Raw genomic sequence first — 72089 nt, 5'->3', positions numbered from 1 at the left:
AGGGGAATTACATGACTCATTTCTTTCAGGAAAAATACACATCTATCCTTGATCCCTCTTTTTTTCATCTTTTTTTCCCCCTTCCTCTTTTTCTCCCTCCAAAACGTCACATATCCTCAAGATTTACAATAATATAGTGACTTAGATGATGAAATATGCATCCTGTTCTCTTAATTCTCAAAAAATCCAGTAAAGCAGATATCTTTTCCCTAGCTGATTGAAGAAAAAAAGAGCTTCTGAAATATAGTGTTTGACATATATATACACACATATTAATATTGATACCCTACACTACAAATAACTAAATATACACACACATGCTTATGTATATATTCACTGAAGTGTTATTATTCAAGTTAATCTCCATTTTGTAGCTGTCTATACCTTCTATTGTTGCATTTTCTGATGGAAAAATTTTTGGGTGGTATGTCTAATTGTTATATTTTAATGGGTATACACTAACATGTATTTTAATTGTACCTCCAAAAAGCTGTTATAGGTTTGAGAAATACCAAAAAAATTTTATCTGTTTCACACCACTGGCATTGACAAATTAAATTTTGTCTTTCAAATTTTTTTTCCTTATATGCTATTGAGTACTTAGATTTACACATAAACATATAATTTATATGAATACTGTATTCTGCTTTTCCCCAAATTGCTATTGTTATTATTTATTCATTATGAACATTATTTGATTTTGGTTAAAGTTTTATTTTCAGCTGTTGATATTTTTCTCTATAAGTACTGTTATTATGCATATAGTAACAGAAACACCCAGATATTTGTAGAATTTTTTTCATGAATTACATGGGATTTGATTTTCAGAATTGAGAGCCAATTGAAATCTTGGACTTATTCTTTTCAGGTGATATAAATCTAATTTTACTTTTAAGTGTACCTGCTCTGTAATTGGTGGTTAAAATATTTAATAAATGAATTTACTTCTGTACAGTTGAAATGGTTGGCTGTTTCAGAAAGATACACAATGTGTTCATTCAATACAGTGTGATGTTAAAAAGTCACACTGATCCTGGAGTTAAAATGTTAGCCTTTCATCCTAGGTTCTCTTATTATCTGTAACACTATTTTTCTCTTCACAGTGCTGCAATCTGCTTAATGTGATTCATAATCTGGGTTTAAAAGCATATCATATTTTATAAATGGACTGTAATTAATTCAGATAGAAGGTCTTTGAAAATATATAGGATCACACACATTACTGGAAATATATAAATACAACCTGGACATTTTACATAAAGATATAATATCTTTCTTCTGTCATAAATGGGTGAAAAATCATTGTTTTATGATAAAAGAGGCACAAGAAATTTGACATAATATTGCATATTGATGATTTAATACCAGAATTTATAGTCTATGTAGGAATTGAAAGAACCACAAGACTTACCATGACTTCTCTGAAGTGATTAAGGGGCAATTAGCATCACATGGGATTATAGTGACCTTAGTATGTTTGGCTTCTCCAGAGAACTCTGGTCAAAATTAAGGGCAAGTAAGCTCAAAGGTAAATCCTAAAACAGGACCCTCAGATTTCTGAGCCCAAGTTTTGGCTTGGGGCTCATGAATAAGTTGAATATATACACTTAGCCTAAAACCCTTCAGAAGACAGATGGTACAAGGGAAATTGGAGGATAACCTTTGTTTACTTAAGAGTCAAATATCCACTGAGTCAAAATAAGAAGGAAAAGATTAATATGTATTCATCAGTAGATAATAAAGCATTTTTGAATGAGGATTGAATGCAGGTAATTATGAAGGTATCTTCGTTGGCCCAGAATTATTATGAAGGTGTAGACTTTGGGCTCTGGGCTAGTCCTCAGAGACAGAGGCAGAGGGTCAAGTTAAAAGGGTGAAAACAGCCCAGAGATACTGGCAAACATTTAATCCTACAGAAGTAAGAAAGGTGCAGACATGAAGATTAGAATTGGAGCGCATGACTCAGGCTGAGTAGAGGTTGTTGGGGTGGAAGAATTAATAGGCCCGGGGTCTGAGACTCTAGGGACCCAGACTGAAGCTTATTCACTGGAGAATCAGGACAAGATGAGTCCTTGGGCCTGGACAAGGGCCAAGCCTCCAGAATGGTCTAAACGACTCTCTACTGCATGGAGGACTGCCAACCTAGGAACTAAGAAGGCCGTTTTAACCAAGGAATTATGGTTCCTTGTGGTCAGGCTAAGGCAGCTTTTCTGAACAAAAGTATTCCAGAAACAGCAAGGTATTACTTCACTGCCTTTAACATCAATCCCCACTTAACACAATTATTTCATATGCAATAGGCAATTTAAAGTCAAAACTCTTAAATGATGATTACCAGATGATAATAACAGAAACTTGATACACTTATTGTTTAAATTTGTTTTCCTTGTATTTCTGTTTCATATTGTGTTTCTTACTAAGATATAAACAGAACATGGATATTTGCAAGTTAATATTTAGTAGGAAGAAAGACCACCTGAGGGAAAAGACTAAGGAATATGTCTGCCCTCCGGCATGCCCTTGGGAATACATACTCTTATTAAATTGTTAGACCATGACCTTCTCAGAAAGTACTTACATGAAGAACAGTCTCTTCCTCACCTTAACCAAAGAATTCATAATAATGGACTCTATACGGATATATCAACAATTTTTTAAATCTTCTTTGCCTCTGTGAATTTGTCAATTTAACAAATTTACTAAGGTATAAGTTACATTTAGTAAAGTATATAAATCTTTAAGTGTAAAGATTGATAAATTTGTAAATATGCATATACCTGTGTTATCACATCCAAAAAGCAAATACATATATCCAAGAAAGGCCCTGGTCCCTTCTTTCAGTCAGTAATTCCTAAGAGTAAAATCCATTCTGATTTTCATATTTAGGAGTTAGTTTTATCAGTTTTGAAGCTTTGTATAAGTAGTATATATATATATTTTTAGTCTCTAAACCTCTTTCACTTAATATTATGCCTATGGGTTATTTTACTCATGTTGCATATAAAGTTTATTTTTAATAGCTGTGTAGTATTTTACCATATGTAGAGAATATAATATATTTACCCATTTTTTAATTAATAAATATTTGATTGTTTTCAATTCACAGCTATTACAAATAAAATGTCTATGAACATTTTATCCATATTTCTTTTGACACTTATTATTCATTTTTGGGGGAAATATACCTAAGAGTAGAGTTGTTGGCTATACAGTATATAGTTTTCATTCAGTAGGCATTGTCAAATATTTTTCCAAAGCAGTTACAGAAATTTATACTTTTGTCACCCTACCAGCTTTATATCCTCACCCATACTTAGTATTCTGTCTTCTTAAAAGAAATTGTCTAATTATGTTTGTATAATGACATTTCACTCCAATATTTAATTTGTATTTGTTTAATGACTAATCCTATTGAGCACATTTTTATATACTTATCACCCACTTTGATAACTCGTTTTGTGAAGTCTCTGTCAAATCTTTGGCTGTTGCAATTGGGCTGGCTGTCTTTTTGTAGTGGTTTGTAGGACTTTTCTTTGTGTTCTGAATATGTAGGATTTGTCAAATGTATATAGTACAAATATCTTCTTAGGCTGTAGCTTATTTTTTTAGCTCTTTGTAGCTTTCATTAAACAAAAGGTCTTAATTTCAATATATGCAATTGATCTTTACAGTTTATGATTGTGTTTGTATATGTGCATGTGTGTGTGCATACGTGTGTGTCCATTCTATTTAAGAAATTTCAGTCATCCCAAAGTCATGAGTCATGAAGTTATGTCTTCTAGAAGATGATTCCCCATTGATGAAAATATTGAAGATGACCAAAGCTGGAGGACTTTTACTCTCAGATCTCAAGACTTATTATAAGGCTGTATAAAGACAGAGCACTAATGGTACAATAGATAAATGGGCCAAGGTAACATAACAGAAAACAGAAACAAATTCACGTATGTTACCTGAATCATGACAACTCGTGAAATGCTTGGCCACTCCCCAAGGTAAAATTTGAAGCTAGCCTGCCTTCAGTTATGAAAGAGACAGAGGCTCACTGCCTGACTGAGCAGGCCTGGCAGATCTCTTGGCATCAGAACCACACAGTTCATGAAATAAAAGGCACTGTAAGGCACTGGGCACTTTGAGATCTCTCTAACTGCATGCTAATCGGCCTTACATGAAAAAATAGTTTCTTCTTACCCTTGCCACAAGAAGTTCATGAGAATGATCTGAATTAGCAATATTACTTTCCATTTGTATAGTATATTTAAGTTTATCAATTTGTATAGTATAAGTTTATTAATTTTTTTATCAAAGGCATGAATAACTAATGTTTACTTTTAGATTATAATGGTGTTAAAACTGCAAATAATCTCTTATTTACTATTGCTACAATCCTTTTAGATAGATCATTAATCTCACTTTTCAACTAAGTAAACTGATGCTGAAAGACATTATGTAACTTACCCAAGTTCACACAGGTTGCAAAAGTCAGTGTCCTGATGAGAACCAGATATTTGACTATTCGCGCTCTTGCCTTTTAAACAGCACTCCCCAGGGAAAATTTGCTCTGTGAGGAAGTCAGTGTGAGGAAAATGCTTACAAGAGATCCAGGAATTTCTAGCAGAAAAACAGCACGAATGCATAATAATCAGAACAAATCTAAAGCCTGTGAAGATTACAAGTCGTGACTGTGGATGCATTTCCAGTTTGTACCCCAGGCAGCATCAACAGACCTCACCAGCCTCAAACTTCCATTTGGAACAAGTTGCAAAGATTAGCTGCATGATTTAGTGGAGCCACAATCAGACTGCAATAACTCTGAAAGGGAAAGTGACCCCATGGCCCAGAAAAGAGAAGGAACTTTTTAGCTTTATTACATGCATACACACAGTTCAGGTAATAATCATTGAGGCGTTCATATGAACCATGCCCTTTTCAGAAACTGAGGATACACAAAATAAGCAAACATGAACTGCACAATCTCATGTAGTTTGCAGTCTATTACCTGGCATATAGGACATTTATGTCAGTCACTTGGAGATTCTGGAAATGAAAAGATAAAGTATGTATTTTCCCAACAAACTTTTTGTTCAATAGGAAAACTACCTGTATTATGGGGGCACTCTAACAGAACTTGTCCAGAAGTGGTATGGAAACAGCTAACTGCCTTGAACAGTCTGGAGGTACTAAAAAAAATACTAAATACTCCAGATGTCATTTGAGTTAGATGATGATAACGAATATGACTTTTACAACAAAGAAGGACATTGTTGCACCAACAGAGATCATATATGAGAGTAGAAAAATTACTTTGTAACCAGGCACAATCAGATACTTTTGATTTGTTTTGTTACTTTGCAAACTTGGGACATGTCTATATATATGAGTGTATGGCATTTATATTGAAGACTCTACATGGCTTACTGGTATCTCTTTCTTTTTTTTTTTTGGATTATACCTTTGTTCTTTGGAAGAAAGAAGACATTATTATTTAATAAAAATGTTTTCCTCAGATCACCCCTGAGAAAGGTCAATTGAGTATCTATCTGGGAACAAAATAAGGTAAAGAGTATGTAGTCATGAGTTATTTTGTGTTATGTGTTGAGGCAGGGCATATGCAATAAAATCACAGAAAAATTGGAGGCTCATGACAGAATTTTCTGGCCTTGTCAAAGAGATCATAATGAATGCCTAGAAAGGAGTCTATGGGAAAGTGGGACTAAATATCATTCAATACTTGCTCACCTGGCACCATAAGACTTTTTATTGTTGGTGGTGGGGGATGGTATTAAGCTGAAAGCATGCCAAAGTTTTTTTATAAACCCTTTAATCTCTGGAGACAGAGAATTTCACATCATCTCTAAAGTAAAACTCATGAATTACCAAGCAACTTTTATTTCTCCCACATTGCAATAAGAAAGCTGGAAAAGAATTCTGTTACTTCATCAAACCAGAATGGTTTATATATTGGAAATGTATGATTTGTCATTTATGTCTCACTACACTGCTGCTTAGAAAGAAGGGTGTTGGTTCAACACCAAGTTAAGTGTTTATGGAAACGTAATTGCTTTGGTTTTATCTTTTGGTCCTGTCAATTCCTGGCATTGCTCTACCCAACACAATGCTGTCCATATTTATATCACTGATGTCTTCATATAGAGTTGCTATCCAGCTTCAAATATGGTTTTAAAAGAATTTGGGAAGTGTTGGAAAGCAAAGAATAACTTAATTTGCATGTGAGCCCCAAGCATGGATGCCAGTTGGCTGTGTCCCCTCACATCTCTCCTATTTTCATACATTGTTCTTTTTCTGTTTAAGATCCTTAGCAGTGTAAGAAATGATCTGCAGTGACTTCTTTCCCCCCAAAACAAAAAATCGAGACACATTGGTCTAACATATGATATAACAACATGATAGAATATTTTTAATTGGAACTATCCCAGAAAACTCTTGGAAGATAGATGAAGACTAATGTGTTTATAAGCATGTCAGGTTTGTTAAAATATATGAAACTTGAAAAAAAACTTAAGAAAATAATCATTTATGTATAAGTTGGCTACCAAAGTTTGGTTTTAGGAAACACAAGCCTAGAGAAGGAAGAAACCACTATCTACATGTTAAACATAAGCTGAAAATGATAACTTATGCAAGGACAGTTATATACAGTATGGCAGCAACATCCTGAGGGCAAGATTCAACCTAGAAACATCTCCTGTGAGGCTTTCACATATTTGCTATATATATATATATAGAGAGAGAGAGCATTTCCAATTTTTCGAGATCTCCTCTCTTTCTCTTCCTCCATGGCTGAACTTTTACCTACTAAAAGTTCCATTTGAGGCTGATTGCTTCACATCAATCAGAAAAACTGTACTTCCTTCTAAGTCCTTTATGCTGCAAGGCCTCAACAACTCAAGACTTGCCTGGAAACTTGGGCGCACCCCCCTGACACTCTCTAGACCCTGTGAAATCCAAACAGCTGTCACATACAGAAGAAGGTCAAAGTAATTTTTTGAATTTGAATTCTAAGAACCTTCCTGGACATCACAGCCCTTTGAGTTTTCCCCTGACTCTGTCCTATAATTTATAGTTTCTCTACCAGTGGAAAACTTTTCCCTTCTTTCCTTCTTGGTTTTTTGGCTGATCTAATAAATTAAATTAACATAGGACTGATTAATAGGAAAGAAACAAATTTTGTATGTATGGGAGCTCTGTAAGAATGTGAGACTCATAGACAGGCAATGGAGACTCCAATCCTGAGCTAAGGAGGTGGGGGTAGGAGTCTGGGGTTCCAAAGAGGAGGAAGACAATTGACAAGAGGATGAAGAGAGCAATTATTTTGTAAACAGATGTTTGCCCTGCCATGCAGGGAAGTTTTTCTGATATAGAAAGTTATCTCTGGCAATGCTCTCCTATCTAAATTCTTTTAGGCAGTTTAAGAGAAAGGCAAAAAACTTTTCCTGGGAGGGAGCCAAGATGGCGGCGTGAGTAGAGCAGTGGAAATCTCCTCCAAAAACTACATATATCTATGAAAACATAACAAAGACAACTCTTCCTAGAATAAAGACCAGAGGACACAGGACAACATCCAGACCACATCCACACCTGGGAGAACACAGTGCCTAGTAAAGGGGGTAAGATACAAGCACCAGCCCGGCGGGACCAATCGCCCCTCCCCCCAGCTCCCGGCGGGAGAAGAGCAGGCAGAGCGGGAGGGAGACGGAGCCCAGGACTGCCGAACACCCAGCCCCAGCCATCCGGGCCAGAGTGCAGACACAGTACGTGCCCAGGGGGCCCTGGATGCTAGGGAAACAGGGCAGCAAGAACAGTGAGCGGGTACCGGAGGCCTGGCGCCGGAGGACATAAGTAAAGCGAGCAGCCGTTTTTTTTTTTTTTTGCTGTTTTGTTTTGGCGAGCGATTTTTGGAAGTCTTAAAGGGATAGGGACCCCAATACTAGGGAAACAGGGCAGCAAGACCGGTGAGCAGATGCCTGAGGCTGGCGCCGGAGAATAAAGAAAAACGAGCAGCCATTTTTTATTTTTTTAATTTTTAAATTTTATTTTATTTTATTTATTTATTTTTTTGGGGTCGTTGTTTTGTTTTGGCGGGTGCTTTTTGGAAGTCTTAAAGGGGCAGGGCGGGACACTTAATCCAGAGGTAGGGAATCCGGGGATCTCTGGGCACCCTAACCCCTGGGCTGCAGGGAGCAAGGAGGCCCCTTACGGAGATAAATAGCCTCCCAGCCGCTCCTGCTCCAACGCGACTCCACCACTTTGGAGCAGCTGCCCGAGCCAGGCCACGCCCACAGCAACAGCGGAGATTAACTCCATAGCAGCCGGGCAGGAAGCAGAAACCCTGTCTGCGCGCAGCTGCCCAGCACAAGCCACTAGAGGCCGCTGTTCTCCCAGGAGAGGAGGGCCACAAACCAACAAGAAGGGAAGTTCTTCCAGCTGTCACTCTTCCAGCTATGCAAACTATTCCTATCACCATGAAAAGGCAAAACTACAGGCAGAAAAAGATCACAGAGACAACACCAGAGAAGGAGACAGACCTAACAAGTCTTCCTGACAAAGAATTCAAAATAAAAATCATAAACATGCTGACAGAGATGCAGAGAAATATACAAGAGCAATGGGATGAAGTCCGGAGGGAGATCACAGATGCCAGAAAGGAGATTACAGAAATGAAACAAACTCTGGAAGGGTTTATAAGCAGAATGGATAGGATGCAAGAGGCCATTGATGGAATTGAAACCAGAGAACAGGAACGCATAGAAGCTGACATAGAGAGAGACAAAAGGATCTCCAGGAATGAAACAATATTAAGAGAACTGTGTGACCAATCCAAAAGGAACAATATCCGTATTATAGGGGTACCAGAAGAAGAAGAGAGAGGAAAAGGGATGGAAAGTATCTTAGAAGAAATAATTGCTGAAAACTTCCCCAAACTGGGGGAGGAAATAATCGAACAGACCACGGAAATACATAGAACCCCCAAGAGAAAGGATCCAACGAGGACAACACCAAGACACATAATAATTAAAATGGCAAAGATCAAGGACAAGGAAAGAGTTTTAAAGGCAGCTAGAGAGAAAAAGGTCACCTATAAAGGAAAACCCATCAGGCTAACGTCAGACTTCTCAACAGAAACCCTACAGGCCAGAAGAGAATGGCATGATATATTTAATACAATGAAACAGAAGGGCCTTGAACCAAGGATACTGTATCCAGCACGACTATCATTCAAGTATGACAGTGGGATTAAACAATTCCCAGACAAACGAAAGCTGAGGGAATTTGCAACCCACAAACCACCTCTACAGGACATCTTACAGGGATTGCTCTAGAGGGGAGCACTCCTAGAAAGAGCACAGAACAAAACACCCAACATATGAAGAATTGAGGAGGAGGAATAAGAAGGGAGAGAAGAAAAGAATCTCCAGACAGTGTATATAACAGCTCAATAAGCGAGCTAAGTTAGGCAGTAAGATACTAAAGAGGCTAACCTTGAACCTTTGGTAACCACGAATTTAAAGCCTGCAATGGCAATAAGTACATATCTTTCAATAGTCACCCTGAATGTTAATGGACTGAATGCACCAATCAAGAGACACAGAGTAGTAGAATGGATAAAAAAGCAAGACCCATCTATACGCTGCTTTCAAGAAACTCACCTCAAACCCAAAGACATGTACAGACTAAAAGTCAAGGGATGGAAAAACATATTTCAGGCAAACAACAGCGAGAAGAAAGTAGGGGTGGCAGTACTAATATCATACAAAATAGATGTCAAAACAAAGAAAGTAACAAAAGATAAAGGACACTACATAATGATAAAGGGCTCAGTCCAACAAGAGAATATAACCATTCTAAATATATATGCACCCAACACAGGAGCCCCAGCATATGTGAAAACAATACTAACAGAACTAAAGGGGGAAATAGACTGCAATGCATTCATTCTAGGAGACTTCAACACACCACTCACCCCAAAGGATAGATCCACCGGGCAGAAAATAAATAAGGACACGGAAGCACTGAACAACACAGTAGAGCAGATGGACCTAATAGACATCTATAGAACTCTACATCCAAAAGCAACAGGATATACATTCTTCTCAAGTGCACATGAAACATTCTCCAGAATAGACCACATACTAGGCCACAAAAAGAGCCTCAGTAAATTCCAAAAGATTGAAATCCTACCAACCAACTTTTCAGACCACAAAGGCATAAAACTAGAAATAAACTGTACAAAGAAAGCAAAGAGGCTCACAAACACATGTAGGCTTAACAACACGCTCCTAAATAATCAATGGATCAATGACCAAATCAAAATGGAGATCCAGCAATATCTGGAAACAAATGAAAACAACAACACTAAGCCCCAACTTCTGTGGGATGCAGCAAAAGCAGTCTTAAGAGGAAAGTATATAGCAATCCAAGCATATTTAAAAAAGGAAGAACAATCCCAAATGAATGGTCTAATGTCACAATTATTGAAATTGGAGAAAGAAGAACAAATGAGGCCTAAGGTCAGCAGAAGGAGGGACATAATAAAGATCAGAGAAGAAATAAATAAAATTGAGAAGAATAAAACAATAGCAAAAATCAATGAAACCAAGAGCTGGTTCTTCGAGAAAATAAACAAAATAGATAAGCCTCTAGCCAGACTTATTAAGAGGAAAAGAGAGTCAACACAAATCAACAGTATCAGAAATGAGAAAGGAAAAATCACGACGGACTCCACAGAAATACAAAGAATTATTAGAGACTACTATGAAAACCTATATGCTAACAAGCTGGGAAACCTAGGAGAAATGGACAACTTTCTAGAAAAATACAACCTTCCAAGACTGACCCAGAAAGAAACAGAAAATCTAAACAGACCAATTACAAGCAGCAAAATTGAAGCGGTAATCAAAAAACTACCAAAGAACAAAACCCCCGGGCCAGATGGATTTACCTCGGAATTTCATCATACATACAGGGAAGACATAATACCCATTCTCCTTAAAGTTTTCCAGAAAATAGACCAGGATGGGATACTCCCAAACTCATTCTATGAAGCTAACATCACCCTAATACCAAAACCAGGCAAAGACCCCACCAAAAAAGAAAACTACAGACCAATATCCCTGATGAACGTAGACGCAAAAATACTTAACAAAATATTAGCAAACCGAATTCAAAAATACATCAAAAGGATCATACACCATGAACAAGTGGGATTCATCCCAGGGATGCAAGGATGGTACAGCATTCGTAAGTCCATCAACATCATCCACCACATCAACAAAAAGAAAGACAAAAACCACATGATCATCTCCATAGATGCTGAAAAAGCATTTGACAAAGTTCAACATCCATTCATGATAAAAACTCTCAGCAAAATGGGAATAGAGGGCAAGTACCTCAACATAATAAAAGCCATCTATGATAAACCCACAGCCAACATTATATTGAACAGCAAGAAGCTGAAAAATTTTCCTCTGAGATCGGGAACTAGACAGGGATGCCCACTCTCCCCACTGTTATTTAACATAGTACTGGAGGTCCTAGCCATGGCAATCAGACAAAACACAAAAATACAAGGAATCCAGATTGGTAAAGAAGAAGTCAAACTGTCACTATTTGCAGATGACATGATACTGTACATAAAAATCCCTAAAGACTCCACCCCAAAACTACTAGAACTGATATCGGAATACAGCAAAGTTGCAGGATACAAAATCAACACACAGAAATCTGTGGCTTTCCTATATACCAACAATGAACCAACAGAAAGAGAAATCAGGAAAACAACTCCATTCACAATTGCATCAAAAAAAATAATATACCTAGGAATAAACCTAACCAAAGAAGTGAAAGACTTATACTCTGAAAACTACAAGTCACTCTTAAGAGAAATTAAAGGGGACACTAACAGATGGAAACTCATCCCATGCTCGTGGCTAGGAAGAATTAATATCGTCAAAATGGCCACCCTGCCCAAAGCAATATACAGATTTGATGCAATCCCTATGAAACTACCAGCAACATTCTTCAATGAACTAGAACAAATAATTCAAAAATTCATATGGAAGCACCAAAGACCCCGAATAGCCAAAGCAATCCTGAGAAAGAAGAATAAAGTAGGGGGTATCTCACTCCCCAACTTCAAGCTCTACTATAAAGCCATAGTAATCAAGACAATTTGGTACTGGCACAAGAACAGAACCACAGACCAATGGAACAGACTAGAGAATCCAGACATTAACCCAGACATATATGGTCAATTAATATTTGATAAAGGAGCCATGGACATACAATGGCGAAATGACAGTTTCTTCAACAGATGGTGCTGGCAAAACTGGACAGCTACATGTAGGAGAATGAAACTGGACCATTGTCTAACCCCATATACAAAAGTAAACTCAAAATGGATCAAAGACCTGAATGTAAGTCATGAAACCATTAAGCTCTTGGAAGAAAACATAGGCAAAAACCTCTTAGACATAAACATGAGTGACCTCTTCTTGAACATATCTCCCCGGGCAAGGAAAACAACAGCAAAAATGAACAAGTGGGCCTATATTAAGCTGAAAAGCTTCTGTACAGCAAAAGACACCATCAATAGAACAAAAAGGAACCCTTCAGTATGGGAGAATATATTTGAAAATGACACATCCGATAAAGGATTGACATCCAGAATATATAAAGAGCTCACACACCTCAACAAACAATAAACAAATAACCCAATTAAAAACTGGGCAGAGGAACTGAACAGACAGTTCTCCAAAAAAGAATACAGATGGCCAACAGACACATGAAAAGATGCTCCACATCGCTAATTATCAGAGAAATGCAAATTAAAACTACAATAAGGTATCACCTCACACCAGTAAGGATGGCTGCCATTCAATAGACAAACAACAACAAATGCTGGTGAGGCTGTGGGGAAAGGGGAACCCTCCTACACTGCTGGTGGGAATGTAAATTAGTTCAACCATTGTGGAAAGCAGTATGGAGGTACATCAAAATGCTCAAAACAGACTTACCATTTGACCCAGGAATTCCACTCCTAGGAATTTACCCTAAGAATGCAGCAATCAAGTATGAGAAAGACCAATGCACCCCTATGTTTATTGCAGCACTATTTCCAATAGCCAAGAATTGGAAGCAAGCTAAATGTCCATCGATAGATGAATGGCTAAAGAAGAGGTGGTACATATACACAATGGAATACTACACAGCCATAAGAAAAGGGCAAATCCTACCATTTGCAGCAACATGGATGGAGCTGGAGGGTATTATGCTCAGTGAAACAAGCCACGCGGAGAAAGAGAAATACCAAATGATTTCACTCATCTGTGGAATATAAGAACAAAGGAAAAACTGAAGGAACAAAACAGCAGCAGAATCACAAAACTCAAGGATGGACTAACAGGTACCAAAGGGAAAGGGATTGGGGAGGATGGGTGGGTAGGGAGGGATAAGGGGGTGGGAAAGAAGGGGGGTGTTAAGATTAGCCTGCATGGGGGGTGGGAGAAAAGGGAGGGCTGTACAACACAGAGAAGGCAAGTAGTGATTCTATAACATTTTGCTATGCTGAAGGACAGTGACTGTAAAGGGGTTTATAGGGGGGACCTGGTATGGGGAGAGCCTAGTAAACATAATATTCATCATGTAAGTGTAGATTAATGATAGCAAAAAAAAAAAAAAAGGCAGTTCCTGTGTGGTGACGTCCAGTGAGTTCTACACAAGGGCATAAAGGGCATATAAAAGTGTAGGCAAAGGGTCTGTTTGTGTTTATACAGAGGATCAAAGCCTAATTGGGCTACCCCGAAAATGAACTAAGATACGATATGAAAAAGAACTTCCAACATCAGCACTCTCTGGAAGACTCATGCCAGAAGATGATCATCAAAAAACCCCAACAAAGATCCATGCACTGTCACAGGTGTAGATGCACTCATCCCACCAGTTCCTGGACTTGCCATGGGAATGAGGAAGGAGATATCTAAGCTGGCCTGTGCATACAGTAAAACAACAAATTTGACTGGATCTATACTGTTGGAACTCAACCAAGAATTAGGAGAAGTGCAAATTGTAGCGCTCCAAAATCTTACAACTATAGACTATTTACTGTTAAAAGAACATATGGGATGTGAACAGTCCCAGGAATGGGTTGTTTTAATTTGTCTGACTTCTCTCAGACTGTTCAATTTCAGTTGGACAATATCCACCATATCATAGATAAGTTTTCACAAATGCCTAAGGTGCCTAACTGGTTTTCTTGGTTTCACTGGGGATGGCTGGTAATTACAGGTATGCTTTGGTTATGTAACTATACTGCTATTATGTTAATGTGCGCACAATTTAATTAGTAGTTTAAAACCTATACATGCTGAAGTTACTCTACAAGAAGATATCTCAAAGAAATAATTAATTTTCCCATATTTTCTTCTGCCTCCTACTTCTGTAGCTTTTCTTCTTCCTTCCTAATTACAACCCTTAAATAGAATACGTGCCTCATTTCAAATTTACCGAGTATCATAATTCTTCCAAGTGGTAAAGATACCTCAAGACAAATGCTGGGCATAGAAGCCACAGGCATAAATATGCAAAGAAGTAAAAAGCTTACCTTTTCAAACTATAAGGCTTCTCTCTCACCAACTTTACATTTCCCTGTATGGCCCCGGAAGATGACTGGTTAGCCAGAGACGGGTAAGATTCCTCAAGGGAGGAACAACCTAAGACAGGCACAGTCACAGGGGGGCCATCAGGTGAGAAATTGGGGATCAACAGAGGTGAGGCTTAGAACCTCCCCTCCCCTGTTCTGAGAGAAATCTTCTGCGTACGTGGATGTTTTATTGCCCTGGTCTAGCTTGGATTAACACATAGTCTACAGGCACACACCTGATCATCTACATTTGCTCTCTTACAACACTAAACTATGTTTTCTACCTTTATCTTGTATCTACCTACCACTTCAGCACTTTATTAAAAATAATAATAATAAAGAGAGAAATGTGGTATCCACATATAAATCAAGTATAAAAACCAAATGAGTATTCATATTTGAACTGACTGTTTATAGTTCATAATGCATGAGCAAAACCGAAAATTTCTGTGATGACTGCCCTTGTACTGTTCACCATGTAAATTCATCACTATGTAAGAATTTGTTCTCCATGTAAGAACCTGTTCGTTATGCTTCAGAAGATTGGAGACTGACAAAAATTAGGCTTGTGGTGGATTAATGATTGTGCATTGAGCATTGACTCCCCTATACAGAATTTTATTGTTGTTAACAACCATTTGATCAATAAATATGAGAGATGCCCTCACAACAACAACAACAACAACAACAACAAAAGTACACACTTCCAATTGTAAAATAAATAAGTAACCGGGATGTAATGTATAGCATAAGGAATATAGTCAAAATATTATAACAACTTGGTATGGTGATAGCTGGTACCTAGAATTATCATGTATATAAATGTTGAATCACTGTGTTGTACACCTGAAACTAATGTAATGTAATACTGTGTGTCAACTACCCTTCAATGAAAAATAATTATCTACAAAAAAACAAACAAACAAACAAACTTTTCTTGAATCTGCTGGGTCTTAATTGCCTACAGCTCTTATGCTTATGGCATATTTTGCTCTCTTTTATTCCCAAAATCTGGAATGAAAGTCAGTACATGCTCTTCTATTCAATTTTGTTTGAGTTCTTTACTTCTTATAATAAATTATCCAAAAACTCAATACCTTAAAACAATGAATATGACCTCTCATAGTTTCTGTGGATCAGGAATTTGGGACCAGTTCGGCTGAGCAGTTCTGGCTTGGAGTGTCCCGTTGATTGTCAGATGCGTTCGTCTGCAGGCTGCAGGCATTCATCTCTGATGCCTTCCAAGTTGACTCATCCGTATGACTTGCAGATTGGTTCCGTTTGATTGTGCAACTTTTAGTTGGTCCTGGTTGGCCTCTCCGCAGGGATTCTTGACTGTCCTTACAACAGGGCAGTTACTTCCCCTAGCACGTGATCCAAGAGCACAAGGAGAAGCTGGAATACCTTTTAGGGCATAGAGGCCATTTTCAGAAGTTTTCAGTAGGATCCAATAATGTCTCCACAGTGACATCATAGTTTAGCTTCCTCTGCAATCCCCTAAAGTCTAGACTTGATGCTGTAAGCAGAGCTCTTCCAGGACCTCCTTCAATCCAAATTTAGTTTTTGCAGTTTTTTTGTTCTCTTGCTATTTGGTAAGACTTTCCCTCAGTAGAGACTCCACAGGGTTGCAGTTAAAAATTGTTATTCTTAAAAAAAAAAAAAGTTATTCTTTTAAAAATGGATGAATTAATGTGAATAACATCCAGTTATCATGTGTGTTTAATATCCCTTCATTAAGTGTAATATTGATGACCTAAGAAGGACTCTACTGTTCCTGGCTGATCAAATATTGTAAGTCTGGGGAGAGGAAATCCTGGGGCAAAATACCTCTAAAAACTGAAGTCAGTCAAAGGGAGAAATAAAGTTTAAAATCCGTTTATTGCTTACAAACTGCAGTCCAGGGCCATCTTTCTCCTCTACTCTGGAAGAAACCAAATGGGCCCTCCCCTCACCTCTCTGGTACAGTTAAGCCCTCCTTGCCCAGGTAATTAAATTACCCATTGATATGGAGATGAACTTCTCTCCACCCCTGAGGAATGATGCAAATGCACTAAAGCCATACTTCTTTCCACCTCTGAATGCCTATTGATATGCAGATGTACTAAAGCCAGGTGAGATATTCTGGAAATGTTACAATTTTACCCACAAATATCAAAGAATATTATGGAATAGTCAGTTAGTTAATTGTCAATACTAGTAAATTAAAAAAAAAAAGATGAGACTAATAGCTGTTAGAGCTTGACAATTTTTGTTCTTGTCCTTCTACTGAAGATAGTGCAGGGATTCCTAGCCAAAAAGAAGCAATGGAGCTGCTGGAGTCAGTGTAAGAAATGAGACACAGGATTGGAGGATAATGACTGTGGTCATCCTAGAAAGAAGCTCTTGTGCACAAGAATTAGAACAGCTACCCTTCTTCTTTGCCTGCCTCATGCTTTTTCAGTGAAGGGAATATAATGTTGTGGGTGAAATTATTTCTAGTTTCTCCCCTACTCCAATTGCTGCCCACAGACCCACCATTCTGGCTCAGTATTTCAAATGAGCATTGTTTGGTAAAAATTTTCTCCTGGGATTTGATAGATCTGTGCAAAATTTTTAATTTCAAGTGCTTAATTCCACTGTTATTGGAAGTCTGTATACCTTTTATGTGTGTGTGCTTTGTGATTCTCAGACAATGCACTTAACAGGAATCATGCAACAAATATTTGTTAAAGGAACAAGGAAATGAAAAGCGAGGGAGAAAAGAAATGAATACCACTCCTTTTATTATTATAACATACTTGGGCACAGGATTTTAACATAATGTGAGATTATCTTCTACATATATATTCCAGACTCTTGATAAATTAAATTTAAATATGTATATTTCCTAGAATACTCTCTGTGCTACTGACCAAGAAGGTCTTAAGAGCTTGACAAAACATTAGACAGGTTTTTCTCTGACTTTATGCCCCTGATCTCTCTTTTTCTAGAGCATTAACTTTGGAAAATTTGCAATTGTAAATTCTTTCTGTGTCCCTTTGAAAGACCTTTTACAACCCAGGAATGTCTCCCTCAAGGACTTTGGAACCATCCTTTGAAATGTAATCGCCAAGAAACATAGAGCCCCTGACTCCCACCCTCTGTGGAAAGATAGGCATGTCATTTCAGTAAGCAAGAATGAGTACCACAGGTTGCCTCCATCAACCATGGAAAATAAAGAGGCTGTCCTATAATAGTACCAGTTAGATGCAAATATGGCTTTAATCTCTAGAAAAGAGTGACCTAGAAGCAAATTATTTGTGATTTATTTAAGTAGTTGGTTTTTCTTGGTTAGGATGAACATTAAAAAGTCCTGAAATAAATCTATAATGTGTTATGTTTCAATGATGTCAACATGTATGGAAGCACTTTATACACTATCATATCCTACACAGAATTTCCCGGTAGTTCTTCACAGCTTTTATGATGTATTTCATATTATTAGTTAACAAATGACTTCTCTTAGGCTATGGTCCTGCCTACCTTTGTTCTCATCTGCCTTCTTAACCTCCTAAACCTTATTTGGAAATTTCTGCACTTCTGTCTTTTTAGTAAATCATTTAATAGCTGCTTCTGGTTGGAGCGGATAAGATAACGCAATGAACATGTTTGTGTAACATGTCGTCATTTTTCTCCCTTTAAAAAAACTGTAAACTGAACTTGGCATTTTTTTTTTACTTTATAATTACTCTCCCTGTTTGTTGGCTTTGGTACCGTGTATTTTAAAGCTCAAAATATTTGCTGATATATGGCTGTCAGCTCGTATTTGAGTGTGAATTACTACAGACGCTGAATGCAAGCTCAGTTTGTAAGGGTGGGCCTTAGCAACTGGTAAACTTGACCGTAAAGTAAACTAACATCAGTGTGGCTTTTATTTTGGAGACCACTCCCAGATACTCATGGATTCATCTGTTAGTTAGGTAAACTGCACTGATGGGCAAGGATATTTAATGGGGTGCTTAAGTCCAGGCGTGGCTTTTCTTGGCTCCCAAAGGGCATTCCAAACAATAATGAGATTTTGAGGCTTATGTCTTTCTTTTTTTCTTGCTTTTTTTCATTCTCTCTTCTGATTTTGTGTTTGTGTTTTGTTTTGCTTCTGGTTCAAGTACAACCACTAAATTATCTCCCATTGATGGATGGCAGTAATAATCGAGAATTTGGTTTTATTGTCTGACCAATTGATGATCTTGACTGATGAATGATAGAAATCTGTTCCTTACTAGGTGACAGATGATGGAGAATCCAGTTTGTTGTCATTTTCATTTATTTGTCTATTTGCCAGCTCACATAAATGAATAATTTCATGCCTGCTGGGGAGTAATGTGAAAGTTTTTTGTGTTTATTTACCTGTGACCTGTGGCTGAACTTGCAGAACTGAAGCTCTAAGCTCTCTATGTGTTTGTATGTCTGTGAGTCTGTAGGTCTATGATGAAGTCTGAAGGTCATTGTGTGAGTAGGAAATGTTTCCATACCTCCAGAAACTATTAGCAAATTGATATAAGGAGGATGTGCATGGCTGTAGAAAGGTGTGAAAAGTTTGTGAAAGACAAATGCACAGGACAATTAAGGAGATGCTTTTATTTCATCTATTGCAATAAGGAGAGAGAGATGAAAAGCGTCTCAAAGAAAAAGGAGTTCTGGGATTTTATAGAGGCAGGTAAATAAAGGAGTCATACACAAGGGTCTGAGAGCCATGAGGAAGGAGGGAGAAGTGTCTTATCTCTATGTGACAGCCTAGGATGCCTTTGGGGTTTGCCTTTTCTTGGAACATACAAGGGTGGAGGGTTTCTTGATTGTTGCTGCTTTCCAGGAACATGGTGCTCAGATAAAATTCAACATTTCCAATTACATATTCTGTTAATATTTTAATACAGTTGTGTGTGATAGCCAATTTTTACTTTTCTACCTTCCATCTTTTTCTCTGTACAATAAATGTTAGCTTTTGTGATTAGAAGTTATCAATAATATTGTTAGTGAAGTCTATATGAGGAGCAACAGTGACAGAAATACATGTATGTACGTTCTTTTTTCTAGAAGAAATCGAATAATTTTATCTTAAACTATCAGTCTTTTCTAGAATATGAAAGTACATATAGCAATTAACATACAGAGAAAGCCAAAACTATTTTATTGTAGCTGAGTCTGAAAAGAAACCATGACATGTATTTATGTTTTTATGACATTTGCTCAGTTCTGATGGGCTTACTCCTGTGTTTTATTGATTAATGTCATCCTCTACTATAGGAAAGACTAATCTTTACATTTTATATTATGTCCTTAGATAGCAAAGATTTTTTTTTTGTTTTACCAGAATTATTTAAAAGGAGATAGCACCCCCGTTTCCCATTTCTGTGGGAAGTGAGAGCCTAATTGTGGTGGGGTGTCTTGCTCTTGTCATAAAGATATGAGAAGTTTATTTTTACTTTGGATAAAACAATTAGAAAGCAAAGATGTCCTATGACCTGACCTCCCAGTACTTTTCTTGTAGCTCACCCAGCCTTTATAATCTTGCAGCCTTCTGCTTGAGCATAATGGCATTCAGACTTGGTTTTGGCCTCTTTCTCTTACTGCAATAGCTTCTTTCTCTCCTTTGCAATAGAACATTAGAATAAAAGTCTATTCTTGCAAAGTCTGGATTTGTTTTTTATTTGACATAGTTATGTTATCTTTATAACAGAACCATGATTTTCTTTTTTTAAAAAAAATTCTGTAAGTACCTCAAATGTCAAAATGTGGAGGGCTTCTCCTCCCCTCTAGGGAAAAAATAGTCCTCTGATTTAAAAAGGAAGGGGTATTTACAGAATTGGTTGTATTCTAGGAGCAGGAAGGAAGATTAGAATTTAGAATTCTCATTGAGCATATAGAGATCATTATGTAATATCTTTTCTTTTTTCTTTTTCTTATAATCTATTCTTTCCCTGTGGTTCATTTTGCAAGCCAGAACCCAAAGGTCTTCTTGCTTAATTTCTCTGATGTATAAACCTCCCATTTTCTTCAGGGGAGTTACCATCTACTTTAGCGCTGAGGAGGACAATGAAGAAGGGTGGGAGTTTAACTCTTCTAAATACTTTTAATCAGTCATTTTATATCTTAGATTTCAATCATTTACATACACATACTTCACAAGCTGGGTTATAAATTCTTGTCTTTAAAGTTTTATATTTGCTACTAACAGTAGCATAATAGTTTCCTTACATTTGTTTGTTGATCAAATATGTGATAAACTTATAGTCACCATATTTGTTCATATATATAAACTGCAAAAATTCCTAAAACTTTATATATAGTCACATATTTTGAGATTGTAAAACTAATTTCATTTTCATCGTCATCATCATTATTTCTTTAAGGACAGGCATCATCTGAATACCCAAATCATTATAATTGCATCTGAGAAGCTCTGCATTTCTGCCAGGGCAAGCAAGACTGAGTTCCTCTCAAATTAAAGCAAACTTTTTTTATGAATCGTATGGAATTCTTAAGAGTGAGGAGAAAGGGATTTTTAAAGTGAACCCTATAGAAGTTCCACAAAGGGCTTCCCTAAATCTAAAAGGAGAAATGACTCAGGAATTCCTCTGTGTAGGAGTAGAAGATGAAATGTGTTGTAATTTTAGCAGTGCCAGGAATAGTGCAGATGGGATGCTGAGATAGCCAAGCGAGATAGTGCCAAGGCGAGAACAGCAGCTGCGGGTGAGTGAGAGCTGAGCAGATGGTGCGATGGCAGAGGCCAAGGCAGCCATCAGCAGTGAGAAGTGTAAGTTCACATTAGAAGGTTCTGGAACAGCTGTCCTGAACCTAGTACAATATGAAGTCATTAATTTCAATGATCATTTGTTACTGTGCACTGGTGCTGAGTATTAGGTAAAGACAACCAATGATTATTAACCAGAAAGGCCGCTCTATAAGAATACAGTCATTGATTTCATATTTTCAGAAGCAAAGATTATTCATTATATGCATATGTGCTGGGATAAGGAGACCTAATATTTGTACTAAATTTGCTGTTTTTCAAGCATTACAGAAATATTTAATTTCTCAACCCTTAAAGCTAGTTTTCTGTAAGGTATGAAAACCTTCAGCTATATAAGAAACACAGGGGCTAAAAAATACAAATTCCTGGGTTCTTTCCCAAAGTGGTTAAATCAGAAATTCTAGGAGTGAAAGCATAAATCTGTCACTAACAAGCTTCTCCAGGAATTCTTCATGCACACTAAATTTAGAGTCCTCATCTTGTGATTATTTGGGGGGAAAATTAGAAAAAATGAAAATCTTTGTGAGAATAGTTGCAAATGAAAGAAATTATACATTTATCATTGGTAATGGGTAGTCAGATAGTTTTGATTTCCTAGATGGCTAGAAACAGATGCTCAAGTACTTTCTCCTCATCTTTCTCCATTTCTGAGGTCCGCTCGTCTCTGCTGAACCTCTCTCTAAAAAGTGGGAATGTTTACCTTTCAAACACCTTATTTACTCATCCCTGAAAATGACTCTGTTCTTATTTGGGTTATATTCCCATCCTGGAAAACAATAACCTCCAGGGGTCCAATGGGATTTTATCATAGGTTAGCAATGACTGGGGAGATGAGTGAATATGGATCATTTGAGAAATTAAATAAAAGCTTAATTCTCACTAGAACAAGATGGGGGTGGGCCTGAAAAATCAACAGAGGGCAGATCCACATACTCATATACTAAAAAATTTGGACCATATTATTGAGGAAATTTTTAAAAGATGGAAATTTTACTCAGGCAATTGGCAGCTGTAGACAACCATTTTAGAAAGATGATCTTTGTCATCCCTCTTATTGTTAGGGACTATATTGTTCAAAAACTCCCTGAAATCTTAACAAAGGAATCTTAATAACAGAACTCCTCTTGCATCACCACCTTCCTACCTCAAAATATGTTCTTATTAAAATTGACAAAGGGATAAAAAACAAATATCTTCTAAAGAATTTACTAGGGGACCCTGAACTTATAATTCTACAATGTTTTATGTTTAGGACAAGAGTAGTAAAATGTTTGTCCACATTAAAAAAGAAAGAAAGAATGCCATTCGTATAAGGAATTTATATCTTTGTGACAAGAGTGCAACCTTGATTGTTACTGATTTTCTGTCATATGACAATACCCCATTTAAAACTGATTTTCCCTCTATCTTGTGCTATCCATTAAAAAATGTTAAAGATTAAAAGATATCAGTCTGTGGCTTTGTGACAATATAAGAAAAATAGTTCTCCATTATTGAGTGTTTACAACATGTTAAGAGCTTAACATATGTCACGTAAGTTTCACTGCAATCCTAAAAGGAGGTACTATAATAATTCCCATTTCTCAGATGGAGAATCTGAAACTTTAAGATGTTAAATAATCTGGCCAAGATTACATAAGAAGTGTCAAATTTAGGACTTGAATGCTTTTCTGTCTGATCTCAGTGACACATACTTCTAATTACTACGTCCATCATGCCAATGGCAACCAGTTTCATTCTTAACTTCCTAATTTATAAAATGGATATAGCACTATCCCATATTATTATGCCTGAGAGTATTAAATGAAATGCACACACACTTAAAGTGACTAAACAATAATTTAGGCTTATTACCTGCACCATGTGAATTCTTGAACCACTGTGGCTTTGGAAGAAAGAGTTGAAGTATTACTTACTAGTTTGCTTATATTCTTAGGCCAAGCAATAACTCATAATCATGTTTGTTCACAGTTTAAGGACTGGAGAGGTCCATGTGGTTCCATGAATGTCAGGGAGCTGAATGTGGGGAAGCAGACTGAATATTTGATTGGGACCATTGTCACTCATAGACAACAGAATCATATTTGGACTTCAAGAAAGGACTGTTATAAGTCAATTTTGCCTCAAATAGAAGTATAATTATAGGGACATTAAAGTCAAGGGGAAAAATCTGACCTAATTTTCAGATGCTTTAAGCTATATAATTTCATCTTTTATAATCCATTGTAGTTTTTATAAGAATTTTCACTTTCTAAGTGGTTCAATTCACAGATATTTTTTAGAAGTAATTCTGACATTTATACATCGTTTTTATAACTGACTGTAAATTACTATTCTTTCTACATAACATAAGGAGATTTTATATTCCTGCTTTTAAAATCTGAATAATTGACGTAGCCAAGTTAAAGGGGGACAATTTCTGCCTCCTTTTCTCTTTTAAGAACCAGGTTTTAATTGTATCATGACTCTAGCAAAATGACAGCAGAATCCCCCTTTTTCATACAATGTCTAAGTGAAGAATAGCAAAGCAGTGACTTTTTATTTACAATATTAATTATAAACATTCTACATAACACACATCATGTGCGAGAATTTTTTTCCCTTACCTCTTATTTATGTTGTAATCCTGGACTTACGATTTCAAAAGTGCATTATGAAATCATGGTTGTTTTACAAATATGTAATCAACATGATTAAGAGCTTGTTGGTCTACAAATTTTCCTGTTTCATTACTTTCTATCAGTTAATGATAACAACCATAACTAAGGAAATAATTATTTTAATTCTAAGAATTCCTATAGGAATGACTTATTTTCTGGCAGTGTTCATGCATACTTGCTGATATGCCAAAAGTAAATAATGAGAGAGTGCTGTCTGTCAGGAAATTAGCCCCAAAATGGGTTACTGTCAACATCTAGCAGATGTGAGGTGATGACACAGTGGCAGGTCATATTTCCAACTAGACTTGTCAGTCCTTTGCGTAATAGAAGCCAAGGCTTGTTAACCTTGACTAAGGCTAGAATATCATCCAAAAATTTCTCTTCTTTACTAACACATAAGCAGTCTAGGCTTCTGTTCTCTTCTTAGGCCAATGAATATGTCTAATCCTACAGGTAAATAAACAAAGAAGGCTATATTTAACAAATGTGTTATGTGTAAACTGCCTCTTTTGAGGATTTAAAGACAAAGGAGAACCATTTGAATGGATGAAGGTGAAATATATTCTAAACAGGATATTAAACTTGTAATTTCTTATGGTCTCTTTATGCTTAGAGGATCTGTGATATTATGACAAGTCAATCTAGAATTTGTTTCCATTTATAAGTATGGTTGTAAGAAGCATCCTTATTTAGGGAAACTAATTCTAAAATACCTTTGATAAAATAAGAGATTTTTCTATAATGCAAATTAACTCAACTTACCATTTAAAATACATATCCAAATGGCTTAGATTTACTGTTTAAAAACATCCATTAATTTGCTCTTTACTCTATAGATTGCTTTTTAATAAGGCAAAATGATTGAAACTTTTCTACTCATACTTAAATGAGTAGACACTCCCAAAATGACATTGAAGATTTATTTTTAAGAAAGTTATAAGAAAACGTTATGTTACTTTTGTTCTTGTAATCAACCAAGCTTGCTCTATCTGTTCAGAAGATTTTCTCAGTTACCAACTTTCTGACATGCTTTTCACTCTTCATTATAGGTAACTTAAAAATTATGTTTATCATGTCTGAACTTAGATGGTAAGATGGTAACTCATTATTTTACATTTAGTGCTAAGGACCTTTCTATATGAGTATTCCTATAATGCAAAGGCTTTTTTCTTCTGTCTTGGGTATGTATTAGCTTTGCAAAATATTTTGTGAGTAAAGTATATATTCAGAATATCTTAGTACCTGAATTTTATTGAAGGGATAAATTGCAGACACTGTTAGAATGATTTTTATGATTCTATAAGTAATAATATTATTCATTATTATTAATTAATATTATTAATTATTATTCATAGTCTATCATTTTGTATCTTTACTATGAAATACTCAGTTAGCCACTTTATCTCTAAGTCATACAACATCCCTGCAAGTGAGTTCTCTTTACAGAAGACAAAAAAGTTAAGTACTTACCTCAGGTCACACAGTTTTGGAATTCTTGAGCTAGGATTCGAATCCAGTGTCCTTTGCTCATGATATTTCCAGTACATGAAGCTGATCTTACAGACATCTTTTCTAATATTAGACTTTTCATTCTAGATACCAACATTCTGATGGAAATCAAAAAGCCATGCTTTCAGCTAATAAATCAGAGATGACATGTAAACCAAAATATATATAACACTGGAGATGCATAGTTAATTCTGTTCATTGTAAACATACTGAATTTCTTCTATCTAATGAGGTTTATCTTTCTATTCTAAAGCAAGTTTATAAAACACTTTAATATTTAAAATAATCTTTACTTTCTAGGTAATGACATTGGTTATTAAGAGTGCTGAGATTGACTAAGTGAGCACCAATTTTTTACATTATTTTGTTCATCCAATTTTACAAAAAGCTCATATTAGTCTTTGATTTGGGCTTTTACTATTAGTGAAGTCATCAAATCACATTATTTCTCAATGGAGTATTTGAAATTTGGTTACTGTTCCTTCAGCATGGCAACTAAAAGGGGAAGAAATAGCAAGATAATGAATCAGTAAGACTTTGGAGATAAAGAGTATTTATTATAAGTGCTGTTTGAGAAAGATGAATAATTATAAAAAGATGTAATCTCATAATGCATTACAAATAATCCAATCTGACTTTTGAGTCCTCCTCTTTCTCTTTTGAAATATCCCCTCAAAGTAGTGTAGGTGTCAGTAGCCTACAAATTTCTATTGTCAACTAAATGGTCTCTCTTATTTCTTATCATCTCAACCTATCCTTAATCTTAGGATGAGAACCAGTCTCACTGATATGTAAAAGTTTGGGATAATGAAAGCAAGGAAATTAAACTGAATGTGGATGTGTAAACCTTGGTATTTTAAAGAAGAGAAATGAACTCTGAGAAAGATACAGTTGTAAATCTCAACACAAATCTCCTTTATAAAAACGTGTTTCATTTTAAAATAAAGAATGAAGAGGATAACATTTAGAGCAAGTAGAAGAAATGGCAATACATTAAATTCCTGTGGCATTTTTTTGTCAGAGTTATTCTTAGAAAGACACTGCCTTACACATGTGGGGTGATGGCAGATGCTATGCAACCAAAACAAAACAAAACAAAAAGTACATATCTTTAAATTATCTACATATTCCAAAAGCGTTATTAGGTCAAATGCAGAAATTTAAGGGGATAGAAAGTGGGGAGAAGTGAGGACCAGGTGGCTGATAGTACTAAATGGAATGCTGAGAATCTCCAAAAAAGGATTATCTCAATGATAGTCACTTAAATTCAATTAGTATTTGCTGAATGTGGGACAGATTCTCACCACTGGCTTATACATACAGAAACAACTTGTTTCTTGTGTTCTCTGAGTCAATAATTTGTGTTTTGAAAACAAGCTATAATGTAATCACTTTCATGGCTTTCTCCTTTGCTTAAAGTTACATGCTTTTGTACATTCTGAAATTTTTGTTCTTTACATTTGTCATTTCATTTAAATGATAACATAAGAATGAATCGTAATGATTTATTTGAATAAATATTGATAGAACCTCTACTTACTGAAAGTTGATAACAGGTTCAGGTGCCCCATGGGACAGAAAATTCCTCAAAGAAAAGGTTGCTGTGTAGACAAATATAACAGATGGGTACTATAGCAAAAAATGGGACTTTTTTTGTGCTCTACTTAAAACTTAATTATGCTCTATATAGAGTAGATGTCCCAACATACTTGTTGGCTAAGTAAATGGACAGTTCATATTTATTTTTATATATTTTGCAAGTCTCATTGGAAAATTAGGATGAAAAACTTTGAGTTTGGCCACAGTGAAATTTTGACTTGCGTTAGTATTTCTAGCATTAGTAATATTAATATACAAATACTTGAAAGAAATAGATTCTTTCCAATGGAGGAAAAATTATTTTATCTCTTTCTGAATAGCACATATATATCCTCATTTGGTTTCTGCAAGTTTAAAGTAAATAAACAAGCAAGAAATTTGGCTCATGCTATTACTTATTCTGAATATTCATATTACCAATTCAAGCTTATTTTTGTTCTGAAGCAATAAGGTGACTTCATATATTAGATTTTTAAAACTTCAGACTTTTTGTGTCAAACACTAATTGATGCTACCTTAAATATTTTTATGGAGTAAGATATCATATAGAGTAATGTATTTTACAAGATAAAGTGAATTTTACTCTATTGATACTATTCTAATCATGTCTTTTGCTAATGAATTATATACCAAAGAATCACATATTCAAGTCTCAGAATCTCTTAAACTATGGTCATTGTATCTATTTATTGACTGATCAATCAATAGATAGATCCCAGTATGTTTTGACATTTTAAATTTTGTATACATGGGTTAGATATATTAAAACTGTAAAATGCTAAGTATACTGATCTTTAAAGTTATCTTCCATGTCTCTCCACACTTCTATCTAGAAACCTCATGCTCAGATACACACCCTGCTTTTATTTGAGAGTTAACATATTCTGCATTCCTTCTGATCTTTGGATTTTGTACTAGACATAACTTATTATGAAACTGAGTTTAAATAGAAATATATTTTAAAAAATGCTTTTGGGGGTCTTCTGGTAAATGTGTTACAGATAGCACACACTGAATCCCTATAACTCAAAATACATGACATGACTAATGAAACATTATTAGTAATGTTTGAGAAGATATTCTCGTGCTCAAAAGCAGATTAACATTATCTTGGGAACATAAATGGAATGAAAACACAAAAAATAGCAACTTGAAGAGACACGCCTACAGAGCTCCACTATGGAACTTCTTTGTGGCACCTTTGTGTTCACGTCCCCTGAGAAGCAGCTCGAATGATGCTCCACCCACTGGGAAGGAACAGAGCAGAGTTCACAAATGCAGGATGGAAATAGCTTTGACTCCGATTAGGATCTGTAGCCTATAATGAGCAATATCTCTGCAGTGACTAGGAAGTTCAGTGACAATCCCTCAATCCAGAACTGTGCCAAATGGCACGCTCGCTCTGGAAATGGATTGGTTATATTTCCTTAAGACAGCAATACAGAATGGGAAATATAAAACTGGTTCTCATTTGAGAGATGAGAAAAGCCAAGTGCAAAACAAGCAAACACGGAAAAGTAAGCATGGGGAGAAAACAAACAAACAGCCAAGAAATCCCTTCTCTAAGTATGGCTGCCATAAAAAAATTAATTTAATGGAAAGATCTCAGTAACAGATTAGTTCTGAGGTAACATAAATAAAAGAGTAATCCAAAAAGAACTAAAATAAAATTGAATAAGCTTCTCAAAAAAACTTGACTAGCATTTAAAAAATAAACAGAAGGCTATGAAACAAAAACAGTTGGATATGAATCAAGAACTGTTGGATATGGAAAAAGACACATCACATTACTAATCTCAGAAACAAGAAAATATAGTTACTCGAAGGTATTACCCCTCACTTGCAGACATAATCTTCAGCCCCTTCAAGAATGAATGGATGGAGGTAATTTTGTAATGAAAGAGCCTAGGATTTCACAAGGTTATTATCCACTAGGAAGCTCCCAGTTTGGGTCACTCTCAATAAAGCCTTGAATCTGCCTGGCAAAATAAATAAATAAATAAAGCATTAAGGCTATATGTGAATGTTTCCTGAGTCAATGAAATATCTTCTCCCTGGTCCAGACTAAATAGCCCTTAGCCTATCAAATGCTTTGAAAAGCTGACATGGGTATGAACTGCCTTGTGAAGACCAGAGCTAGGAGGGATAATGAGCAGCATATATTTGACGTATTTATTTCAAGGCCAAGTAAATTGGCCATGTATTTAGATTCCCTAATACCTAAGGTCCCAGCAGTCATCTACTTGAAATAGCTATGAATCTTAGCCTTCTGCCTAACTCTGACCATCTATTATTATTACCTACAGGATCCTCCATACTAAATGGGCCACTACTATCCATCTAGAAGGTATTTCTAGGAAAAAAGAGTCATCTTTCAGGTGGCCATTGGAGTACTCTTTTTATATTAAAAAATGTATTTGTTGCAATACATTCTTTAATATAGTATTAAAGCTTAAACAGTTACGGAACATTTGCTAAATCATTTTATGCATACATGACTCTAGTTAGTGCGGTAAGAAGGAAATAAACTGTAGGTGCAGTCCATTTAGGCCCTCAGGGTCTGGATGCTGTGGTGTGTTGGAAATGTTCGGTGAGCCAAGAAGCTGTCAGCAGCACAATGGCTGATGCCAAGAGAGGCCTGAGCAGACTGCTTGGTGCTGGCATCGTGTTTCTCTGACAGTGATGCTGATGATGGGAAGGACACGACTGCTATTCTGGTCCTTGTCAGAACAAGAAATCACAATGAGGGCTACTCGAAACAGCCCTTCTGTATTTTCTAGGAACCAGATACAAAACATTCTTAATTTGTGTGGAATAGAGGGAGATCAGAAGCAGGCTGAAGAGTACGTGTAGGAATAGATACAACACTTAATCTTCTACAGCTGTATGTCTTTCTACCGGTAAAAAAAAGGGGGGCATTTGAGGAGAGATTCACCCTTCTATCTAATCCCCCAAGTTATATATCCAATTCTACCACTAAGTCATTTCCATAGCTACCCAGAGCAAAGATAAGGTCAGATAATTTTGGAATTCATGCAAGTATTCAGTGTTTATAGCCAATGAAAGAAAAAAGAAGTCCCAAATACATAAGTACAGGATGATTAAGGCACCAATCAAATCTAACCCCATCTGTTTTATTAGAATTGGCAATATTCTCTCAAGGCAGGCATTCAGCAACAAGAACATTTTAAATAATTATTCAGTAATCAGTCAATCACACAAATTATTATGGAATGTAGTGATAGTCTTGATTTTAATATGATCTAATTTGAAGAGAATTATGAGGATTTATTTTGTAATTTGTGTTCCTAATAAGATTGTAGATTACATAATATTATTTGTTTGCTTACATCTTAACAAAATCTTTTATAGGGAACACAAATCATAATATTAATAAGGTTCTGAAACTTTTTTTAAACATCAAAGCAATTTTTGTGCTACTACATTACCTGCTTGACTTCCTAAAATGTCTCATGCAGATTAAAAATATATATATATATATCTGCACAAAATAGCAGCTCTACTTTCTGTGAAAGTATGATTTCATACATACACCAGTCCTCTGGGCTACTGAGGGGAGTGGTTGGCGTATTGAGAGGAATAATTGGCAATCTGGCATGCTCCTGGTATGGTTTATTTTCTTTTTTAATTTTAAGGAGTATTAAATGGTTGAATTAAAAAAGGAAAGATGTTCTGGATGGAACATTTTTAATCCTCTGCCTTTCTAATGAGTTTAGTCATATATTATTAATGATTTACTAAAAATGTACTGTGTTCTGGAGGTACTTTGAAAACAAACAATTATTTCATTGCTATAGATTTTACAATCCAGCTTGAACAACAGGAGACCATGGACACACACACTAGAAGTGCTCATGATTTATTATTATGCTCACGGGCTCGTGGTTCTTCACACCCTCCCCCTGCCCCCTGTCACTCATATCTTTTTCCAGCTACTGCCTGTCCAAAGTTCAACTCAATTCATCTCTGAATAAGAATTTAGGTAAAATTGCTGATAGCTTTCTTCAGATAAATCTTTTAGCGATTTCTATTTACTCACTTGGCACATACACTCTCCAGTCCATGTATTATTTATACACACTCTCATGCTCTATCTCTGTGCCCCACTGAGTCCCTCAATTTGTTTAGTCAGTGCTTGATCTCTAACAGGTTTGCATCTATTCTGGAAACCTTAGTATCTGTACCTGATGGTGACCCCATCCACAAAATGTGAAGTTTGCCTGAGCTTGTCAAGTAACAAACAAGGATCGGAGATACATTATAGCACACAGGACATGGGGATTTGGGATCTGGATGTTAGGGTTTTAATCCTGGTTCTACCCTCAATACTACCTGGTTAACCACTGGCAAGATCTTCCAGCCTTTCTCCAGTTGCCTCATCTGTAAAATGGGATAGTATTGCCTCTTTCAAAGATTGTTATGATGTTTGGTAAGAAAAGGCATATGAAAACTATAGGACAGTTTCTGACACATGTAAATACTCAAATATTGTTATATATTTATTTATGTTTGTATCTACACTTCATATATATAACTAAAGTTTTCTGATAATGAAATAAAGTTACTAACAGACGTTAACTTATTTAACAATATATTCAATATATTTTACTATTAAGTGAATGTTTTTGGTTCATATATTTATCTTCCATGAAATATTTCATTGTTAAGATGTAGCTGTACGCTGAAGATGGACTTTTTTCAATGGATGTGAAGTGTGAATATCAAATTAAGACCCAAAAGTCCAAATTTCACTGCAGTAATTAGCAATCAAATTCTCTACAAGAATATATATGCATTAAGGAATGAAGGAAAAAACCTCTAAACCTCTAGGACAAGTTTTAGATAGTAGATTCTGATATCAAGAAACTGGACTTTGATCAATGGTATATAATGTAGAACAAGAAAAATGGCTGGTTTCCAACTAGGCAAGAGATTCTATACAGAGCAGATCCAGGAGAAAATCAAGTTGAAAACTGGAAATTATTTGGCTTTTAGCTTTAGATGGTTTTTAAAGTATGTGAGTAAAGACAATATCAAGATGGATAACCATCCAATTCATCTTTACACAGCTAGATTCATTACTTTGCTACACCATCTCAGTATCTATAAAATAATAGAAAACCAAACTTTTAAAATGCAAGGAAAATAGATGTATGTGGGTTGGCAGGTCCTTAGGAGAGCATGCCAAAAGGTACAGGAAAAAGTATGAGGAAAGTGTGCTGATTCTGGAGAAAGCTCCATATACATAATTGTCATATTAGCTGCTAGTCAAGTCCTACATCACTGCTGCTTAAAAGGTGGTCTGTGAACCAGCAGCGTTAGTACTGCCTGATGCAAAATCTCTGTCCATTTAGATGCACACCATTAGATTGTTGAGATAATTGTTTCTTTTTATATTAGGGAAAAGTGGGCTTATAAATAGTCTGTTTCTTGTATTTATGGGCATATTACAGGTGGAAAGATGTATACAGAAGAAACATATGCACTGGTTTCTTTTCCTACATCTTTTGGTGACTGATAACGATGTTTGAAGCACTGAGAATCCACGTTATCAGGTTTCATGATACACTGTAAGAGTAAGCCTCAAAAATCATTACTTTTTTTTAGAGCTCATCAATGAATTTAGTACTGAGACGACTAAAAACCCAAAGTAAAGCATAGCTGAGTGAAAGGAAGGGAGAGAAATGGTTTATTAAAGTACCTGAGAACTTGTATTTATTCTTGTTTATCTTTAGACAAACTAGATAGAGGAACTGACAGATTGATACCTGTATTTTATGTTGATGAAACAGTAATAGAGAAGAAGAGAATTTCATTCCATGTGGGCCTTGAATGGCAAAGGAAGAACGACAGATCACACTTTGCCCTGACCTTGACAAATAGGGATTGAGAAGAAAATGTAGTTGGTAACTTTCTTAGAGTTTGTGTGAAAAAGAGAAAAGAAAAACCCTAAGAATGAAAATTCCCATGTAAGAATGTGGCAATACCTCCCACTTCATTAAGATGGAAACCTGTCACTCACACTGAATGTTGATGATCTTGGTGTGTGTGTGTGTAGGTGTAGGTATGTGGGTGCACAGAAACTTGGTCATGAATATTCCAGGTGAAAATCAGAATTCCAAGGCCATTGACTTTGACCATGAGCCTTCTTCTCCAGGACCTCTCATTTTTTGAAGTAATATATACTTCTAATTTAAGAGTCATCAAATGGATTCTGAATTAAATATAAAGACACAGCTTGAGTGCTTGGGTTTGCCATGTACCTTCTGTGTAATTTTTCACCTTTCTTTGAATCTCATTTTCCCATTTACAAAATGATGTCACTGTAATAGATGATGAAACCACCTTCTTGTCCAGGATCCTTACTCTCTAAATTCTGTTGCTGTGGCTTTGTTTCTTTCTACAATCAACAGATACATGGTAATATCTCTAAGAATAACTGAATCGTTGAGATAAGGTTCATCTCAACTAATTCATAGAATATAAGGATATGTTTATTCTACAACTTTTGAGTACCCCCTGTTTGTGAGGTATTGTGGTAAGTCTTGACAGGGTTTAAGCTTCTAAGATAAGAATCCTTAAAAGGAAGTGAGGATATATCTAGAAACAACTAAAATCTGATTTATAATGTAGAAGTAACAGATTATTTTGGAGTTCAGAGCAAATCAAAATTGCCTTAATAAAGAGTGGCTGGGGGCTGGAGGAGAATCAAAATCTGCTCCATGGTGTTGGTTTAAAGGAATAGGAGGATTTTAAAAGTGGAACTTTGGGGACAGGATGTTTCTAGAGCAATGAAAATACTGATAATGTAACAGTTTGTAAAACATGGCACTTTGGTGAGAAAGTTCAGTTTTCTGGAATGTAGACTTTATGTAGGCTGCATTTTGAATGTTGCAAGTAGAGAAAGCTTTTCCCTTATTTGAAAGGAATTATCATCTTAACTTTTTTTATTTTTAATTTTTATGGTTTTTCTATAGTTAAATAGATTATATAGAATTCCTATAAAGGATATTATAAATGCCCTTATGAATTCATTCTTTTTTGTTAAAAGAGATGATTTGGAAATTGTTCGCTACTTAATTTGTCTTTTTTCTTTCTCTCTTTTCTGGCATTTTGTGGTTTTAAATTGTGTCACAAAGCTCAAGTTTTGGGGAATTCATATTGTCTCTGAGGGGTTAATAATTTATCACCTTTGCATCACTACACAAATTAACCACAACGCAATCTTGTTCTCTGGGTTACCTTTGTGATTGTAAATGGTATAATTGCTTCAGTGGCTTGCACAAGCCATTACTCAGGGACATTTTAATTAAATGTAAAGTGATAACTGCCTTTCATAAGCAAGTTTAGTGAGCGGGACTAAACAGACAAACTGAAAAATAAGAGTATTGGTTTCGTTTACCTGTGTTTGGTAGAACTGAAGTCTTAAATGGCTGCTCAGATCTTCTGAGGAGCTTCAAAGAGTAGAAAAAGGTAGTACATACTGTAGTAGTTTTTAAACCATCACACACCTAAACAGCATTGTTAGGAAGAACATGCTTTCATTCTCGATGTGAGGCTTGTGCTGGTGAAAGGTGACAAATTGACAAATGGGAGAAAAAGTCTCCCATCCAGAGACAGGCTACCAGATTGACAGTGACAGGGCTAAATCCTCCCATCACACCTACACCAGCTCATGTAACCAAGCAGGAGCCGGCAGCCTCTGCAATGCCTGCTCAGGATTCACATTCTGTGACTTTTTCAGCTCCTGGCCTCTCTGCAGAGACCACCAGCAGGGGAGCCAATTACTGCCAGTTGGTAACATGGACCCCCTCCCCTTCCCCAGGAGTAGTTGAACTGGGGTCATTTCTTTCATAGCTATCCTATGTCATGGCTGTGAACAGCTATTAACCAGTGAGGACTTGTCCCCAGTAATGATCAGGTGGGGATTTGCAATGGAGACCCAGAAATAAAGTCTCCAAAATGAATCCCTGGAGTCATCAAAGTCCCCACTAGTTTTGCTACAGTTCTAAAATGAGATTTAAAAAAATCCCTGCAAATTCTTTTTTCCTTTATTAACTGTGTATTTTTGCTCTCTGTCTAGTCTCCATTTCTCTCTGCATAAGCAGTTCTGGGCTTTATTTAAGTGTTGCATTTCCAAGTGTTCATGACTTTGTGCAGAGCTCTCCACCTATCACTCATGCCTTACTTTTTTTTACAGGGTGAGTGGGTAATTAGCATCTTTCACAATTAGCCAGGATTTGCTCAGCTAATTTCATTCCTTGATGAAGGTGCTAACTTGGCGTGAAACTGTGATATGTTGGGTGATTTATTAAGTCTCCAATGATGGGTGGAAATCACATGCCGTGCCTTTACTGTTGAGAAAGTTAACAGCATCCATTTGTAAGAGATGGTATTTGAAAAGTGATGTTGGTGTGATTGAATGTGTGAATGTATAATGAAGTCAACCCAGATAGCCCCCTTTTGATTAAATTGTATTAAAATTATGTGGCAGTTTCTTGAAAAGAGACTCTTAAGAAAGAAATATGTGCTCATCTTTTAAGAGTAGCTGTCAGTCACAGTGTCTGTCACTGGGGCCTATAGAGGAAAAAGTGATAACTGTTTTTTAAACAAAAAACACAAGACAGTATGCTGATATGAAGGCCCTTTGCCTGAGCAAGCTGTAAACATAACTTTTAACAACACAGGGAGCAAGCTTCTTTCAGAAACCCCCAAATTAGAGAGCCCAGAAATAAACCCAAGTTTATGTAGTCAACTAATTATGTCAAAGGAGGCAAGAACATTTAATGAAGGAAAGACAGTCTCTTCAATAAATGGTGTTGGAAAAACTAAACAGTTACATGAAAAAAAATGGAACTGGATCACTGTCTTACAACATACACAAAAATAAATTTGAAGTGGATTAAAGACTTAAATATAAGATCTAAAAACATAAAATTCCTAGAAGAAAATGTAGGTAGTAAACTCCTGAACATTGGTATTAAGGATTTTTTTCTAGATGTGTCTCCCCAGGCAAGCAAAACAAAAGCAAAAATAAATAATACTACATCAAACTAAAAAGCTTCTGCACAGCAAGAGAAACCATCAATAAAGTGAAAAGGCAACCTACTAAATGGGAAAATAATTATTTTCAAATGATACATCTGACCAGGCGTTAATATCCTAAATAGATAAAGAACTCATATAATCCAACACCAAAAACCCCCAAATAATCGGATTAAACAATGCACAGAGGACCTGAATAGACATTTTTCCAAAGAAGATACACAGGTGGTTAACAGACACATGAAATGATGTTCAACGTCACTAATCTTCAGGGAAATACAAATTATAAGCACAGTGAAATATCATACCACACTAGTCAGAATGGTTACTAATCAAAAGACAAGAAATAACAAGTGTTGGAAAGGATGTGGAGAAAAGGAAACCCTCCTACAGTGTTGGTGGGAGTGTAAATGTTGTAGTCACTAGGGAAACCAGTATGGAGTTTTCTCAAAAACCTAAAAATAGAAATACCATACCACCCAGTAATTCCACTTCTGGGAATTGATCCAAAGAAACAAAATCACCAATTTGAAAATACAGGTGCATTCCTATGTTTATTGCCACATTATTTATAGTAGTCAAGATACAGAAGCAACCTAAGTGTCCATCTAGATGAATTAATGAAGAAGATGTAGCACATATATGCAATGGAATAGTATTCAGCCATAAAAAATAATGAAACCTTGCCCTTTGTGATATGGATGACCTAGAGCATAATATGCTAAGTGAATAAGCAAGGCAGAGAAAGACAAACTCCATATAATTTTACTTGTATGTGGAATATAAAAAAACAAAACAAATGGACAAACAAATAGACTCATTAATACAGAGAATAAACTGGTGGTTGCCATAGGGGAGGGAGGATGAGAGGTGGTAGAAATAGGTCAAGGATAAAGAGGTACAAACTTCTTAAATTACAGAATAAATTAACTATGAGTATAAAAGTACAGCATAGGGAATATAGTCAATACTATTGTAATATCTTTCTATGATGACAGATGGTAACTATATTATAGTGGTGAGCCTTTAGTAGGTATTTAATTGTTGATTCACTATGTTGTATACCTGATATAATATTGTATGCCAACTACAATAAAAAAAAGGAAGTTCCCAAATTAAGCAACTTGGCACACATGCCATTATATTTCCTGTAATGAGTTTCCATTCTCTTATTTCCATTTTAAGCATATCTTTAATATTTAGTATCATAATTCATAATCAATCAAAGGATATTGACTATAATGGAAGCTGGGTTTCTGACAACACTGAGTTAAACCTGTTACATTTCCTCATTTATTCTGAGTTTCCAAAAGATATATCTTTAAAAAATCTCCTTTATCCAGGAGAAGTCTGGAAGACATTACCTTAAGCAAGTGATTAAAGTTAACATCATCAATAATGGGGAAAACTGACATTATATGCCTCTTGATGAGCTGCCTTATGAAGGAGATTTTATGCAGTACTCTTGCTCCAAATCAAAGAATCAAATACCAGAAATGAATCAGGAAGAAACAATGGAAATCAAGGAACACACTATGAAATAAATTTTCCCAAATAATTTTGAAGTATTCTTTAAAAAGCTGTCAGGAAAGACAAAGAATGGCTCAGGAATGCTATCAGCTTAAAGGAGACTAAAGATATATGAAAATGAGCACAATGTGTTTTCATATTGGATTCTTGATGGGGTAAATTACTGTAAAATATTTTATTGAGACAATTTGGTAAAACTTGAATATGGACTTTATATTTTGCACAGTAGTATTGTATCAATTTAAATTTCTGTAATTTTGAAAGCATTCTGTGACTATGTAAGATAATGTCTTTGTTCTGTGAGGATATGTGATAAAATACTTAGAGGGGAAAGATCATTAGATCTGCAACTCACTCTCAAATGATTCAGCCAATAAAGAAGTAAATAAATACATAAATAATATACAAATATACATGTATTAAGAGAAAATGAAAGAGAGGAAAAGTATATGTAGTAAAGCATTCACAATTAATACACCTAGGGGAGGGAATCTGGAAATTTGCTGCAATTTTCTATATGTAATCCATTTTCTCCATGTTTCACAGAATTCCTTAATCATCACGTAACTACATCCAGCCAAGCGGTGAAGAGCAGCATAAATACCCGCTTTCCTGTCCAAAGAGGATTTTCTACTCAGATTATCATAGGGCTGATTTATTGCAAATTTCAATCTCTGCTGTTTACACTATTCATGCGACATTATTATTCTATTCCTTAGCTAAAGTTAATTAAGTTTATACCCCTAGAATTGTCTTTCTAAATTATATTTAGGGAATTTCATTCTAGTATTTAAAATTTTTCAATCATTCGCAAAGGCTGGGCTCTGCCCACCTTTTCTCTCCCATAACATACTTATCGTTTATTACTGTCCCTCTAAACTTCTTTCTGCACACCTCATAAGCTAGGATGACAGATTTATGTCTTCTCCTTAGTTTCTAAGTATGGGTTTGGGAGACATGACACTACAATAATGATACTGAAGGAAATTAAGATGTTATAGCACACTTGGCTTATTTCTATTTTTCTAGCTCTTCTGGAGGTAACCTGTATTTTATATAATCATTTTCTCAAGTTAAAAATCAATATTTGATTTATCTTTCTACTTTGAAAAAAATTTCTTAGGAGGAGACACTGTGTTTTATTTTATCTCAGTAACTTGGTCAATATTCCATTAGTTCAATATCAATTCATTAGTTGAATAAAGAATTATATTTACAGTAGAAAGTTCATACATATATATAAATTTGATCTCAGTTGGAATATCAACTGTAGAAATCAACCTTCTACTAGAGCCTAGTAAAAAGAAGGCACTTGGCATAATTCTTCCAAGTGGTAAAGACGCCTCAAGACAAATGCTGGGCATAGAAGCCACAGGGCATAAATATGCAGAGAAGTAAAAAGCTAACCTTTTCAAACAATAAGGCTTCTCTCTCACTTACCAACTTTACATTTCCCTGTATGGCCCCGGAAGATGACTGGTTAGCCAGAGACGGGTAAGATTCCTCAAGGGAGGAACAACCTAAGACAGGCACAGTCGCAGGGGGGCCATCAGGTGAGAAATTGGGGATCAACAGAGGTGAGGCTTAGAACCTCACCCCCCCGTTCTGAGAGAAATCTTCTGCATACGTGGATGTTTTATTGCCCTTGTCTAGCTTGGATTAACACATAGTCTACAGGCACACACCTGATCATCTACATTTGCTCTCTTACAAAACTAAACTATGTTTTCTACCTTTATCTCGTATCTACCTACCACTTCAGCATTTTATTAAAAATAATAATAATAAAGAGAGAAATGTGGTATCCACATATAAATCAAGTATAAAAACCAAATGAATATTCATATTTGAACTGACTGTGTATAGTTCATAATGCATGAACAAAACAGAAAGTTTCTGTGATGACTGCCCTTGCACTGTTCACCATGTAACTTATTCTCCATGTAAGAACTTGTTCGTTATGCATCAGAAGATTGGAGACTGACGAAATTAGGCTTGGGGTGGATTAATGATTGTGCATTGAGTATTGACCCCCCTATACAGAAATTTATTGTTGTTAACAACTATTTGATCAATAAATATGAGAGATGCCCTCACACACACACAAATATATATATATATATATAAACACACTTCCAATTGTAAAATAAATAAGTAACTGGGATGTAATGTATAGCATAAGGAATATAGTCAAAATATTGTAACAACTTGGTATGGTGATAGCTGGTTCCTAGAATTATCATGTATATAAATGTTGAATCACTGTGTTGTACACCTGAAACTAATGTAATACTGTGTGTCAACTACCCTTCAATAGAAAAAAAAAAAAAAAAAGAAGGCACTTGGAAGATAGTAGGGTAAAAGATAGAGTTTAGGAGCTCCAGTATTTTAAAGACTACTGCATTGGGGTAGGCAAAATAATTTAATTAAATGTGTGAAAAAATCCTTTATTGATTATTTTGGAAATCCTTTGATTATTTGGGAGAAGTAATCCAGTTACTAAAAATCCCTGCGTATTTTTACACGTATAAACAACAACAGTGCTTGCTATAATAAATCTAAGTCCCCATACTGAGGCTTGACTTGTAAGTGAAAAATAGGATGTTTTATTACCTTATTCAATGTTTTCATTTAATTTCTAGTCATCTATTTATGGTGTACTTCTTAAAAATGTGAAGCATATTTTGGGATAGAATAATAACTAAAATAAACAAATCTTGGCAAGAAGAATGGATTTCCACTGTCAGAGAGACCAGATCAAACAGTATGGCCTATAGATAAACCTATTCTACTTCAACATTCAAGCAAAATATAAAAGTGAAATACATTTTTTGGCAAATGAACTAAAGCAAACATAGAAATTCAAGCAAATAATTTTTTTTTTTAAACTCTTATGGTAGCTTGTTTGTTTACCTGTTTAAAGAACTAAGACTATACACTGGTGATAGGATGGAAGACAATTCCCCTGCAGAGCTTTGCCGTCCTGCAACGACTGCTAAGCTGTATTTGGCTAGTGCTCATGCCTTCTTAGTATGCTGAGGCAAGATTTATTTGAGGTCTAGGAAATGCTTATAATAATGACTTCCCCAGAGTACAACTGGGTATTACTGGTAGCTTTGGTGGCCAGCGAAGTGATCTGTAATGCTGTCACTCTGCCAGGATGGATGAAGTTATAGCAATGGCATGCTGTCCCTCAAATATGCACCAGTATTTGGACAGAGTATGCACATGTCCAGGATGCTTCAAAACACTGTTGAAAGCCTGCCCTGAACTTTCCTTCACTCATCCACTTCTCGTGCTGTACTTGAGATAAGAGAGAAGCCAAAGGCAAGGGTACATGTAATTTACTTTTCATAATATTATTTCTTCTTTAGGAAACAGCCTTTTACAAGTGGTTTTCTAGAAGCAAAGCCACATTGAGCACAGGGACCAGTATCTAGAGTTAACGTACCCATAGAAACACACATCTCAGAATCTTCAGCTATTAAAATGCTTTATGTCAGAGTTGTTCCAGAATTCTCTTCTAGAATGGCTTTCTTAGAATCATGCAATTTAGAATGGAAGAAGTATCTGAAGTCCCTCAATTTAACTGTTTCATAGATGGGAAGACTGAGACCGAGAATGATGAAATGGCTTGCTCCTTGCCACAGAGTCTGTGAGAGAGAAGAAACCCAGGTCCTGGCTAAATTGAAATTATTTATTTTCTTTTCTTTTCTGTTCCACTGAGAAGTCATAGAGAATTACCTTAGAGCAACACTCCGGCTTTGCCACCCTTTTCCTTACAGATGCAGCAGCCCTACAATCAGCGTTTGAACTTTCCTAGTCCTCCCTTTATCCTACCTACAGCTCCTTACACCAAATGCTGTTTAATTTTTTCTGAAATTACACTTCAATCTGATTAGCTTTCAGTGTAGTCTTGAAGCTATGACAAGTTTGCTTCTTCAGAGAGCTAGGTAGATATGATACTGGAAGGCACAGAGAATAATACGTAAGGAAAGAGTTAAAAATAACTGCTATAGAGCTTGCATCACTTGCATCCCTAAATTATTCGGGCATAGAAATTAAGAAAAAAATGTGAAGACTGAAAAATTCATGATCTCATGTCTACTATAGTACAATGTGATATATAAGCACACTCAAGCCACTGATGTAGATTAGGGACGACTCCCCCAAATACACGCATTCCTGTTCTTCACCAAGTTCAACCCAAGGGAGATGAGTTGCCCTCTGCCTTTGCTGCAGTAAATCAGTTATATATACAAAGCCCCCCTGCTCCGTGGTAGTTCTGCTTCTTTCTCTCTTGAGCAACAGTGACAGCTAACAACGAGCCAGGAAGGAAGAGGAAGGGTAGGAAGTGATAAAGGCGGGAAGCTCAAATGAGTAGAAGAAAGATACGCAATTATTGTAACCTTGGCCAAAACAGCTATTAGCAGTAGTGGATTCACATCAGTGGGGGGCAGAAGCACTCTGTTCTTAGAACATTGTAACTGCCTTTAGAGGTAGGAAGGAAGGATTTGAGTTAATAGGCTTTACCGAACATACACAACAGGACATTAGAAAATAGAGTTCTAAAATATAGTTGACTGTAATGCTGTAATACACACGGTATTTATATATAACCCAGTATTATATGTATACACACAGTATTTATATAACTAACACATAATACACATATATTTTATCATTCACAAAATATAGATGAGCAACATTTATTTCTGAGATGGATATGGTTTTGAGAAATTGCAGTATCAGTCTGCCTTAGCTCCATGTTTTATATGTCACATGGTGACTGGAAGAAAAGTGAGAAAAAAATGTTGGCTTTGCTAACATAATGAAATTAGTTAGCTATTCTTAGATAGAGACATGCTTTTGATTGGATTAATTATGTTAGACTGCATGAGTAGATAAAAGTAATTCCAAGCAGGGGGGATGTTTCATCACCAGTCAGACACTACGTGAAATCTTGCATTTGATTATAGGAAGGAGAATGGAATACAATGGAAATCCTGGAGCAGATTCTAGAAAACAGTGTCAGAATGGTATGAGGATGTAAAACCACATTATATGAGACAGAAAAGAGAATGTTTAGCAAAAGAAACTTAGAATGGAAAAAGAGATTATTGAGATGTCTTCAGATATTTGAAAGTTGGACATGGGAAAGTGATACAACTTGTTGAATATGATCTCAAAGTATAGAACCAAGACATGCATGTTAGTGGGAAGGTGACTGAGGCTGATCATGGGGAAGATGAGTTTTAGATCTTTCAGATCATCTGCCTAAAAGAATCAGTTACTCTGGGAAGGTGCACATTTGCTGGGGTTACTCAAGAACAAGTTAGGGAACTACTCAGGGGGAGCATGTTAGAAAGAATTCAAGACATACTCCAAGTAACAAGAGAAAGCTATTTTCTCTCAAGTATATTTTATTATCAAGCATCAAATGGAGGATGCACTAAAAACACAGTATGATATCTTTCAAATACTGTTTGGAAAATGAATAAGCATGAAATCTGAACCATTACCCCTGACAAAGAACTGTTTGTGCCTGATTAACCTATTTATATGCTAAAGCCCAAGAACATGAAGGCTGCATTTTTTACATTGAACTAAGCATACTGGAATTTCTAAAAGGAATTCTATGGTTAGTCTTAAAGTTATTATTAATTATGAATACATTTAAATATTATTTGGCTCTTCTTTCTGAGCTTGTGTGTGACTGGAACTCTCATATAAAAATCTTAGTAAATTTGTATACACATATATTTATTTTGAAGTAGAGTTATATACTGCTTCCTCTTTGCTACCTTAACAACACGTGCATACATTATTTTTGACCAAAATCGCATATAGCAATGAGAATGATTGATGTGCAACTACACATAATGATATTGTTTACTTTTAACATTGTCTATTTTGATATGAATCTCACAAAAATGTTGCATGCAAGAAGTTTCGAACAAAGGAATTCATGATACATAAAACATGTTCATTATCAATAATGAGTATGTTAGTCATTGCCATTAATTGAAATTGATGTCTGGATCAGTGAATATTTGCATTAAGTAATTAGCATAATATATACTGTACCCTTAATGTAAATTACAAAAGAAAAGCAGGCAATACTGATTTATGCTGTTAAAATCAAATTGCTACTCCTGGGGTGTTGGAGAATAAAAATAACTTTCTCTTGTTACTTGAAATATGTCTTTGTTCCTTTTCTGTCTTAGGACTTTACACATTTACCTGATAAATTTACCAGAAGCATATATAATTACCCTCCCTAACCTGTCTCCCAATTATTTAGTAACATTTTCCCAGTCTTTTCCCCATTCCTACCTGAAATTCTAGTTTAAATGCCATTTTCCTAATGCAGTCTTTTCAGAAACCCCCTTTTTAAGGTAAGTTTAGAACCTAGATTTCTGTTATTTTGGCACATGCCACACTAATAAATACATGTTTAATGGTTATATTAATCTGTATTCCCTTCCATTCAGTATTACATCCTTAGTGTTCAGCACATAGCAACTGTTTTGATTTCCACTGACCCTCTCTGTAACTTGAGTAGGGACTAGACTGAAAAGCAAACATCACTGCAGGCATATATAATGACATGGGGCAGGCAGGGCTAACAGCAAGAGCTTGACCAGTTCCGTGTCAGCAAGAACTGAAAGAGAATTCTTAAGGAATATTTATGAAACTGGAATAAATGTACTTATGGAGGGAGAAAATAAGGAAGTAGACCTGTCCTTTAGATGGAATGTGATGCTAACAATGGTCATAAGCAATACAGGAGTCAGTTTATGTGGGATAAGGAGGAAAAGAGAGAGAATTGTTGATGATTATGCTGAGTTTAAGGAATTATGGAATTTCATAAGAGATATCCAATAGTATAGTGCATTTTGAGTTAAACAATGAAGTGAAGGTTAGAGACACAGATTTGGAATGCATTTCATGTGGTTGCCCATAACTGCTCAGGAGGCTGTTTAGAAAGAATGGACTGAGCATATACTACTGGGAACCTTGAAAGTGTTTATTCTATTGTAACACATCAAACCTGCAGAGTATAATTATATTTGGGAATAAAATGGGTGGAAAATAAGATGGGGCTTAAGTTTGATTTTCATCATTGTTACTATATTTATATTTGAGTAAAGGTTTAGCATTGCAAAATATTTTTTAATTTAGATATTTGAAAGTATAAACACAGCTAACACAATGGTTCATTTTTTATGCTTGTCCTTTCTTCATTCTCCAAAAAGAGACAGGTAAATTAAGACTTTGGAAACACCTGGTACTTTGCATTAACGCTTTAAGTTGTGTGTCTTTGAGCTTTAGCACAAAGTTGTCTTTGTCTTGCTATAGAACTCATAACATTTTTAGTACCATGTCAAGTTGCACAGTGCTTCTGCGTCACGTGAACAATTAGTACAGTCCTAGCTTCCTTTCTTACTCAGGGCACAGAGAAGAAACACAGGAGAAACTGAGACATTGAACTGCCCCAGGGCTGTCTCCTTGCCTTAGGAATTCTTTCTTGAGACTTCTCAAACCCACCCACATTTGAAGATATTTTACCGTTTTTCATCTTTTAACTGGTGGATAGATTTTTGATGATCACAATGTAATCTGTGTATACATACTGAAATTATTAAAGTAACAGTGGTGACGGTATTTTCAGCGTTATGGTTACATATTTATAATACGCAGACATTACATATGAATTTTACTTGGATTATCTTATTTAACTCTCCTGTCAAGCTTATTCAGTGAGTGCTATTATTATATTGTTTTGCAGATAAGGACGTTGAGGCTTCGAGAGGCGGTAATGATTTTTGTTCAGATCATATAGCTAAGAACACAGTGAAGCTGGGATACAAACCCAGACACTGATTTCAAGACGTAGCAATGTCAGCACTCTGATATACTCTTCCCCCACCTCCCTGACTCACTTATATTTCTTATTCCTAGAGAAACCTCTAGCTTCTTAATCACTATTTTTCCCACTATTTTAGAAACAAAATGAAAGTATTGGTTCCTCAATCAATGCTTAAATCATCAACAGATATGGGATTAATGAAGCTTCACTCATGGTTTAATTTTCTATCGTAAGATGCTGAGAATGTCCATGAACTAGGATCGGGAGAATGCCAGAAGGAGTCAGGCCTTACTGTCAGGCTGAATTTTTTTCTTCAGTCTTTCACAAGAGGTGTGTTCATTTCCAGACCTGGTTGCACTCTGGATGTAGAACAGCTATGCCAGGGGCAGGGCACTGATATTCACATCTTGATGAGGAACCTCAGTGTGTCCGCATCTAAGCCAAAGGAGCAGCCACACCCCCTGCAGACAGCAACTGACCGGAAAACAAGAGCTGAATCAGGGTAACCAACTTTGGGCCTGGAGGTTTTTCTGGCCTATGGGGTCTAGAGCAAATATTACATTTATATTTCCTCTCATGCTTTCCCCCTCTCTCCCTATGTCTTCTATCTCTTTCTTTCATTCATTTATTTATCCCAAAAATTTTAACTGAAAAATCATCATAGAAGAGACACTGTCTTGGGTCCTGAGAATACTGAGCAAATAAGAAAAAAATGAGTTTTCATGTTCATGAAGCTTATAGTCTAATGGGAAGTAGTCCCACAGACACCTAAAGGGGCAACAGTTTCTAAGTGATAAAGTGCTCTTATAGAATTAATAGGTGGGTCACGGGTGGAGGAGGAGATTCATAAAGTTTTGTCATAGGTGGTGGTTTCTAATTCTAAGATCAGACCTAAAAGATGAGTTATCTAGGTGAAGAAAGAAGCATGAACTTCTAGGGAGAGAGAATCACACAGGCAAAGGTTTGGAAGCCAGTGAAAACATGATGTTTTGAAAGAAACTGAGTGTTACTGAGCTACACAGAAGTAAGAGGAACAGTAGACATTTTAAGCCTGGTTAAAGGGTCTGGACTATATCCTGAGGGTAATGGTAACAGAGAACTTATGGAAGGTTTTAAGTAGGATTTTGCAGTCTGCCTTATATCCTACTGGTTCTCAAATTGGCCAAGTTCACATATAGAAAGCCAAAAGTCTGTGTCTGTACCCTTGTAAACTAGAAAGCATTGATAAATAGAAGCAGAGCAATAAGCTCTTTTCCCAGTCACACTATAAAAAGTATATATACCTAGTGTATATCGTACTTGAGGTCTTATTAGTACTTGTTTTATTTGATATCTGGAGCATGATTTGGTAATTAAACATCTGCTGGCACCTTTCAAACTTGGTCTACTACACTCATTAGAGCAGGTCTTTCTTCTATGTACACCTGGGTCATTTCAATAGCCTCTCACTAGCTTTCCCTGGGTCCATACGTTCTAAGCGTTCTCCATCCCATGCTGTGGTACTTGACTGATTCGCCTCCAGGCCACTCTTCACTATCCTGTGGGCAATAGGGAGCTAATTCAAGCTCCTTTCTTAATTTCTTGCATTAACTGAAAGTCTCATATATTTACTCTTTCACCTAAATGACTTTCAGGTTTAGCAACAGCTAAGCTGAGGCTGTTGGAGTTGATCCTGTGAATTACCAGGAAGGTTGTCCCAGTCCAAGCTGTGAGCGCAGGACTCCCCCTTCCACCTCCTTGTTTTCTCTTATGTACAAAGGAACCAAGAGGAAAACATTCAAAATAAGGCTCTTTATAACTAATGGTATTGTCAGGTAGAAAATCCCTCTGGTGGAGAGGAGACAAGAATTCCCAAGTGGGACACAAAGTCTAACCTTGTTCTTTGTTCCTGTAGCCTGTGGAACTAGATCTGGTTAAATATCTTGAAAGAGTCTGATTCATCATTGCACCTGACTCCCAAACTCAGAATTTTCCAAAATGCTTTGAAAGAAGCTAAGTGTTACTGAACTACATAGAAAGTAAGAGGAACAATAGGTTCAATTCTGTAGTAGCTACCCAACATTTCATTTTTATAAAATTAAGTGTAAGTTAGAACAAACAGAATTTTAAGAGTTCACTTCCAAAGTTAGAAAATAGGAGCTATACTATCATTGTTTCTTTTCAACACAGCCAGCTGAAAGTTTAATATTACATTCTGATGCTCAATTGCAGTTTTATGTTTTTGGTGAAAATTGGAGTGTGATTAAATGGAAATTTTTAAAAAGTGAAAAGAATTAGGGTTTACATACCTACTCTCCAGAGGTCATTAAAACTAAGTGATTATTGAATCGGTATTCCTGTCAAAGACCATCAGATCACTTTTGGCTTCTCCTCTAAATAGGGCAGAAAATTTTTGCACACTCCGGTGTTCTCAAATGCTAAGAAAAGGAAAAGCAGTCATTGATCTATAAGGTTCCTGTTTTCTTAACTTCAGACTTGCCAGGTCAGTCATTTAATACTTTAAAAACTTGCCAAATTGGAGGCTTGGCAAGCCCAATGTATCTGGCCCCTTTTCACTTATTTATCTTATGGCCACAAGTATTGCCCATGAATGAGTTTCTGGGTGAGGAAACAGCAGTTTTGTTGTTCTACTTTTCCTTTTTTTGAGAAGAATTATTGACATCAAATATTGCCCAAGATAGTATAGCCAAAAGTAACCAAAAGATTCTTGGGACCTCCTGAAAAAAGGAGAATCTCAGTGCCTTCTCTTTTGAGATTCCAATTTATAGAAGCCTGCTGGTGTTTCCTTTAAGAAGTTAAGAAAAATCAGACACCCAGAAGAATAAAATTTCCACTGGGGTCGGGGGAAATGGGACCACCGGACGAAAGCTGAAGAACCAGTAGCAATCACATCACTTCTGTTACAATTGGCACCGATTATGTTCTTCAGCAGCTGCTGCAGAGTTAAGCAGATGATCTCTTTATCAGGTATCAGTAATAATCACTCTGACAACAGGCTTCTGGCTCCACAGCAAGATGTCCAGTTCTCCAGTTAAGTGCTAGTTTACCGTGGTGGCCGTGGCTTTATCCAGCCTCAGAGTGATGCGCTCAGGTTCTGACCTGGGGCTACAGCAAGCTTGACTTGCTGCTAGACTGCTTGTGTTGATGAACTTCAGCAGATATGACTTATTTAGTAATGCAGATTAGACAAGCAACATTTGTTTTGATTCTCTTATGTGCCTCAATGAGCGTGGTACTGAGAGGAATTCATTTTGTGGACATTTCGCAAACCTGGCTATGCCAATGTTACCCGATTTTTTTGCCAGGCTCCAGCAAGGAGCTGATTAGAAGTGGCTGGTAAATACAAATACACAAAAACATTGTAGATTAAATGAATAATAAATCTAGTATCTTTCTACCTACCTGCCTACATGCCACATATATATGTATGCATATGTGTATGTGTATTTATGTGCACATATTTTTGCTTTAATATGTATTTTGTTTGAACATATGTTTGTGTGAAGATTATTTTCTGGTCCTACTGTGGTTTCTTAAACTTTTTAGATCCCTGAATTACAATTATTCTCTTTGGAAAAACTATGAAATCTTATGTAAAAGAGTTTCTTTATGAAGAGTTTTGGAATTAATGGCCTAGGCTATATATAGGAAAGTGAGTTTTTCCTTAAATGGATTATAAACTCAATTAAAGAAAAATTGGTTTGAAAGCTAATTTTAACAAGCTTGAGAAGTTACAGAGTTTCCTTTTCTATCTCCTTATAAAAATCTCAGTTGCTAGCATCAATCTGGAAAGTTTTGTGCATAAGAAAGATCAGACAAGGGAAAATAAATAAAAATTTAAGCATTCATTACTTATCAGATCAATCTAATTAAAAGTTTGTCTCAAAAGCTTATTAGCCAATGCTAGTAACTAAACATGAACATATAGGCCATCAGACCTCCCCTAATTGCCTGCTTTCATTGTCTGTATCTGCTCCTTAGTTTAGATATGGCCTCTTTTTTCAACTCCGTATTTACCTTCCCCGCATTTTCCAGTTGCCCCTAATGATTTTAAAGTAAGGGAAGCATTCAGACTTATGTTTGAACTGATTGTGTTCACTGTATAACAGAGCTTTATTTCTAGTGTGTATGACTGCTTAATTAGCTGTATGGCCTCACAACTCTCTAAGAATTATTTAACACATCAAGTTAATTTAAGAACATTTTATACAGTGTTCGCTCTGCAGAATTAGAACCCTGGTAATTTGGTTTGGGGCTGGTGCCCTTAAATATGTGTCTCTGCTTAGCTACTTTACATGTTTGATGGAATTGTATTATCTCATAGAAATTTTGTGACAACTAAAAACATTTCTATATCTCAAAGTGTTTCAAAAACAATACATTAGTATAAAATATAAGGATATGACTATTAATAAAGTTCCTAATGTTTTCAATGAGCCATGCAATATCTTTTGTAGTGATTACACAGCATCCTTTGTTCCCTGCTCTCTAGGTCTTAGCTGTGGGACTTGTCCAGCTTTCCTCAGGTCCCTTGATGCGTGACCTGATTAAGATCCATTTGTAGAAGTGCAGAGGTGGGCACCCAGGGCACCCATGGTCACAAGGAACCAGGCCCCTACCATCTTTCTGCTATAGGTTTCTCAAGATCACCCCAAATTACAAGATGTCTACTGTAGCAGCTACAATCTCATCTACATTCCACTGCAGAAAGGACAGACAGGAATGCGTTGCCCTTTAAGGGCTTGACCAGAAGCCCAACCCTGTCTCTGTTCATTGGCTGCCATTATTTCTAAAGGACACAGAAAAAAAAAGCAAAAAAATCCCATTTGTTCCATTTCTTTGGTCACCTTCAACTCCTTGTTTGGAGAACTGTTCCTACCAGTGTGGATACCTTTTCATTGAAGTATCCTGATGATAATAGCTTTTTTGTGTCATTTAGCATTCTTCAGCCAATTAATAGAGAATTGCATCCAAAATGATGACGTTTCCACAGAAGCGCCCTATATATACTGGATGTCTCCTGCCACTGCCAGATCTCTAGGGGAGACCCTAGTTCCACAAAAGAAAGCAATCCATATTGTACAGGATTGATTGGTAGGTGATTCAGTTTCATTTATTACTAATCCATATACTCACTGTGCTCTATTTGTCAGGGATGTTGATTTTTATTTCAGACTCCTACATACAACAGTTGGCATTTAGCCGTGTGCAGAAATCAACTCGTTTTTCAGAATCATGGCACTCGCGTCTACATTTGCCTCTTTGGATGAAGCAACCATAGGCGTCTTTCATGGCACATTTTACTGTTAAAAGGACAATAAGCATATAAACCATTCAGTCATTACATGAGTTTTAGGACCCCAGACGTGGTATAAATCTGTTGTTGACATGAAAATTATTAAAGCATCTACATATGCTGTTTCCTCCCCCTGAGAGCAGGGATTTTAGAAGTTATTTCTTTTACTATTTTTCTAGCAATGACAGTTTTGTGATATTTTCTGCTTCATTTTCAGTTGTCTCTCCAAGCCTAGGCCCACTAGTGGTTAAAGCTCAGTTTCCCATGAGAATTTCTAAATATATATTAGATCTAGAGTAACTTTCAAACAGACATTATATATTCCTTTGGCTACCTACTCATCTGATTGTTTTTTTTTCTAATTCAAAAGAAATTAAACACTTTTAAATATTTTGTCTTCAGGATTCAAACATGGAAAAATGAGTTCCTATTGTATAAAGTGTTGTCCCGCTTTTATCTTTAGGATTTTTGTGGGAAGAATGAAGAGAATCCCAGCAGACACTGGGGCAAAAGGGATTCTTTGGACACACACCAAGACCTAAGGTTAGTCGGGCAGCGATGCCTTGCTGGGGGTACTGGTGATGCTGTTCATGACCAGCCTTAGACACATGGTGAAGAAGGATGAAATTGGTCAGCATCTCCTCGTGTTTCCTTTTCTCAGTGTCCCTTCATCTCTCTAGCACTCATGCCCACATTATCACAAAATATACCGTCTAATGGACTCATTAATATCATGGGTAGAAGACTTAATGTTTCACCTCTTGAAGAAATGTTTGCATTTTTAAATGGGTTACTAAGGAAGGGAGACTCCCAAAGTAAAAGCATTAAACATAATGTTGAATTATCAGGCACCAGCAGAGAAGATATGTGAACAATCAATGCTCTTCCTTCTTTCCCTAGAATCTCACCATTGAGGACCCATCTGTGATGGCGTTGATACTGATAACCCAATATTTTGATGCCCTCTGATTTCAGTAAAGTTATGTTAGCACAAAATCTGTTACTTTTAGTAACTAGGCTTTATAGCAAAGAAGTTAAATCCATATTACACTGATTTTTTTTTTGCAATATATTTTAGGCCATGTGATATCATTGTTCCACTGTATAAATTAACAATGTCTCCTTATTTGTGTTATCTAGCGAGATGTTATTTATTGCCTTTGATGCCAGAGGGAAAAGACATCTCACCAGCTTAAAAATGCATCCTCAAATTACACTGTCCTACATGAGGGGTGTGAAGCATGTATGTCGACTTAATTGGAATTTACAAATAACAGAAGATGACAGCTGTCAAGCACTAGGATGAGAAAAAAGAATAGGATTATTTAAGTGGGAATTCTAAATTAGCATTTTTCCACTAGTAACAAAAACAACAAATAGCTTCTCTCTAGATAACAGCTATTGCATCATATAAAAATTCATATTTATGCACAAGAAGGAACTGCAAATTTTTCAACTTTTAGATGGAACCAGGCACATATATAAGTCTCTTAGGTTTCTGAAGATACTGAAAATATCATGAAGATTTTCACATATTTTTTTTCAAAAGCAAGTGACACAAGGGACATGCAAATCATGATAATAGTGGAGGTAAAATTTATTATCCAAATGTGGTTATCCTATATACTAGTCTTTATTTTAGCAAAACCCTTGTTTGGGGTTAGTAAAAACAAAACCTAGTTTTAACTCAGTTTGTCCTGAGTTTATAAGGATGCAATACAATAATAATCCTCATCATTTTCATCCACAAAAATTAATCATCATTATAAAAGAATTCAATCCATTTTAATCTTTTGTCCAAAATAATTAGGTGTTTAAGTTTTTTAATTTGCTCAAAGCTAGATTTATTGCTGGAGCACTTGGTTTCACTTGTGCTGTTAAGGGATGGACTTGCAAGTCCAAGAGGAAAATATCGAAGTTTTAGGCCACTTCTAAACCAGATGTCCTGAGAGGTTTTTTTGTTTGTTTTGTTTGTTTAAAATGAATGGAATTATTTTCTTGGGGTATGTGTTTCTATAGTATAAGGAAAGTGCTTTTTCTAGCTCAAGGAGCCTGAAATGAGACAAAAAACTCTTAAAATGATCTCCATCCTGACACATCCCTGTGGCTGCTAATCCAGTCTGAGCGATGAGTGAAATGGTTTACAAAGGAAAGTCCACACAATCCAAGCACATGAAATCCAACAGAGTAAATATTGCCTCCATTGTCTCCTACAGTAGATTGTGAAAGAAGGGTTTCTTCCTCCAAAATGAGGCAGTAAGAGGTTTCTTTCTTTTCTTTTTAAGAAGTTTCAGTGCAACGCAGAGTAATTATAATATTTAAGAAGAACCTAATACATATCATATTAGGCACTTTGCAATATCTATATATCATTAATCTTCATGATAATACTATAAGGAAGACTTAATTATTATACTTAATTCGCAGATGTGGAAATTGCTGCTGAAGCAGTTTAAATAATCTGATAAATTTATACATCCAATAAGTGGCAGAAACCAAATCTGAACCCAGGTATTAGTAACTGCAAAGATTATGTTCATTTCGTTATCTGATTAATATTAGTTGCTGAGTGGACCTGAAGTAAAAAGAGCCATTAAAATGGTTTTAGATTCTTACTCAGTTTAAAACACTACATTTTTAAAAATGAGAATTCTCAAAGTAAACGTGCAATGTAGCCAAATCTATTATTTAGGGTAAGTTAGTGAAAAATCCTGTTAGTGTAGTATGCACAATGCCCCATTACTTATCAAAGATCCAAATGATTATACTTTAATATCCTATCTAACTTGTCTTTCTGGAGAGCCAGCCCATACAAAGCATTTGATCAAGGCCTTGAACTGTCTCCTGCAATGATATGACTCACCAGGAGCTTTACCTTTTATTAAGGTTACAAGTCCTTTTTGAGATTCCCTCCTGGGACCAACATAAACCACTCTTGGCAATTCAGTCTCTTTTTCTCCAGCTGACTCAGCTGAGACTTCTCTCTTCAGGAAGGTGTCTCACCTCTTCAATTAACTTTTCCACTTTACTTGGTGGCAATGGGGCCAGAAAGAAAAATAAAACAAAGAGAAGGACAGGAATCTTCATACATGAAGAAAGTCAGTCAGATCAGCAGCTCTGGATTCTTTCAGTAAGAGGAAGTAGACAGTGTATCTTATATATTTGTCTCTTTCTTTCCTTGCAGGGATAGGAATTCAGTCATTCATGTTTATCAAAAGTTAATTTTAACTCTTGTTTAGCAGTGCCTGGGGCAAAAATGCTGGACAGTGTTTTTCTCTGATCTTGGTAATGTAAAGGGCTGATGACACCCCTAGCACATTATTATGATTTTTAATAACTAGTTGTCAAAGAAATTCCCATAGGGGGCCTGAGGAATATAAATAGGAGAGTTTAATCTTTGCTTTTCTGCTAATCTTTGCTGTTTTTTAAAAAGCTTATGTAAATGAACTACTGAATTTTAAAAGTAGCAGAAACTCGTCTCATAATTTATTACTTTTCCCTTATCCTTGTGATCATTATTATCATTAGTAAAGCCTTCTTCATCATTACTGAAATAAATATTTGATGTCTCTCAAAGGCAATGTGGATCTTAGAGACACATACCTACAAGAGAATTTCACAATGAATATTTTCACACACACCAAACAACCAAATAATAGTGTATGCAATGTTGTATTTGCAAGATGCCAAATAATGACACCATAAATAAATAGTAAGTTATTTCAATGAGAATAAATTATTTGAATAGTATTTTTAAGGAGATATTTGTTAGGATTATGTAAAGGGGATGTTTAACAAAAGATCCAAGTCAAATTTCACTTTGCTTTGCTCTGCTTTGAGTTTTCTTAAGAGCTGAGAGTAACAGGATTATTGAAAATGGTGGTTGTCACGGTCCATTAATGAGATATAATAGTGATATGCCCACTTTAAAGTCATTAAATTGCTCTTAGAGTGAAAGGACAGTTTCTTTATTAATGATAAAAAATGTGATAAACCTCATTAGGCCTCACTGGTGAACCAAGAAAACTGGACTCTGCAAGGTTATTCAGAGGCTATAATATATGGAAACTGTTGCATCCCTAGGACCAGTCTCTGCAACAAACGTGCAAACATGGAATTGGGTCCTGTGAACTAACCTTTTCTTAAGCATAGATTCAAAACCTTGATAACTATTTAAAGTGATGGTAGATAGTTTCAGATTTGATGGGACCTTCAGTCCGAAGAACAGTATTAAAAGTTTTGGTGCTCATCCAGGCCTCGTGTTTTTAGGATATTTTTCTCATCCTTGGCACACTAGTAATGGCAAAGGCTGCCTGTGCTGCCTAAGGGTTATGGAAAAGATAAAAAGAGAAAACAGCATGAAAATAATAAAAGCCTTGTCCTTTTTGACATCTCCCCTTAATGGAGGCTCCCTCCATGGACTATAGCCTCTTAGACATCTGAGGAGAGTGTTAATCCAGGAGTTAGGGTACCTGAATCCTTTTTCGTACTCTACTGATTTGCTATGAAACATTTTGGTCAAATCATCTCTCTGGGCTTCACATCCCTTATCATTGAATATTAAGAGCTATATTTGTTAATCATTTACTATGTAGGTAGTGTTTTGAACACTTTATATATTTAAATAGACATATATAATTAATACATATAATTAATTATATATTATATATTAATTAATTAGTGACCAATTAAATAATATATATAATATATAATTCCCCAGTGAAAAATTTCTTTGATATCTTTTATTGCTCATGACACGACTAGATAAAAATGTTCGTAAATATCTAGTGCTAGAAAATTGTATGTGATACTAATAGAATGAAATAATTGAGTTAGTCAATCTTTCATCAGAGGTACATCTTTCTTTTCAAGATTATTTTTCTTCATATAACCTCTCAATACAGCAAATCTTAGTTGGTGAGGAACATATGTCAATTTGCTTTTCATGTATAGCACAGTTTCTCTTACAGCAACCAAATATTTTGAGCACCAGTCAGGATCCACCAAGGTACACGTAGCTACAGTAAAAGAAGAGTAACTGAAATTACTGATTTCTTACTTGAGAACACATTATTTCTGATTACAAGAAGTACTATGTGTACATTTTAACAAATCTAGAAAATATCAAAAAATAAGGCATTAAATTATGTATCTCCATAATTCTATAATTGAAAAATTTTAATTAATATGATTAAATTTTATGCCATATATTATTCTCCTAAACAAGATTCAAGATTTTTTAGAGCTTTATAATATTCCCTTGAAATTATATATGATAATTTATTCAATCTTTCAATGAGGTCATGTTCAAACTTTTAATATTTTAGGATTATGATAAGCAAATTTGTATTGTATTGCAATATTTACATGGTATATATATACAATAGTTGTGAAAGAATTATTAGAGTCTAGATTCTTAATTTACACACTGCCCCCAACAATGTATGTAAATTTTTCCCCAAATAAAAAGGTATCCATTGTAATTTTAATTTTTATGCCTTTTGTTATTTTCTTTGAATAGTTTTCATTCTTTTTAATTGTTCATATACTTTGTTATTCACATAACTATTATTAGTGAATCCATAAGAGCTCTTTTTTATTTTTAAAGACTTTTTAAATTGAAATATAGTTGATATACAATCTTTTACTAGTTTCAAGTATACAACACAGTGGTTCAACAGTTACCCATATTATTAAAACCTCACTCCAACTATTACAGTTACTATCTGTCAGCACAGAAAGATGTTACAGAATGATTGACTATCTTCTCCATGCTGTACTAACATCCCTGTAACCAACTTATGATTGAGAAATTTTATGCTCCTTTGTCACCCTCATCCTTCCCATCCACCCACTCCAACTCTTTCCCAATGGTAACTACCAGTCACTTCTCTGTGTCTATGAGTCCACTGATACTTTGTTCATTTTGTTTTTATTTGTTTGTAGATTCCACAAATAAGTGAAATCCTGTGCTATTTGTCTCTCTCTCTACCTTGCTTGTTTCACTTAGCATAATACCCTTTAGGCCCATCCATGTTGTAGTAAATGGCAGGATTTCTTTCTTTTTATGGCTGAATAATATTCCACTGTGTATATGTATCACATCTTTATCCATTCATCTCCTGATAGACACTTAGTTTGCTTCCATATCTTGGCTATAGTAATAAATAATGTGGCAATAAACATTAGACGTGTATATCTTTTTGAATCAGGGATTTTGTTTTCTTTAGGTAAATTCCTAGAAGTGGAATTATTGGGTCATGTGGTATTTCTAGTCTTAGTATTTTTGAGTGGCCTCCATACTGATTTCCACAGTGGCTGTACCAACTTAGATTCCCACCATCAGTGTAGAAGGGCTCCCATTTCTCCTCATCCTCCCCAACACTTGTTATTTCTTGTCAAGACTTTATTTTTTAAGAGCAGTTTTAGTTTTATAATTGAGAAGAATGTACAGAGATTTCCTATATATTACCTGCCCCCATAAATGCATAACTTTATCAACATTATTCAGTATCTTCTACCAGAATGGTACATTTTTGACCAAAGATGAATCTACATTGACACACCATAATCACCCAAGTCCATAAACTATGTAAGAGTTCACTCTTGCTATTCTACATTCTATGGGTTTGGGTGAATGTATAATGACATAGAGCAATCATTATGATAGCACACAGAGTTATTTTCTCTACCCTAAAAATCTTCTTGGCTCTGCCTATTCATCTATCCCTCCACCCTTCTGGCAACCACTGAATTTTTAAATTGTTTTCATAGTTTTGTTTTTTCTAGAGTAGTATATAGTTAGAATTATACAGTATGTAGCCTTTTCAGAATGACTTCTTTCACTTAGTAATATGAATTTAAGGTTCCCATGTCTTTTCATGGTTTGATGGCTTGTTTCTTTTAAGCACTGACTAATGTTCTCTTGTCTGGATATACAACAGTTTATTTACCCGCTCACCTACTGAAGGACATCTTGGATGCTTCCAAGTTTTGGAAAGAATGAATAAAGCTGCTATAAACATCCATATATAGGTTTTGGTCTGGACATACAAGTTTTCAACTCCTTTGGCAATACCAAGAAGCACAATTGCTGGATTGTGGTAACAGTATGTTTAATTTTGTAAGAAACTTCAAACCATCTTCCGAAGAAGCTATACCATTTTGCAGTCCCACCAGAAATATAGAATTTCTGTTGCTCCACATCCTCACCAGAATTTGGTGATATCAGTATTTCAGATTTTGGTCATTATAATAGGTGTGAAGTGGACTTCATTACTTTAATATACATTTTCCTGATGACATATGATGTGGAGCATCTTTTCATATGTTTACTTGCCATTTGTATGCCTTCTTTGGTGAGGTGTCTATTAAGGTTTTGACCACTTTTTAATCAGGTTTTTTGTTTTTTCTTATAGTTGAGTTTTACTAGTTCTTTGTATATTTCAGATCAAATATATTTCTTCCCAGTCTGTGACTTGTCATCTCATTATTTTGTCATTGTTTCTCATAGAATTTTTAAATTTTAATGAAGTCCAGAATACCAGTCCTTTCTTTCATGAATCATGCTTTGGTATTTTAGAAAGTCATCACTGTAAACAAGGATATATAGGTTTTTCTCCTGTATTATGTATTTTGTAGTTTTGAATTTTACATTTAGTTCAATGAACTACTTTCAGCCATTTTTTTTAATAAGGGGTGTAAGTCTGTTTCTAGACTCATTGCATGTGGTGGTTCAGTTGTTCCAATATAATTTGTGAAAAGACTGTCTTTGCTCCACAGTATTGCCTTTACTCCTTTGTCAAAAATCAGTTGACTATAGTTATGGGGATCTATTTCTGGGTTCTCTATCCTGTCCCATTGATCTGTCTATTCTTTCACCAATATCACACTGTCTTGATTATTGTGGCCTTATAGTAAGTCTTGAAGTTGAGTAGTGTCAATCGTCCAACTTTGTTCTTCTTTCAGTGTGTTGGCTATTCTGGATCTTTTGCCTTTCTATACAGTCTTTAAAGTAAGGTTTTTGATATTCACAAAATGCTGGTGTTTCTGTTGAGATTCTGTTGAATCTATATATAAAGTTGGGAAGTACTGAAACCTTGAAAATATTGAAACTTTATAATTCATGAACATGGAATTTCCATTTATTTAGTTTTTAAATTTCATTCACCATAGTTTTGTAGTTTTCTTCATACAGATCTTGTACATATTTTGTTAGATTTATACCTAAGTATTTAATTTTGGGGATGCTAAGGTAAATGGTGTTGTGTTTTTAATTCCAAATTCCACATAATCATTATGGGTACATAGGAAAACAATTGATTTTTGCATATTAACTTTGTATGTTACAACTTTGCTACAATTATTTATTAGTTCCTAGAGTTTACTTGTCAATTCCTTTAGACTTTATTCAGAAATGATGTCATCTGTGAAAAATGACAGTTCTAGGTCTCCTTTACCAATCTGTATACCTTTTATTTCCTTTTCTTGCCTTATTGCATAGCAAGGGCTTCCAGTACGATGTTGAAAAGGAGTGGTGAGAGGGAAATCCTTGTCTTAGCTGATCATGATGGGAAAGCTGTGAGTTTATCGCCATTAAGTATATTTAGCTATAGGTTTTTAGTAGATAGTCTTTATCAATTTAAGAAAGGTCCCTTGAATTCCTAGTTTACTGAGTTTTTATCCATGAATGGATGTTGGACTTTGTCAAATGCTTTTTCTGCATATAATGATATGAACAGATGTGATTTTTCTCTTTTAGTCTGTTGACGTGATGGATTACATTAATTGACTTTTGAATGTTGAACCAGCCTTGTATACCTGGGAAAATCCCACTTGCTCATGATGTATAATTCTGTTTAAACATTGTGGTTTTGATTGGCTAACTATTATTGAGAAATTTTACATTTATGGTCATGAGAGATATTGGTTTATAATTTTCTTTTTTGATAATGTCTGTGGTTTTGGTATTAGTGTAATGCTGGCTTCATTGAATGATTTAGGAAATATTCCCTCTGCTTCTACATTCTGAAAAGATTGTGGAGAGTTGGTATACTGTCTTCCTTAATTGTTTGACAGAATTCACCAGTGGACCCATTTGGGTCTGGTGTTTTCTGTTTTGGAAGGTTATTAATTATTGATTCATTTCTCTGAAAGATAGGCCTATTCTCATCATACATTTCATTTTCTGTGATATTTTTTCATATTGCTTCTTTCAAGAAATTGGTCCACTTCATTTAGGTTATCAAATTTTTGGCATAGTTTTTCATAGCACTATTTTATTATTCTTTAATTTACATGGGATCTATAGTTATGCTCCCTCTTTCATTTCTGGTATTAGCAATTTGTGTCCATTCTGTTTTGCTTAGTTAATCTGTCTAGAGGGTTATTAATTTTTATTGATCTTTTCAAAGAACAAGCTTTCGGTCCTGTTTTTTTTCTATTGATTTCCTATTTTCAGTTTCATTGATTTATGCCCTAATTCTTACAATTCCTTTTCTTCTGCCTACTTTGGATTTAATTTGTTTTTCTTTCTCTAACTGCCTAAGGTGAAAATTTATATTACTGATTTAGATCTTTCTTCTTTTCTAATCTATTCACTCACTGCTACAATTTTCCCTCTAAGCACTGCTTTCGCTGCATCCCAAAAATTTCGATAAGTTGTGCTTTCATTTTCATTAGTTGTAAACCTTTTAAAACTTCTTTTGAGATTCTTCTTTGACCCACATATTACTAAGAAGTGTCTTGTTTAATCTCCATGTATTTTTGGATTTTTCAGTATCTGTTACTGATTTCTAAAGACAGCATGTACTGTATGACTTCTAGTCTTTTAAATTTGTTGAATGTGTTTTATGGCCTACTTGTAGTTTATCTTGGTGAGTGCTCCATGTGAGCTTGAGAAAAATGTGCATTTTGCTTTTTTGGATGAAGTAGTCTGTAGATGTCAATTATATCCAGTTGATTGATAGTGTTTTTTTAGTTGAACTATGTCTGTACTGATTTTCTGCCTGCTGGAATTGTCCATACTGAGAAAGGGGTGTTGAAGTCTCCAACTATGAAAGTGAATTTATCTATTTGTCTTCACAGTTCTTTCAGTTTTTGCCTCACAGAGTTTCATGTTCTGCTGTTAGGTGTATACGCACTATGGATTGTTACGTTTTCTCAGATAATTACCAAGATCTCTTTTTATATTAAGTATAATAACTTTTAATTGTCTTATTTGTCACAAAAATTTTTTCCAGTTATTGTTTTCACTTTGTTAATGGTAGTGTTTAGGCAATAATAGTTTTATTTCAATAAATGCATATTCATTTTCAAAAATGTAAAGTATCTTACAATTTTAACATGCAGAAATATACAGAAAAGTTATAGATTTTTAAGGAACTATTCTACCTTCACTATATTATTGAATAAAATATTTTCATTTCTGTTTTGTTATAATATTTTTCTCTTTAAAGCAATGGTAACTGTCAGAAATATGGTTCATGTCATTTCTCCTAAATCATTAAATAATTGTCTGATTGTTTTTAAAAAATCCTGTCCACACCTTGAGATGCTTTTTACTGTATGCCTAATTAATATTGTTAAATTCTAAATTCTCACAAACTCTAGATATGTTTTGAACTGTCTTTGTATTTTTGGATATACCTATGGCTTTTTAAACAAAAACAAACAGCTAACCAAAACATATTAATAGAAAAAGCATATAATTCATTATATTCCTTTATATGAATTTTAAAAATAAAGTAGAACAAAACTTGCAGAAGAGTACCCAAACATAAATGCTCAATTAAAAGTATTAAAAATTAAGCCATATGTATGTACAACCTAGGTCAAGAAAGAGAGCATTCTTAGTATCATATTTGTGCTACCTTCAATCATATCTCATTCCACTCCCTCATTTTCAAAATGAACCACTAACTAGACTTATATTTTATTTTGCTTACTGGTTTTAAAATTTAATGTGAATGCAACTGTAGAGTATATATTTTCATGTCTGAGTTTTCACTGAAAATTATGTTTTTGAGATTCATCTGTTTTTTTGTAACTGTAATTCTTTCATATTCATTATGATGTAATACTTTGCTGTAGACACATGACCTGTTTTTTTGTAACAAATTCTTTCATATTCATTACGATGTGATACTTTGTTGTAGACACATATTGCATTTTACCATTGTCTACTGATGAATATTTAGAGTGCTTCAAGTTTGGGGATATTCTTGTACTTGACTTTTAGGGCAATTGTTCATGCAGTTCTGTTGAGCATTTGTCTAAGTGTGGAATATAAAGATATTGTGTCTGAATAGTTTCAACATTGTAGGTTAACATGGTTCCAAATCATTTGTGCTACTTTAAACCCCTAGCAGCATTATATTATACAAAATTGCAGACATTCTACAACCAAATCAATGTTTGATATTAATTTAGTAATTCTGATGAAACTGTAATGATACCTTATACATCTCATTTCATGTCTGACAATAAAATTTTCATTTTTTTGATTAATGAGGAAGTATAGCATTTTTTCACATGTCTATTGATGCAATATCCAATTTTTAGAAAGTGATCAATTTTTGCCCATTTCTTCTTCTGGTTAGTCTGTCTTTTTCAATATTGATTTGTATATTCTAATTATGTACCTGTTGTATACTAAATATATTACAAATATTTCTCCCAGTATAAAGCTTGCCCTTTTACTTGATGTTTTTGGTTCATAAAATTTCTTAATTTTATAGTCAATATTGTTGTTTTTACTGATTAAGATATATCACTCCACATATGCTTAGATTATTAATAATTAATTTGTATGGTTTATTGCTTTGCCTTTCATGCTTACATCTACAGTGCACTTGGAACGGAGTTTGGCTAAGGTAATAAAATAGGAATCATATTTCATTTTTTCCTCATTTGTAGATGCAATGAAATCAGTCCTATTTATTGAAAAGTTATTTTTCCCCATCATTCACAGTACCATCTTTATCATTGTTACAGTGTCCTTGTGTATGTAATCTGTTTCTGGATTCTCTACTCTTCTCCTTTGATATTTTTTCTCCAATACAACACTGACTTGTTGGTTAATTTTCTCACCTCATTCTTCTTTTGACTATACTACCTTGATTATTATTTAATGCTTTCTATATAAATTTCATTCACAAAACAAATAGAAATATATCTTTTGGGATGTGATTAGGATTACATTATTTCTGATTGACTTGAGAAATAGTGATAGCTTTACAGCAATGAATCTTCTCATCTATTAATATAGTGTATCCTTGAATTCTTCCTTTATTTCTCTCTTTAATATAATTTTTTAAAGCTCTCTGTGCAGAGATCTTATAAATCTTTTTTTTAGAGTTTTTCCTTTACAGTCAATCTTTTTAATGTGTTCTAAATGGTATTGAATTTATATCATTTTCTCCTACCCACTAATATATAGAAATATAATTAACTTCTATATATATATATATATATATATATAATTAATCCAAGAATCTTGTTACACTCACTAATTCTTTTTAATTCTTTTAATTTACCTGAGGATCCCTTTGCTTTTTCTATATGTTCCATCTTGGAGATGGAATAAAGATAGTCTCTATGTTTTATTCAAATCTTTATAAAACTTATTTTCTTAATGCACTGGCTAGAATTCTATTGCAATGTTAATTAATTAAATGATTAATTAATGTAATGTATTTCTTATCCCAAAGCATAAATTTCTACTATGTTGTCATTTAGTAGGATTTTTATTGTAGAAATTTTTTTATAGATGAACTTTATCAGATTCATGAACTTAATTACACTTATTGTTTATTTGCTGAAACTTCTAAAAAAAACCTGAAGGCTACCTTTTAGTTATATTTATCACATAAATTTTCTCCTCTAATCTGTTCATGTGGTGACATTGATTTTAGAAACTATACTAACCTTGCCATTGAGGAATTTGAGCAAACTTTTCTCATATTGCTGGATTTGGATTCTAATTTCATCTTGTTTTGTTTTAAAGATTTTTGCATGCACAGTCATGAGTGAGGTTAGCCTTTACTTTCTTTTAATGTGTTACTTATTTTAAAGGCTTTAATTTTATTAATCTTTTCAAAAGAGCAAAATTTTGCCTTTTCAATTTTCTCTAGTGTCTGTTATCTAGTCTATGAATATCTGCTCATGTCTTATTATATCCTTGCAACTTTGGGTTTAGCTTGATTTTCTTACTTCTTGAATTAAATATTTAGTTACACTTTTAGCTTTAACTTATCAGATATAAATTTCCCTGTAAACACTACTGTAGCCGTATTCCATGAGCTTTGATTATCTCATTTAGATTACTATTAGGATGAACTTTCTAATACACATTGATATTTCTTTGAATTAGATCAAATCTTGCTAATCTATATGTTAAATCTGTATTCTTTTGTGTTGCTTGTTTCTCTGTTTTCTGTGTAATTGAATAAGGTGTATTATTATCACTCATTATTTTGGTGTTCTGGACTTTTTAAATTTTCTATCCTTTTTTCTTTACATATTTTGAGACAAAAATTTTTAGTTGTATTAATTTTATGATTACAACATTATCCTATTGAACTGAATCTATTATCATTTTAAATAATTCTTTTCTCTAGTAATGCATTTTTTCTAAATGTCTACTTTATGTAATATTAATATAGCTAATTTACCATGTTTTTTATTAGGTTTTTATATCTTTTCCTATCTTTTATATTTTATGCTTCCATTTTCTTATGTTAGATATTTCGTGTATGAACTACTCACTACATTCAAAACTATATTCACTACATTAAAAAAATCAGTTTTTTATTTTTTAATTTCACATTTATATTTACAATAGTGATATATGTTGGGCAAAATAGTCGGGTTTTTTTCTCTTTCCTGTCTTATATATATATATATATATTGGTTATTTTATGTTACTCCATCACCTTCTCTATTATAGCATAGTTATATTACCTTCACTGTTTATGTTAGAGGTTTCAGCTTCCCAAAGTCTCATCAAAAGTCATTGCTTTTTTTTCCCATGTATCTGAACTTCCCTGTGAGAGGATAATTTTCCTTCTGTTCAAACAATACTTTTAAGAATTTCTCTTAATACAAGACTGTTAATGTTAAATTCTCTGTTTTTTTTTTTTTGTTTGAATGAAAATATCTTTGTTACCTTCACTTATCAAGGGTAATTTTCATTTGATATTCAATCCTAGATCGTAGTTATTTTCTTTCAGGAATCTGAAGATACCATTGCATTGTCATCTGACTTGCTTCTTTGTTTGTCTTGTTGAGAAGTCACTTTCCAATGTAATATTTAATCCTTTGAAAGTGATCTGTTGTTTTCTTCAACTTCTGCTTTGTTTTATGAAGTTTTTTAACAGTTTACTTTTTTCCTTCCTTCTTTCTTTCCTTCCTGTTTCCTTTCCTTTCTTCTCTTCCTCAACTGTTCTTCCTCTTTTCTTCCCTTTTTCATATTTTCCAGTCTCTAATTTTCCCTCTTCTCATTCCAGATAGTTCTTCTGATTTATCTTTTAACTTGATGAAATATCTCACTAATTATACATAAATTACTACTTAACACATTTGTTATATATATAATTTTGCTTTTAAAATTTTTCAGTTCTGGGATTTTATTTGTGTTCTTTGTTATAGTTTTCACTTCTATGCCAAGTTTTTATTTAGTTAAACAAATTAAGCATAGTTATTTTAAAGCCTGGGTGTGATAACTTCATTATCTGGATCTCTTGGTTATTTGCTTTCTTATGGTTGGTTTTTTATTTTTGATGGATGGTCTTGTTTTCATTTGTATTGTTGTCACATATTTTGTTGATGAAAAATTAAGGAAATAGCTTGAGGCTTTGAATGATATTATCTTTCCCCAGAAATGATTTATTATTGTTTCTCACTAAAAACCAATCTTCTTGGATGATCTTAAACCATTTATAGAATTTGAAATAATGTGAAAATGGGCATTAGTCCCTGGGACAGCTGGACTATGTTATTTTAACTTAGGCCTAGTTTGTAGCTTATTGGGATCCTCATCCAAAACACGGCAGTTATTCCATAACTTTCCTTCCTTCTCAGGTACTAGATTACAATTTTATCAGTAGTAGCATAAAGCTATCAGATTTCTGCTTTTGAAATTCTCTCATGCTATTTCAAGAACGGGTAGGTGCTTCTAGAGAGAAGAGCTGCCTCAAAGGTTGATCTCAATAGGATCTTTTCTCTGTAATTTTATTTTATTTTATTTTTTACTTTGGTATCATTCATATACAATCACATGAGCAAGACTGTGGTTACTAGAGTCCCCACATTATCAAGTCTCCACCACATACCCCATTACAGTCACTGTCCATCAGCATAGTAAGATGCTATAGAATCACTACTTGTCTTCTCTGTGCTATACTGCCTTCCCCATGCCCCACTAAGTTATGTGTGCTACTCGTAATGCCCCTTATTCCCCTTCTCCCTCCCTTCCCACCCACCCTTCCCAGTCCCTTTCCATTTGGTAACTGTCAGTCCATTCTTGGGTTCTGTGGGTCTGCTGCTGTTTTGTTCTTTCAGTTTTTGTTTTGTACTTATGATCCACAGATGAGTGAAATCATTTGATACTTGTCTTTCTCCGCCTGGCTTATTTCACTGAGCAAAGTGCCCTCTAGCTCCATCCGTGTTGTTTTCTTCTTAAGCTGAATAATATTCCATTGTGTATGTCTACCACATCTTTATCCATTCATCTACTGATGGACATTTAGTTTGCTTCCATTTCTTGGCTATTGTAAATAGTGCTGCAGTAAACATAGGGGTGCATATGTCTTTGAAACTGGGATCCTACTTTTTTTTTTTTTTTTATGGAACGCTTCATGAAGTTATGTATATGTTTTGCTGAAGTGAGCACTGCGATCCTACATTCTTAGGGTAAATTCCTAGGAGTGGAATTCCTGGGTCAAATGGTATTTCTATTTTTAGTTTTTGAGGAACCTCCATATTATTTTCCACAATGGTTGAACTAGTTTATATTCCCACCAGCAGTGCAGGAGGCTTCCCCTTTCTTCATATTCTCGCCTGCATTTGTTGTTCCTAGTCATTTCTATATTGGCCATCCTAACTGCTGTGAGGTGATATCTCACTGTGGTTTTAATTTACATTTCCCTGATAATTAGCAATGCAGAGCATCTTTTCATGTGTCTGTTGGCCATTTGAATTTCTTCTTTGGAGAATTGTCTGTTTATATCCTCTGCCCATTTTTTAATAGGGTTATTTGCTTTTTGGGTGTTGAGGTGCATGAGTTTTTTATATATTTTGGATGTTAATCTCTTGTCGGATATGTCATTTACAAATATATTCTCCCATACTGTAGGATGCTTTCTTGTTCTGCTGATGGTATCCTTTGCTGTACAGAAGCTTTTTAGTGTGATGCGGTCCCATTTGTTCATTTTTTATTTTGTTTCCCTTGCCTGAGGAGATGCATTCAGGAAAAAGTTGCTCATGTTTATATTCAAGAGATTTTTGCCTACATTTTCTTCTAAGAGTTTTATGGTTTCATGACTTACATTCAGGTCTTTAATCCATTTTGAGTTTACTTTTGTGTATGGGGTTAGACAATAAACCAGTTTCATTCTTTTGCATGTAGCTGTCCAGTCTTGCCAACACCAGCTGTTGAAGAGGCTGTCATTTCCCCATTGAATGTCCATGGTTCCTTTATCATATATTAATTGACCATATATGTTTGGGTTTATATCTGGACTCTCTATTCTGTTCCACTGGTCTGTGGATCTGTTCTTGTGCCAGTGCCAAATTGTCTTGATTACTGTGGCTTTGTTGTAGAGCTTGAAGTTGGGGAGCGTAATCCTGCCCACTTTATTCTTCCTTCTCAGGATTGCTTTGGCTGTTCGGGGTCTTTTGTGGTTCCATATGAATTTTAGAACTATTTGCTCTAGTTTGTTGAAGAATACTATTGGTATTTTGATAGGGATTGCACTGAATCTGTAGATTGCTTTAGGCAGGATGGCCATTTTGACAATATTAATTCTTCCTATCCATGAGAACAGATAAAAAATATGGGAATTTCCATGCTGGAAAACATTTTTATTCTGCTCTCATCTCTGATTGGATGTGAAATCTAAGTTTGAAATCATTTCAAGTCAATACTCCAGTAACTTCTAGAATTTTGTCTGATGAGAACTCTTATGTTAAACTACCTGCATTTAAATAGTTTGTTTTTTCCCTCTCTAGACACTTTTAGGACCTTCTCTTTATAATTCATTCCCCAAATTTTATGATTTAAAAACTTCCAGGTGTGAATTTCTTTTTTATAAGTTATGTCTGGCATTGGTGAGCTTATACCTTTCTCCGAATCTGGGACATTTTCTTCTCTTTTTATACTTTCTTATTTAATAAAGTCCTTCTCTACTTATTTATTTGTTTGCATATTTATTTTCTTTCCTTCTGGGATTTCTTTTAGTCAAATGTTGGAATGCTCCTCTATAGCTGTATCTCTACTTTCATGCTTTTATATCTGTTTATGTCATTATTCTATAGTTTTATTTTACATCTTTCACTTTTATTTTCAGTTTGTTTGTTAGCTTATTAGCAAACATATTTAGGATGTAAGTGACCTTTTCTGTGCTCTGATTGTTCTTTTGCCATAGAGCAGTGTTCTTGTTTCATATATATATAAAACCTTTGTGAATCCCTCTGCCAATATATTTAATTTTGCTTATACTAGATTCAGTATTCCTTGAATGATCCATTTTATCTGGATCTGTTTGTAATTGCAATCTTACTTCTTCATGCTACTGGTTTTATGTATTGTTGCAAAATCATTGGTTTTAGAATAAAGAACTGGATGCCTTACAGGGATTTCCTTGATGGTTGTGCAAATACTTGTCCTCTAAAGGCCTCTCTTCAGTGGACCTCTCCTGGTAAGGTCTGTGAATGTTGGTTGAATGATCTTCTTTAATGTGAACAGAAAGGATTAGGACTCTCAATGTCTTGAAGATCAAACTTTGCTTATTTTCTGGGAAAAAGTTCCTATACTAGGTACCTTAGCTAGCTTTGCATGATTTGCTCTGTTGGATTATGACTTTATTTAAACAAAGCTAAAAACTCTGCGGGGAAAAAAACCACTTGTCTTGTTCTACAGTAAATCTCCAATATGTAGTACTGTATTTGTGTTACAGAGTAAGAACCCCCAAAATGGAGACATAATATAAGTGAATTTTTTTAGTATCTTTGGAGAAAACCAACTGACCACATACATTAAAGTCTGTTTCTGTACTACATTTTGTTTCATTGATGTATGTCTCTCTCCTTTATGTGAATACCAATTTTCTTAATTGCAGTAACTTTATAATAAAATCTGAAATCAAGTAATATGTTTTTCAACTCAGTTCTAAATTCTTCAATGTGTCATGACTCTTTTTGGTCTTGTGAATTTCCATACAAATTTTTAAGTAATATTGCCAATATCTACAGTTGGCTATTGAATAAAATCTTTTGAAATGCATGGGTCCACATATATGCAGAATTTTTTCAGTAAGTAATATTAGAAAGTTTTTTGGAGGTTTGCAATAAGTTGAAAATTTTGCATATTGACTGCATAGCTTAGAAATGTTGAAAACAGTGAGAACAAGTTAAGAATATCATGAATGCATAAAATATATGTAGACACTAGCCTCTCATTCGGTACCATAAAATACACAAAAACCTACTATAAAAAGTTAGAATTTATCAAAACTTATACACACTAATGCTTACAGACTGTATGTGGCACTGTTTGCAGTTAAAAGATATGCAAACAAGCATAAAGTTGCAATATTAAATCATAGCTGCATAAAATTAACTATAGTGCAAGTGTAGTACTATAATTTTGTAGCCACTTCCTGTTGCTACTACAGTGAACTTAAGTTTTTGCAAATGTCTGCTTAAAATGCCATGCAACATTAATCATCTCCGTATGAGTTCATCTCTCCAGTAAATTGTGCATCATAGTCAAAAGTAATCTCCCACAGTTCTTGCACATTTTTTGTTGTGTTTAGTGCAATACCATAAACGTTGAAGAACACCATGGGCTTTATATGAAATGCCACTAGTGATGCTGGTAGTGCTCCCAAGAAGCAGAGAAAAGTCATGACATTACAAGAAAAAGCTGAATGGCTTGATATGTACTAAGGTTGAGGTCTACAGTGGCAGTTGCCCTTTATTCCAAGATGAAAGAATTCAGTGTAAAGACTATTGTAAAAAAAACAAATGAAACTCATGAAGACATCACTGCAGCTATACCAGCAAAAGTGTGAAAACCTTACACTCTTTTTTGAAATACCTTTTTATCTCATCTTGAAAATGCAGTTTTTATGTGGGTGCAGGATTGCTACAAGAAAGGCATACCTATGGACTCTAATATGCTTCAAGAAAAAGTGAAGCCATTATATGACAGCTTAAAGAAAAAGAAAGGTGAAGGATAATTTAATGCCAGGAAAGGATGGTTTGATAATTTTAAAAAGAGGTTTGGCTTAGAATAAGTCAGAGAAGCCACTTTTGCAGACCAAGAGGCAGCAGATGAGCTCTCAGATGCCATTGAGAAAATCACTAAGGCAAAAAGCTGCTCAAATAAGTTTTTATGTTGATACAAGAGCTCTGTTCTGGAAAAAAGTGCCACTGAGAACATGTGTGAGTAAGGAATAGGAGCCAGCACAAGGATTTGAAACAGGAAGGATAGGCTAACTCCATTATTTTGTGTAAATATAGTTGGGTTTACGATCATGACTGCCCCTATCATATTATGAATGTGTGAGTGTACTATTAATTTTGCTTTAAGTAGTAAATTATCTTTTATAGAGATAAAAAACAGAAGGAAAGGATATTTTGCATTTACCTACACATTTACAAATTCCAACTCAATTCATTTCTTTATGTATATTCAAATTTCTATCTTGTATTTCTCCTCCTTCTACCGAAGGAATTTTGTATATTTCTGCAAGATAAGTCAGGAACACCAGAAATGTGTTCTTTCAGGTTTTGTTTGCCTGAAAGTATCTTTACTACACTTTTTTAAAATACATTTTTTGCACTCAGCAGAATTGACAGAATTTTTTTCAGTAGTTGAAGATACTGATATGTTTTTCGGCTTGCCTAGTTTATGACAGGAAGTTAGCTTGTATTCTTTTCTATAATAATCTTATTGAGATTTAAATTATATACTAATGTACCCACTTAATGTGTACAATTCAATGATATTTCCTACATGCATGGAGTTGAGTAGCCATCACCGTTTTAGAGTATTTTCCATTTCCCAAAAGAAACCTTATATTCTTTAACTATCACCCTCAAACTCCTCCTCCCCCTAAAACCTAGGTAACATTAATCTACTTCACATATCTATGGCTTTGTCAAGTCTAGATATGTCAGATACATGGAATAATACAATATGTGACCATCTGTGACTGGTTTCTCTCACTTAGCATAAATATTTCAAGGTTTATTCATGTTGTAGCATGAACCAATACTTCAGTCCCTTTTATTGCCAAATAGTATTTCATTGTGTGGCTATGTCACATAATATTTATCCATCCATCAGTTAATGGATATTGGTTGTTTCTATCTTTCGGCTTTTATGAACAATGTTGCTATGAACATTTGGGTACAAGCTTTTGCACTGGCGTATTTTCATTTCTCTTGCATACATGCCTAAGAGTGGGCTAGTGGAGTCAAATGAAAACTCCAGGCTTAACTTTTTTTCAGAAATACTGTTTTGCAAAGTGTTTGCACCAATTTAACATTACATTTCTTCATATCCTCACTGAATCTGTTAGTGTCTATTGCTTTGATTATAGCCCTTTTAGTGGCTGGGAAGTAGTAACTCATCGTAGTACTGATACACATTTCCTGAATGGCTACTGAGGTTAAACATCTTCTCAAGTGCTTGCTGAACATTTGTATATCTTTGCAGAAATGTCTATCAACTCCTTTGCCCATTTTAAAATTGGGTTATGTGTCTTTTTATTACTGAGTTTAGATATTCTGTATCTATTCACAACTACCATGATTAGGAGGCTGCTAGTTTTCCAGGCTCCTTGTAGAGCTGAGGAGAGCTGGACCACAACAGGGCAGTTAAAATGCCACAAAGCTAGCTG

The 72089-nt window shown here is 35.0% G+C and overlaps 2 protein-coding genes across 2 annotated transcripts; both read right to left on the bottom strand.

Annotated features, from left to right (window-relative positions):
• Positions 1–47958: 47958 nt before the first annotated feature.
• On the bottom strand, positions 47959–54048 carry LOC118927647 (beta-defensin 133-like). Its single transcript, XM_057493861.1, has 4 exons — positions 53986–54048; positions 53825–53945; positions 50802–50968; positions 47959–48082 (listed from the first exon to the last, which is right to left on the bottom strand). Exons 1-3 carry the CDS (start codon positions 54046–54048, stop codon positions 50844–50846), a joined length of 309 nt encoding a protein of 102 aa, XP_057349844.1. The 3' UTR covers positions 47959–48082; positions 50802–50843.
• Positions 54049–55834: 1786 nt separating this feature from the next.
• DEFB114 (defensin beta 114) lies at positions 55835–57936 on the bottom strand. Its single transcript, XM_057493860.1, is given in 3 exon segments — positions 55835–55941; positions 55944–55999; positions 57923–57936. Coding segments are annotated over 3 exon segments (177 nt in total).
• Between the last annotated feature and the right edge of the window lie 14153 nt (positions 57937–72089).

This window comes from Manis pentadactyla, chromosome 16 (assembly GCF_030020395.1).
Source record: "Manis pentadactyla isolate mManPen7 chromosome 16, mManPen7.hap1, whole genome shotgun sequence".
NCBI classification, from domain to species: domain Eukaryota; kingdom Metazoa; phylum Chordata; class Mammalia; order Pholidota; family Manidae; genus Manis; species Manis pentadactyla.
Note: the sequence above shows the minus strand (reverse complement) of the source record. Positions and strands in the feature narration are given on the sequence as shown.

Bases quoted from the DNA above. Each gene is read 5' to 3' on its own strand.
- LOC118927647 (XM_057493861.1), bottom strand. From the start codon at position 54,048: ATGAAGATTCCTGTCCTTCTCTTTGTTTTATTTTTCTTTCTGGCCCCA. The intron at 53,946-53,985 runs GTGGAAAAGTTA...ACCTTCCTGAAG, and splicing joins CCCCATTGCCACCAAGTAAA to AGAGAAGTCTCAGCTGAGTC. The intron at 50,969-53,824 runs GTGAGTCATATC...TCCTTTTAACAG, and splicing joins AATAAAAGGTAAAGCTCCTG to TAAAATGTGCCATGAAAGAC.